The sequence below is a fragment of the Pinus tabuliformis genome, chromosome 7 (genome assembly GCF_031772625.1).
Source record: "Pinus tabuliformis cultivar Carrire ecotype Pingquan chromosome 7, CPIR1, whole genome shotgun sequence".
NCBI lineage: Eukaryota > Viridiplantae > Streptophyta > Pinopsida > Pinales > Pinaceae > Pinus > Pinus tabuliformis.
The window spans coordinates 1,908,702,098-1,908,774,186 of record NC_142293.1 but is presented as its reverse complement, the minus strand read 5'-3'; the positions used below and the strand labels follow the sequence as shown (position 1 = coordinate 1,908,774,186).

At 39.9% G+C, this 72,089-nt stretch overlaps 1 protein-coding gene across 1 annotated transcript; it reads right to left on the bottom strand.

Moving 5' to 3' along the window:
* Positions 1 to 32,563: 32,563 nt before the first annotated feature.
* On the bottom strand, positions 32,564 to 41,636 carry LOC149256127 (nuclear transport factor 2-like). Its single transcript, XM_089455240.1, has 2 exons — positions 40,290 to 41,636; positions 32,564 to 33,019 (listed from the first exon to the last, which is right to left on the bottom strand). Exons 1-2 carry the CDS (start codon positions 41,634 to 41,636, stop codon positions 32,564 to 32,566), a joined length of 1,803 nt encoding a protein of 600 aa, XP_089311366.1.
* Positions 41,637 to 72,089: the final 30,453 nt, after the last annotated feature.

Sequence of the window (72,089 nt, the reverse complement as noted above, 5' to 3'; positions counted from 1 at the left end):
CAAAGGTCCCAAGAATACCTTTGAGGGTAGATTTTCTCCTTGATACACCATGAATTTTACCCCATAGCAGAATTGGAAACTTCACTGGGAACTATACATCTAGTTCCTGGTTTACCCAAACTCTTCTCAGTTCTTCACTTCCTTCTAAGAGCTCCCTACTTCTTCAAATCCTTTTCTGATCCACCAAGTATCTTGCTACATCCTACTAGTTTTCATTCACCACAAAATCTAATCTTGAAAGCCCTCTGTTTGAGCAATTTCCCACACTAACACAGGTTACTAGGCTACACAGAGCTTTATAAAGCATTGTGCCTATGTATAGGGAGCGTTAGTGGACCAACTAACTCTTTGTTTCCACTAAAATAGAGCGTTAGTCTTCCATTTCCATGATTTACAGTAGTTTTTGTTGACCAAAAGGGATGGAAAATCTTCTCATGGGCTGAAATAAGATCTGTAACTGTATTATGTCAGAAAATTTGGTGTCCTAGAAATTTATTTTTAGGAAAAAGTTTTGGTTTTTCTCTCTTAAATACATCTTTTTTTGAAAGAAAGACTGACAATCTGTATTCATCCTTCTGTCAAAATAGTTGTAAGCTGCTTCATTTTGGTTTTCAGTAGTTGTTAGGAAATATTGGAAAAGAATCTTTTGGTTATGCAAGTGTTGAAAGGCTATAGATGCAGAGACGAAACTATGAATAAGTGAAAAGATGAATATGTAGAATAAAGCTTGTTTGCATAAAAATTGAAAAAAATTAGAGCATTGTTTTGCATGATTTATTGAGTCAACAGTCTAACCATATTTCCTACGTCAACACCCCTACTGAAGACAAATAATCAAGTACACATAAAAGTTACATTAAAATCAATCATTTACTCTTTTGAGCAAACCAACATTAGCTAGGCTAAGATCTTGGGATAAGCATGTAAGGGAACTGCCCAAGGTTGAAAACCAAAACTAGTGTTGTTAACAAGAAAAAAATTCCTTCTGCACTCATATTACCAGGGCCGCTCCACTAAAAACGGAGTGAAATACGAGACAACATCGGACTATAATTGAAGGTAGCCCGCCTTCTCTTACAAATCCTTTGGGCATTTTATGTACTGGGGGTCCCTTTGGGGATATCGGAACTGAGTCAGGGACTCAGGTTTCCTGCCCACAGAGCATGCTATCTACAACTATGTCCCCCATGGTTAGGTCTATGATTTGAGGTATCTCTAGTGGCCAAACTTCTAGGTACTTAGACAAGGTGACTCGGACGGGCTGTCCTGGTACCTAACGTGGACGGATCTACTCTATCTTTAGTTTTTGGGAGGGTGCTCGTCTTCACGAGAGTACTTGGCCCCTCAATCTGAGGTTCGGGCGAAGCTCTAGTGTAACCGTAACTGTACATTTGGCCATACTTCACTGTTATTCATTGAGATACTGGGTTTCATCTCCAGTGATCGGTGCTTATCAGATGAGGTACTTTCCCTCTCTTTGTTGATTGATATATTTAGTGTACTTTTTATATTTTTAGGTACTTGAGTGCTATCATTTTTGAGACTTTAAAGAATATCATGATAAATTTATTTGATAAAATTAACGGTCACCGTGGCTACATCCGACCCTCATCGTCACTCCAGAAGATTGTTAGGGCTTCCTCCACTCATTGTGGAAGATCTGCCGAGTTCCATTGACTTGGATTCCTCATCTTCAAGGAATCTATCTTCTAAATCTCACACGGGATCTGTGTGGAAAACAGACAATTCAAGTTTTCCAGAGGATTTCTTCATGGAAGGATTTCTTCCTCACTTTAACACTCCGCTCACAAACCCATCGGCACCTATTGTGGTTCCCATGGTACCTGTACTTATTGCTTTAGTAGGTGCAACATTCCCATCTATCTAGTCGATGACTCACAAGTTGTGGAATTGTAGAGACACTTTTGGTCCTTTACCACTTCCCCAGTCGACAGTCATCACAACATTAGTAAGAAACCTATAGATAATGCTAGAGGTACTTCGGTGGAAGGAAAAAGAAATACGGAAGAGGAGAGAGTAGGATCCAATACTAAGGAAATCAATGACACAAAGGACAAGGAGGTAGAAGACAAAAAATAGGGAACTAAAGACAAGAAACAAAAGGGACCCTACAAACCCAAAGTTGAGATCACTCCCAGAGTTATTTTAAACGACCCTACTCTGCAGGTGCACAGGGATCACATGTAGACATATGCTATTATCTGTAAGTTCATGGGACTATGGCCCACTGAAAAAGCATTACAGACATGGATCAAATATCACTGGAAACATAAAGGGAGCATTGACCTTCATCTTGGGTCAAAGGGATTCTTCACTGTGGTGTTCACGAATATTGAAGACAAGGACAAAGTATTTGAAGGAGGACCCTACTTCTATGGACCCAGGTAAGAAAAGAGGCAGGAAAAAGCAGAATGAACTCTTTGATGGAGTGTGGCAAGCTAATGATAGATTCAAGTAAGATGAAATATCTAGCTAACTACTCCTTTACAAATCTTTCATTATGAAGTTTACATATTGAAATATCAGAGGTCTAGGGAGTAAGAGAAAGCAAAGAATTATTAGTAATAGGATGAAACAAGAAATGCCGGACATAATCTTTATCCAAGAAACGAAATATTCTATTCAAAAATTAAGACAAATCCATAGTAAATGGCTTAGTAGATTTGAGTTTCTAGAAGTTAAAGTAGAGGATACAGCAGGGGGAATTCTCACTCTTTGGAACCCTAAAAAAATTAGCATAATAGATGCTGAGGCTACCACGAACTATTTATCAATCATTATTCAACCTCTAGGAGACATGTACACCTATCTGGTCACAAATGTTTATGGCCCTCAAAGAATAGATGACAAACTCAAGTTTCTAGACTCAGTGGTGGATCTCAGGGACAGACATGCAGGAATGCCTTGGATCATGGGAGGGGATTTCAACATGATCAAATCTCTTTCGGAGAAAAAAGGAGGAATCAAAATTCTAAGTAAAGACTCTTTAGAGTTTCAAACCTTTATAGACAATATGAACCTTGTAGATACTAAAATGAATACTAGCCTCTTTACTTGGAATAATAAAAGAGGAGGAGAGTCTTAGGTAGCCTCATAGTTAGACAAATTCATGATCTCAGAGGATCTGATGCTAACAAAAAAGGAAGTAATAGCGGAAGTTCTCCCCTTTGGAGGCTTAGATCACTGGCCGATTCAACTGGAGATCAAAGGTATGGGCATTCTCAGAAATAGGCCTTTCAGATTTGAAAATATCTAGCTCTCGCACCCAGATTTCTTCAATAATATTAAAGAATGGTAGTTAGAAGATTTACAGATTCAGGGAACAAGAATGTTTCTTATTCATAAAACATAAACTCAGATTAAAGGATTGGAACAGAAATGATTTTGGAAATATTTTTGTGGAGAAAAAATTAGTTGAAAACAAAATGAAGGTTCTCAACCAAGCTCTGATCAAGGATGGATTTGATAAAGTGAAAATTAACCAAGACGATAAATATCATCAAGAATAGGATAATTTGTGTAAACAAGAGGAAATTTTTTGGAGACAAAAGTCTAGGATTCAATGGCTAAAGGAAGGGGAGCGTAACACTAAATTCTTTCATAGGTCCACCATGGCGCATAGGATGCACAATAGAATATCTTCAATTAAGAAAGAAGAAGGGAATATTCTCACCTCCCATGAGAATATTGAAGCTATGATAGTTCAGCACTTCCGAAGCATTACTCAGGAAAATAATTCAGATAGAGAATAGTCCATCAGTGAGGTAATGAGAAACATACCAAAGATGGTATCCAAAGAGGACAATTTCAATCTAAATAGGCCAGTCTCTCAAAAGGAGGTAAATGATGTCCTCATAGAAATGCAGAATGGAAGAGCACTAGGTCCGGATGGTTTTAATGTGGATTTTTTTAGAGCATGCTAGGGCCTTATGCCAACTTCTATGAGCTCCTAGAAGAAGCTTTTTAACTGATGGGTGAAAGCTAACTCAAAGGAAGCTAATCTACTTGCGGAAAGAACTGAAAGCCAAAAAGTAATGCAAACCCTAATTCTACCAGCTAGCCCTACTGCTGCAAAGGAGAGAATGCAAACTACTGGAAGGAATGCCATTAATTCTATGACGGTAAAATACATGTGCCTAGACTACCTCTACCTGAAGAAAATATCTTTTTGTATTTTTGAATAAGTTATTAGAATTATCATGCATGTGCTTTTGACTCGCTTTTTACTGTGCAAGGGTGAATCAAGGAGGAGAAATGCATGGAAGAGGTTGGGAAGGTTCAGAGAGGGTCTAAGGAGTCCCTAACACCCTTCCAGAGAGTTTCACAAAGTTTGTCTCTCAAGAAACCTCATTTGTGAGCTTCTACAGGAAGTTTGCAAGGGTTCTACACGAAGTTCAGGATTTTCTACAGGATGTTCAGAAATTTCTACAGGATGTTTAAAAATTGGATTTTGGTGGATGGGTGAGTCAGGGGAGATGCATTGATGGATATGGAGGTAGGAGAGGGGTCTGGTAGTGGCCCAGGGACTGGGGGATGGAGTGGCAAGAAGGTGTGGAGGGCTAAATTGGCTCAAAGGAGGCTGAAACAATGATTGCATAAAGAGGTAGGGTTACATGGGCAAGAGGATAGATGTGAGACGAGGAACCTAGCTAGGAGATGGAACAACTGGCTCTGATGAGGCTTAGGTGGATGAGGGAATGGTCGAGATTCCCTACACAATGTACATTTAACCGAATCAACAACGTCTTACAAATATTCAAAGTCCTAGCTAATCTACTCTAACTGTCAATAAAACGAATGAACAACAGTGTTATTGGGAAGGAAAACCATGTACATCAATCATGCAGAGAACAATTCAGAGATATAAACCCATAATTAACTTCTGCAAATGAAAACAGTACACTAAGGATTTCATGGTCAAGCAAACTAGTGTTTTTGTTGGGGCAGCACTGTTTCTTCAGTTCCAGCCCCTGATCCAATAAGGATGAGGCGAAACAGTGAGTGTGGTTGACCCGTTTTTTGGAGCTTCTTCCTGTTATTATCCTACCAATCCATTTTAAACATCTGAACCAATTCTATTCATAAACAGTGACCTATTTAACCAACACACCTAAATCTGCCCAATAGAAATATGTTTCAAATGCATAGAAGGAGAACAATGATGCATAAAGGAAAGGTAACTGTACAAAGAAGGAGGCCCTAGCCTCTCAGGTTGGGCCCGACCCTGAGAGCTATGGCTCCTATAGGAAACTCAGAGTTGATATAAAATAAGACTACTTCTCATTATCAAAAAAATAGTCATAAGTCAAGAGTTATGCCACAATGGCTACAAGAGAACAAAGTAAATATAGTAGCACTGTAGTGCAAAATATGCAATGGTTTCCAAAAAAGTCCCTCACGAAGCCTGAGGCTTTAACATTTATACACCATGAGGGCCCTAGCTGGCCTCCTAAATCTATGGCACTTGGCTGCCCAAACTATGAGTAGACAACTTCTTCCAAAATATGCTTGGCCGCCTTCTAGATCCGACTTTGGTGGCCTTTGGAGCTTGGAGTTGGGGGTGAGGATCCCGAGGAAGGCTATTTAATGCCATTGACAACCCCCCCTACGAATCCTCACCACAATCTTGGCTGTCTTCCAACCCATGATTGCTCGGTTTTGCTCCAACATGTGTCAAAAAAACCTGAAATGAGCACATGTTAGCCACCTTGGAAGAGTGACTACCCTTATTCGTATAAATGACATAAACATACTGAAAAAAAATGCATAATATATGAAAAATGAAGGATTGAACAAGGATAATTAGGCCAAATGAGCCCAACAAGTTACCAAATTTGGGGCTCATCATCACCCCCCTGCTAAAAGGGTTGCTCATCCTCTGAGCAACTAGTCCAACTCCTCGTCTTTCATTGCTTTAATCGCCACCCTCACATCCCAGGCTTCTGAAGTAGTATCCTCCTCACTGTCATGGAATCTGACCTTCCTTCCCACCTCTTCCCACTGCTTATTCTCTTCTTCTTCTGTGCTTCCTTCTAAAAATCCCAAAAGCAAAGGTGGACTTAGCTTGAGGCCGATCCAGCTGGCCTGGATGTTCTGCATAGACTTCTTGTAGGGAGGCACTCGTGCCAAGGCCTCCCTCATTTTAGTAGGAGTTTGATGTTCCCTGATTTTGAGGCTGTGGGACAATGTGTTCCACCTACGGGTGAAAGCATGAACACAATTGTCCCCTAATAATCGCTCCATATCCTCGAAGTGTGCTATGGCCTAAGCCTGCTGATCCGTGTACTCTAATAAAGCCTGAGAGTTGGTTGCTAGGTGCTGGTGGGCTGATATCAATGCTGTGGGGTCCCCTGGCTCTGCTCTAATCAACAGTGGTTCATGTAGTTCTCGGTTAATGACATTTCTGACCTCTTCTGCTCACTTTTCTTCTTGGTTTAACCATGAGGTCATTTCCATCAGCTGCATATCCCCTACTGCTATGTTGGGGTCCCATGACGTTACATTTGGAAGGACCAAATTATGCAGGTAGAACTCTGATAGCTTGGCCTTGTCTTCTAATGAACTGTTGTTACATAAATCCATGAACTGTTGGGGGTTTTGGATTTGGGATATACCCCTCTGTGCCAATGTGTTAATTTGGAATTGCAGCCACTGATCTCTTAGGTATAGGCCATAGGATTTGGCCGGCTACCTACATTGCAGAGCGTCCATTGCCCAACTGGCCATGCAGGCTAGTTGTGCCTCCTTTTCTTGCATCTATTGTTTTAGAGATTGTATCTGTATGCCTGCCTGCAATTCCCTTTCCTGTAGTTTCCGATTTAGTTCCTCAAGATCAGCTTGCACTCCTTCTTTTTCTTGGGGTTCTGCTGTGGTGTCCTTGGCTGTTGTGTCCTCTTATTTCCTCTGTCCCTGTAGCTGTAGCTGTCGTTTGAGCTGCTCATTTTCTTCCTGTAGAAATACTCGCTGGCAGTTTCCCACATGTTTTTCCATAGCCAATTCTCTTCTTGCCTCCTTGAGTTGTTCCTCCAAGGGACCTATATCTGCTACTCCTTTAGACTTGGCTATTCCCATCCATGTGTGGGTCCTCACTCTTTCTTCCTCTAGTGCAAAGAAAAGCGGCACTGTGAATTTCTGTGGAATGATATTTCCGGCCTCCAAAAAGTTATAATAAGAGCCCAAGCTGGGCTAGGGGCTAGGTTCCATAATGTGCTCTACCTCTTCCTCCTTTTGTGGTGATTTGGCTGACTCCCCTTCCATTCTTTCGGTCTCCTTGAGCCTGGCCAATGTTTCCTGTAGAACAACTTCAGCATCCTGTAGAGAGGTTTTTGAAGCCAATCTTTCCTTTCTCTCCCTCTAGGTAGATGTCTTCATGCTCGCCCGCTCATAAGTGACTGATTCTTTGGAGGGGGACTTCTCCTTTGGCGAGGTAGGGGTGTCTTCAATGGTAATTGGGTCGTTGGATGGAGGTTGGGGTCTACTGCTTTTAATTCTTACACTTCTTCTCGATTTGAAATACAGAGGAGTATCCCTCTTTCATTTTTCCTTTGGCTTGGGAGAGGTAGCTAGGGTGGCCAGCACGACTGCTGCCTCCCTAGCTAGAATTTCGGGGAATTTCTCCTTTTGGTTTTTTGTAGAAGCAGATGGCACCGTTTTAGCCTGCCTAGCGGAGGGTGCTTTTTCCTTTAGCTTGGCTGAGGCTGCCTTAGGGGTGCCCTCGCTAGCTTGGAATTTCTCAGTCCTTTCTACCCTGCTCTGTAGTCTTTTCTCTCCCTGGGTGTTGGTGTAATTTTACCACCCCCTGTTTTGGCAGCTTGGCTTTTTTCTTGTGTTCTCTTCTGTTCTTTCTTTGGTGTTTTTCCCGGGGTTTCTTGTCCTTCAACTTTCTTCTCTGCCTCAGTGCGCTCCTTCTCCTCGTTGTTGGAGGAAGTGAGGTCCTCGGCCAAAATTTGGATGTCATCACCCTTAGACAGATTCTGAAAAGTTTCCCAGGAGAGAGGGACGGTGTAAGTGTGGAGTGCATCTTCCACGAGGAGCTTGATAAGCCCATGATGGGCTAGCTGGTCTGGCGTCCCCTCTCTCAGTTTGGTGGCACACTCAATCATGTACTGCAGGAGGAAGTAAGGAATGCTAAACTTCTGCTCTGAGGGTAGGTCCATTTGGTGCCTGAGTTCTGTGAGAAACTGGAAGTGATAGCCATACACGATGCTAAATCGCCCCTCACACATAATATACTTTATAATTTGGAGGCTGACTTCACTCCAGAACGACTGTAGGCTAGTTCTTCGAACTCCGTTCTTGTCCTCTGAAAATTGTTCCTCTGGCAAGAAGAACTCTTTTTTAGCTTTCTGACCCAATTTCCTCTCTTCCTTATCCCAGGGTACCCCCATCGGTAGATCAGTTACTCTACTAATGAACTGTGGGGTGAGCCTAAGGGTCAATCCTCTGAAGTTGACAACGGCCAATGTCTTTGACTTCGGCTTCAGGGACCTTAGGAATTCTTCTGTAATTTCGTCATCGTGACCTTGAAGCTTGTCACAGAATGACATCTAGTGTGCATGGGAAAACAAGTCCACCACCTCAGGGGTTTCCCGTAATTTCTTGGAGTCCGAAGGTTCTTTTCTAATGAACCCTCCCGGCATGGTAAAAACTTGCTTTTGTTGTTCTGAACTTGCCTGCTCGTGTACAGAAGGAGAGCTTCGGGGTTTTTCTACAGAGAGCGCAGAGCTATGTCTCTGTTATGCAAAAAGTCATATAAAATTCACAATTTCCCACTAGTGAGCCTTTACAGTGGCTCAATTTTAATTCAACACCCTGGAGAAAATCTTGCATGCAGACTACGACGACAATTTCATGGAGCAATAAGAAAATGACTTTTGAATTCATAAATAGACTTGATTCACACTCTCAACACTTCGAATTCACCACCTTTTGAATTATGTGCATGGGAAAGTTATGTTCATGCCTACCTCACTAAGAATTGCCACCCTCGATGTGAACAGTCCAAGCTTCCCCACAATGCCGGGCTTCCTGTTGCGCAGCTTCCTATAGAAATCGTGCACGGCTTCTGGAGAACGTGACAATGGTTCTGGACTTTCTGAGCAGCAACGAGACATTGGAACAGGCCGAGAACTGAGGCTAACAACCTTCAGAGGATTGAGGACGCGTACTCAGCTGCCAAACGGTTGTGAGTAAATGACTACAGTGTATCATAAGTGATTTAGCCGGCCAATTTTGAATTGCTGTGGATTTCATGGCACGGGGGTGAGCTATCCCAGTCGATCCGTTGGCCGATGTCACAGCCGTCATTCCGCGGCATGTCCCTGACCGCCGAATCCTTCCCTCTGCATTCACCACTGCCATTCCCGTTATACTGCCGCTTCTCTCCAACTGGACGCTTCCCACTTGTCAATTGCCCGTCTTTTCGACATAACCATGGACATTCAGATCCGACGAGGCCGTCGAACTGGTTGTGGTGGCCAGTTGAATGGCTACCTGACTTGTTCAATCCATTCATTCTCACAGTCGTGCACATTTAGAGTACATCTTATGTAATTTGATGAAATAAGGTTAGGCACTTACCTGTGCGGTCGTGGACGTGGGTTTTTTCAGGCTTCAGGACGAGGAATGCTGGATCTACTTGCTGCTACTTCGTGTACGGGTGCTGGAGCTACTCTTCATTGGTTGTTGCTAGCTACGAGGCCTTAAGACCTGATTTCCTGGTGGTGTAGACTGCATGCACTCGTTTCATGAGCTGTTGGTGTCTCCATGGTACGTGCTCCAGTTGGATCAGCTACTACAGGATTCCTGTAGGACATCCTGTAGCCGTTTCTCCTCCTGGGGTGCATGTCAAAATAATTGAGTCACGTTCACAAGTGCAGGGTCATGAGATTGCCTTGACAGGTAAGGTGTGCGAGCCTCTGCATGCTTTATTTCCTGCTAAAAAAAATCTTTTTTTCTCTGACAAAACAAAGTTCTGGGATGACTGTGCAGGTATATTCGGCCATATAGCAGCAATGGTGGTGAAAGGAGGTGAAGGATGGAAGATAAGAGTGGTTGCATGCCTCCTCAATGGGCTTCAAGCTTCTAATTCTTCTTCATAATCGATCCTGGCCCGCCCAAAGGCTCTACAAGATGTTTCCTGTAGAAATACAGAACTTCCTGTAGAAAGTCATGTAGCTTCCTATAGAAGGCTAACCCATGACCAGATTGTGTCCAAACCTGGAAAAAAATGAGTGTTCATGGAGGGAGTGTATGTGAGGTCGCCTGGTAACTTGGTAGGGACCCTTGTCCTTGAGTTGAGAGGCCTCGTTTTTGCATTGTGTGCCTGCAACAGGCAAGAATTTCCAGAGATTAAACCTGTTTTTTCTATTTCTTCCTTCTTCTTTTTCTTTTCCTTTTTTTTTGTTTCTTCCCTTTTATTTTTTTTTAAAGAGACAGCAGGGGCGCCTCAATGAGGTTTTCGCCCCTACTATCTGCCTTGGGCGCCTCAGAGAGGTTTTCACCCACGCATCTTTTTATTCCAATTCCTTTTCAGAGAGACAGCAGGGGCGCCTCAATGAGGTTTTCACCCCTAACATCTGCCTTGGGCGCCTCACAAAGGTTTTCACCCAAGGATCTTTTTTATTTGCATTTTTTTTTATATATATATAATGATGCTCAGGGTATGCCCAAAACAGAGGCAGAACCCTTCTCTATGACCAACACTGATTTTTCCGAAGTTTTGACGAACTCTTGCCTCAAAAGAGGTTTCCTGTAGATATTTAGTTGATGCCCATTGACGAGCATGGGGATGGCTTCTTCATGAATGGTCTGGATAAGGACAGAACCATTGTCATTACACTTCTCCACTGCATATGGTCCTAGCCATCTTGTCCTCAGCTTCCCCTTAAAATCCTTATGTCTGGAATCATATAGCAGCGCCCAATCTCCCGGCTGGAATTGTTTGTCATTGAGGTGTCGGTCGTGCCATATCTTCCTCTGAAGTTGAACCACTTCTAAGTGAAGGAGGGCCTGCATTCAGTGTTCATATAACCCATTCAGCTGCAATAACCTTTCTTGTTGAGCATGGCTGAGGTCTAGGTCCAGCTGAGCTGCCATCCTCAATGTGTTGTACTCGAAATCGATTGACAGCAAAGCTTTCTTCCCATAGACCAGCTCATAAGGTGTGAAGCAAGTTGTGGTCTTCCAGGTGGTGTTGTAAGCCCAACTGGCCTCAACCAGGTGATCTGCCCAATCCTTTCTACTGATGCTCACCACCTTAGTCAAAATCCCTTCTAATGCTCTATTGGTGACTTCCACTTGCCCATTTGCTTGAGGATGATATGGGGTGGAAGTCCTATGCTTGATCTTGTGATGAGCGAGCAAGTCTTCAATTAATTTGGAGGTGAACTGGCTTCCTTGATCGGTGACTACCTCTCTTGGGTAGCCAAATTTGTAGAAGATGTTTTCTCTCAAAAACTCAGCCACCTTCTCTTCTGTCACTGCCTTGATGGCATTGGTTTCTGTCCACTTTGTTAGATAGTCTGTGCACACAATGATGTAAGACCTTTGCCTTGAAGGAGGGTTGATAGGACCCACAAAATCCATACTCCACTTCTCAAATGGCTCAAGAGTCACTTGAGGTTGGCGAGGCATTTTGTCCCTTGGAGCCGGTTTCCCCATCCTTTGGCATCGGTCACATTGGCTGATATATCTTCTGACATCTTGATGAAGCGTGGGCCAATAGTAGCCTGCCTGCAGAATTTTGAAGGGAGTCCTCTCGGCTGCAAAATGTCCTCCACAAGGCCCATTGTGACAGGTTAGGAGGATGTCAAAGACTTCGTCCTCCCTTACACAACGCCTTAAGATCTGATCGGGGCCAGTTTGAACAGGTTGCCCCCGATCCAAGTGAATGAGGCACTTTTCCTCATGATTCTACTCTTCTCCTTTGAGGATAGATGCGGAGGGAACTGTACTGAGACCAGGTAGTTTGCTATGTCAGCAAACCAGGGAGAGAGTACTGAGATAGCGAACAGATGTTCATCTGGCATCTGGTCATCCACTGTCCCCTCTTCACCTGCAAGTAAATCCAATCTAGACAAGAAGTCAGCAACAACATTTTCTTTACCTGGTTTGTCAACGATAGTCAAATCAAACTGCTGCAACAAAAGTAACCATCTAATAATACGAGCATTCACATTGGGTTTATTCATTAAATATCTAATTGCAACATGATCAGTATGTACAAATGTTTGATAGCCAGTGATGTAATGTTGGAACTTGTTAATGGAATGGGCTACGGCCAAGAAGTCTTTCTCAGTTATAGTATAATTCATTTCTGCCTTGGATAAGTTTTTGCTGACAAAGTATATGTCATATGGAAGCTTTTGTTCAACTTGTCCTAAGGCTGCCCCTATGGCTCTGTTCGAGGCATCAGTGTGGATGTGGAAAGGTAGGGCCTAGTTTGGACCTCTCAAGATCGGGGCGAACACCAACTTATCCATTAATTCATTCAGAGCTCTCTGACAGTCATCAGTCCATTTAAACTCAGCATCTTTTGCTAAGAGGCCAAACAATGGCGAGGCTAGCTTACTGAAGTCTTTAATGAATCTTCTATAATATCCCGCTAAGCCTAAGAAACTCCGAACATCTCTTACCTTCTGAGGAGGTGGAACCTTTTTGATGAGAGCAATTTTGTTAGGATCCACCTGTAATCCTTGGCGAGAAATGGTATGTCCTAGCACGGTCCCTTCAGTCATCAGGAATTCACATTTTTCACGACTGAGGGACAAGTTCATCTCAATGCACTTGGTTAGAACTTTTCCGAGATTGGACAATGCTTCCTGGAAGTTGGACCCATAAGGAGTGAAGTCATCCATATAGATTTCCACCGAATCATGGACCAGCTCAGAAAAGATGCTCAATACTGCTCTCTGGAAAGTGGCAGGAGCATTGCATAGCCGAAAGGGAAGGACTCGGTAGGCAAAGGTACCCCAAGGACAAGTGAAGGTGGTCTTATCTTGGTCCTCTGGGCTGATTTGGATCTGATTATACCCACTGAACCCATCTAGGAAAGAGAAAAACTTCTTTCTTGCCAGTCCATCCAACACTTGATCTATGAAAGGCAAAGGGAAGTGGTCTTTCTTGGTGGCTTTGTTCAGTTCTCTCTAGTCCACACAGATCTTCCACTTCCCATTTTTCTTAGGTACCAACACCAGAGGGGAAACCCATTCGTTGTCCGAGATGGGGTAGATGAATCCTGCATCCAACAATTTTTGCAATTCTTCTTTGACAATGTCCTTAAGGGCTGGATTCATTCTCCTCTGAGGTTGCCTGACCAATCTACAATCTTCTTTAATGTAGATGTGATGGGTATAGACCGAAGGATGGACTCCTTTCATCTCCTTATAGCTCCAAGCAAAAGCATCTAGATGACTGGCGAGCAAGCTACACAGCTCCTTTTCCTGCGAAGGGGATAGGGAGGAGCTGATCTTTAAAGTTCTCTCGGGACCAAACTCCACATTCTTAACTCTAGGAGAGGTTGGATCAGTCACACAGAGGTCCACTAAGGTACTGGCTTGAGTATCCTCCACTAATTCCTCTAAGGACAATGCACTGGGAGGTGGATTCTGAATCAAGGTCTCAATCAAATCATCCTTGGTTTGAGGACCTCCCCTGCTGGTTTCTAAGGTGCACAAGGGTGCAGAGTATACCTCATCCTCTTCTCCTTCTTCCAACCAAAGTGGTAAGTCATGCTCTAACAGAGGTTGGGCACGAGGGTATAGGACTAGCTACTTGGACATAGGACCATTTTTGATGATCATGTTTCCCGCTCGGCAGCTTATGTAAGCATCCGCAGTGGCTAACCAAGGCCTTCCCAAAATAAGGGGGTATCCAATAAGCTTTGCCTTTGGTTTAAGGACCAAGAAGTCCGTAGGATACTCCCAAGAGTCAACAGAGACCAAGACATCCTCCACAATCCCTTCGGGAGTCACGGTGGAGCGATTTGCCAGCTACAGGACTCTCGAGGTCTTCCTTAAGGAACCCTGAAGGTTGAGTTTGAGCATGGTGTCCCTGGTCATCACATTAATGGCAGCCTCTAGATCAATCAAGGTGTGGGGTATGATGGTGCCATTGATGTGGACATCAACTATAGGACTCCCAAGATCCAAATACTTTGGACAGATTACTTGCCCCAACATAAGATCAGACAGTTGCCCTATGACATTGATAGTTGAGGCATCTCTTTTTCGCTTGCCTGGGTGCCTGAAACACTTTTCCTTAACCAGTTTGTTGTATATCGGTACATCTTTAATGGCCTGGAGAAGTGGTATTCTCACACACAACTGTTTGAGTTCTCCCAGAAGCTCATTCTCTTCTGGGTTGGGTTGTGTGGTTACTGTGAGTCTCTCAGGAAAGGGTGGAATGGCTTTGGGTTCACTTTCTTGTTTGTCTTCCTCGTCGTCTGGGGGAGGAGGTTGGCCATCTGGAAGAGTCTTCCCGGATCGCAGGTTGATCTCTTGGATCTCCACAGCATAGGTAGGGCATGTTGTTTCCTAAGTATATACCTGCTGGGCTTGTCGGTTTTTGGGCTTTGGGTTCGGTTGAGCAGGCATTTGGGGTTGTCTTGGAGGAGAAGGAGGTAATGGTTGTGGTTGAGCTGGTGGTGGAGGCAAAATGGCGGGAGGAGTGTTGTACTGGGGCCTCCACCACGGTTGAGGTGCATTCCACTGAGGCTGTGGCTGGACATGTGAGTGAAATGAATGAGTAGTGGGTTGAGGATGGTATTGAGGTGGGTAAGACCACGGAGGGGGTGCAGACCAGGAAGGATGAGCAGGGGACCCAAAGAAGGCATAGGAGCAGATTGGTTGGGGCTATAATAAGCTTGGGATGCCCCTTGCATCCCCTGCTGGTAAGGTCTAGGTCCATGCGGCCTCCTTTGGTTGAGGAAGTAGAGAGGTTCAGTGGGTGCCTCAGTCCCTTGGTATATGTCTTTAAATCCTGGTAAGGTTGGGCATTGGTTTGTGGGGTGGTCCTCCTCACAAACGAAACATACCTCTACTGAGTGCAATGCACACTCGTCCTTAGGGTGCTTCCTTGTTATGGTCAGCTTCCTCTTTCTTTTGCTAGATTCGGAATGTATCAAGTTGCATGGAAATGGTCTGTCTCACCTCGCTTTTGAGGTCCTCTAGCTGATTAGCAAACTCATGCTTGGAGAAAGTAGTACTAGCTGAAAGTGGGTTTCCCCTACCTCTTTTCTAGGCTGCCTTAGAGTGGTTTCTAAACACAGTCTTTATATCCTCATAAGGTAGTTGGCAAATATTTCCTCCAGCTAGCATGTGAAGGGTATCTAGAAGTTCTTGAGGGACTCCTCGAAGCAGGACCATCTTTAGAGATTCAGGGTTAAGTGTGCACCTGGCTCGTTTATAGCTAAGTTGGAACCTTTCCTCGTAGTCTTCTAAAGACTCATCATTTCCCATGGTCATCTGAAAGATTTCTCCCCTGGCTTCCTTGGACCTACAGTAGTCCCGGTATTTGGTATTGAAAGCTTGCTGGATTTGAGCCCAAGTGGTGATACTGTTTCCAGGTAACCCCATGAACCAATGTAGTGCTGCATCCTTGAGGGTAGAGGGAAAGAGTTTCAATTTTTGCTCATCTTCTGTGTAATCATAGGTTTGACAAAGGACAACAAACTCAAACAGGAAGGTATCAAGGTCTTCAGTAGTCCACCCATGGAAGTGAGGTAAAGCGGAGGGGCTTATGTTTTTCATTTTCATGTCTCCATTGGTCTCTCGGATGGGAAAGACACCTTCTATTCTCTCATCTTCTCTTCTACCGTTTCGGTTTTCAGCCATGGCTTCATATGGAGTGTTCTCTAACTCTTCTTCTATTATAGGATCTTCGTATATCTCAGGAGGTTCACCTATATGTTCTTCTGGATCACTGCCACGAAAGAAGAGAGAAGGTTGAATCAGTGATGTGGTGGGGGTATTGGGTAAGAATTTGCCGGTTTTATCTCTGTTCCTACGAGGCGTGAAATGGAAAGACTTTTGATTTCTTTTGTTTTTTCTCTTCTTGTACCTACAAAACTGAAACAGATGGAATCGCAACTAACTAGAATCTATTTTGCGGGAATGAAAATGCGGAATTGAAATGAAAGTAGGAAAGGTCTAAACTATTCTGCTGAAATTAGATTGCGGGAAAGAGATACTAGACTACGCTTGCAAAATTGAAATTCTATTTTACGCTTGCAAAATTGAAATTCTATTTTACACTTGCAAAATTGAAATTCTATGTCACGCTTGCAGAATTGAAAGTCTAATCTATGAAAGCAGGAAGTGTCTAGTTTACTTTTGCAGAAATGAAATTGCAGAATGGAAATGAAATAAACTATTTAGCAGAAGGCAAGAGTAGAAAAATAGAATAAAAGCAGCAATCACAAATACTCTGACGCTTCCCCGGCAATGGCGCCAAAAAGATGGTGGGCTCCAGTATTGCAGCAATAATGCTGCAACTCCTGGGACTCCCATCTTTACTTATATCAACCCGGTAGTTCGTAACAAACTTAGAAGCAACGGTGGTGTATGCACAAGTACTAGCTCTTGCCACAGCTATCACTTGGTCAGCTGGCACAAGTCCTGCTAGGGCCTTAACCCAACATCTATGAGCTCTTAGAAGAAGCTTTTTAACTGATGGATGAAAGCTAACTCAAAGGAAGCTAATCTACTTGCGGAAAGAACTGAAAGCCAAAAAGTAACGCAAACCCTAGCAAACCCTAATTCTACCAGCTAGTCCTACTACTGCAAATGAGAGAATGCAAACTACTCGAAGGAATGCCATTACTTCTATGAAGGTAAAATACATGTGTCTAGACTACCTCTACCTGAAGAAAACATCTTTTTGTATTTTTGAATAAGTATTAGAATTATCATTCATGTGCCTTTGACTCGCTTTTTACTGTGCAGGGGTGGATCAAGGAGGAGAAATTCTTGGAAGAGATTGGGAAGGTTCAGAGAGGGTCTAAGGAGTCCCTAACACCCTTCCAGAGAGTTTCACAAAGTTTGGCTCTCAAGGAACCTCATTTGTGAGCTTCTACAGGAAGTCTGCAGGGGTTCTACAGGAAGTTCAAGATTTTCTACAGGATGTTCAGAAATTTCTACAGGATGTTTAAAAATTGGATTTTGGTGGATGGGTGAGTGAGGGGAGAAGCATTAATGGATATGGAGGTAGGAGAGGGGTCTGGTAGTGGCCCAGGGATTGGTGGGTGGAGTGGCGAGAAGGTGTGGAGGGCTAAATTCGCTCAAAGGAGACTGAAACAATGATTCCATAAAGAGGTAGGGTTACGTGGGAAAGAGGACAGATGTGAGACGAGGAGCCTTGCTAGGAGATGGAACAACTGGCTCTAATGAGGCTTAGGTGGATGAGAGAGTGGTCGAGATGCCCTGCACAATGTACATTTAACCGAATCAACAACGTCTTACAAATAATCAAAGTCTTAGCTAATCTACTCTAACTTTCAATAAAACGAATGAAAGACAGTGTTATTGGGAAAGAAAACCATGTACATCAATCATGCAGAGAACAATTCAGAGATCTAAACCCATAATTAACTTCTGCAAATGAAAATAGTACACTAAGGATTGCATGGTTAAGCAAACTAGTGTTTTTGTTGGGGCAACACTGTTTCTTCAGTTCCAGCCCCTGATCCAATAAGGATGAGGCGAAACAGAGAGTGTTGTTGACCCCTTTTTTGGAGCTTCTTCCTGTTATTTTCCTACCAATCCATTTTAAACATCTGAATTAATTCTATTCATAAACAGTGACCTATTTAACCAACACACCTAAATCTGCCCAACAGAAATATGTTTCAAATGCATAAAAGGAGAACAACGATGCATAAAGGAAAGGTAACAGTACAAAGGAGGAGGCCCTAGCCTCTCAGGGTGGGCCCAACCCCGAGAGCTATGGCTCCTATAGGAAACTCAGAGTTGATATAAAATCGGACTGCTTCTCATTATCAAAAAAATAGTCATAAGTCAAGAGTTATGCCACAATGGCTATAAGTGAACAAAGTAAAGCTAGCAGCACTGTAGCACAAAATATGCAATGGTTTCCAAAAAATTCCCTCACGAAGGCTGAGGCCTTAACATTTATACACCATGAGGGCCCTAGCTGGCCTCCTAAATCTATGGGACTTGGCTGCCCAAACTGTGAGTAGACAGCTTCTTCCAAAATCTACTTGGCTGCCTTCTAGATCTGGTTTTGGTGGCCTTTGGAGCTCGGAGTTGGGGGTGAAGATCCTGAGGAAGGCTATTTAATGCCATAGACAACCCCCCTAGGAATCCTCACCCCAAGCTTGGCTGTCTTCCAACCCATGATTTCTTGGTTTTGCTCCAACATGTGTCAAAAAAACCTGAAATGAGCACGTGTTAGCCACCTAGGAAGAGTGACTACCCTTATTCGTACAAATGACATGAACATATTGAAAAATAATGCATAAGCTATGAAAAATGAAGGATTGAACAAGGATAATTAGGCCAAATGAGCCCAACAAGTTACCAAATTTGGGGCTCATCAGGAATCTAGCTCTTTTTTGGGAAGATAAGTGGAAACAAGAACCAATACTGTTAAAAGAAAACTTCCTCAACCTTAAACATGAGACGGATTCACAAGGATTAATTAAAGTAAAGGACTTCTAGGATAACACTCAGCAGATGGAGAAATGGAGAATCTAGAGAAACATTGATTACAGAAATAACAACCACTTGAAAACAGAAGCAAAGGAGCTTAGGAAAATGCTCGAACAAAGGATGATCTTAGTTTCATGGGGACAAGACCAAATAATATGGGGCAATAATAAAGAGGGCACCTTTAATCTCAAAGAAGCAAAACGCATTCTCCTTGAGCTAGATCCCCAGGTTTCAGACAAAATCTGGAAGAAACTTTGGAGGCATCAAGGGTGAATGAAAATTAAACTCTTCATGTGGTTGGTATACCACAGGAAAATCCTGACTTGGGACAATATCAAGAAGAGGGGTGTTCTGGGGCCTTCTAGATGCCTACTCTATGGGGAGCAAGAAGAAACAATGGAGCATCTACTCAACAATTGCATTTTCACTTCCTAGTTATGGGACATATTTTCCAAAATCTTTCAAAAATCCGATAGTGACAGAGGGAGCATCATCAATACCCTCAATAGTTGGATGGGAAATTTTTCGGACTATGAAATTCCCAACTCAGCCTGGGCCCTTACACCAAGCTTCATCATATGTAATGTTTGGAAGGGGATTAACAAAAGAACTTTCAAGGAGGAAAAAAATCCCCCATATAGCTTGTTTGAGACAATCCTGAAACAACTTAAGGAGACAGTGGGTACCACTGTTTCCAACCACCCTAATAATCCTCCATCAGATTTGGATGGGAAAATTGTCAGACAGCTGGGGTTGCAAGGACTAACCCCTCAAGGTCTTAATAGGAAGGTTATAGCAAGGGACATGGAGAAGGATTTCTAACATCCTTCCCAAGAAGGTTATCTAAAATAAAACATTGATGGAGCATCGAAAGGAAACACAGGATATTCTAGGTATGGAGGAGTCCTTAGGGATGCCAAGGGAAGTATTATCTTCATCTTCCATTGTCACCTAGGAACAACTACCAATAACATGGCTGAACTAATGTCTTTGGAGCAATGCCTGGATTTTCGAAGTCAGGATAATTGCTGCAATGTGATAGTTGAAGCATATTCTGAACTAGTAATTAACTCAGTGAAAAGAATAAATAGTGGAACAGCGTCGGAGAAAGTCTCCAAACACTAGAAATTAATCAGGGTTTTCTAGAGAATTTAGGATCACCTTCAAAACCTGCGCACTATCAGCTTTCATCATGTTAGTAGAAAGGCCAACAAGCTGGTTGATCTTCTTAACAATCAGGGGGTCAGTACTATAGAGGTCAAGGTTTCGATGGAGTGGCAGGATTTGCGTCAAAGCAGAATGAGAACTCTTTGCTGTGAGCAAGAGGAAGAATATAGGATAGTGTTCAGACACAAAGCCATGGAGGCAAGCCCTTAACCTTTTTGGCCTTCGTATGTGTCATTAGTTTCTAGCAAACGGGTCTTTGGTGGGGGATCGAACATGGATGGTCGCTAAATTCCCCGGAGTCAGCGGGATGGTCATTATTGTTCTTCGGGGGGAACGGAGTGGACATGATAGTTCCTTAATTAATGGTGAGCCTCTCTTCTTCTCTGGGATGTAGGTTTAGGCAAGAAAGTCGGGCAGACGTGGAAGGAATCATTCTTTTACCAGCAGCTGGAATCTTCACATTTTTGGGTCTCAGAGAGGAAAACCGCTTCCTTGGAGGTATTTGGATTATCACACAACTCTAAAGTGGGAAATGGTTTTAGTGATTTCTCAACGATCCCATCCATCTTCCTACACGTGGCAGAGTGAGGGTTCGGAAAACCGCCCTCCATCGCACACTAACGTCTGGTTAACTTGTGTGGTGTGATACGGTTCTCTACCATTGGATCTCTCTGTGTGGATCAATGGTCATGATGGTTCATGCAACTTAGAGGGGCGGCCTGTTAAACTTCGATCGTCTTTGATGTGCTACATCTTGACCGTTGGTTTAGGCGACAGAATGAATGGCTCAAATCAAAGGGACTCTTCCGGGGTATGATAGGTGGTAGATCTCGCGGGCTTCTGGGGGCAGGTTGCAATTTTGGGTTATCTGAATTTTGGGTCAAGATTCACTGTTATCTTCCGGGCATGTTGATCCAAGAGGTCGGAATCAGTGGATTGCGGGCGGATCACATGCGCGATGTTTTTTCCACCATTCGGACCCGAAATCTGTTTAGTATGGTTTCTATTTTTTCATCGGGTCCATTTTTGGAATCATAGAATATGCCTTTTTTGTCCCGATATGCATCTCATTAGATAGATCTTTATAATTAGATCGGGTGGTTTAGCCATTGCTTTGATTTTTGGAGGTTTTGCAGTTAAGTTTGTGGGCCCTTGTCCTATTTGTCGTGCTTTAGGCTTGGTACCCAAGCTGTGAGAGGATAGTGGATTTTATGTCCCTCAAGTCTCTTTGGGTAGTTGTATCATATGAATAGAAGGTACGAATCTTGCTTTAGCAAAAAAAAGAAAGTACTTTTAGGAATGAAAAGCAGTAATATCTACATGCAATTCTCAATAGAGCACTTTTAGGGATATTTTATTGCTCTTTAAAATATATAAACATCTCCAAGTTTTCATCGTTGCACTCATTAAATCTATACAACAATGGTTAGATCACTTTTGTGATACTTTATTGCTCTTTAAAAAATATAAACATCTCTGAGTTTTCATCGTTACGCTCGTTAAATCCATACAACGATGCTCTGAGAAACTCTTTTTTGATCTTCTTCCAGCTCATTAACAGAAAAAGACCAAAGGAGCATTCTTTTTAGGCACTTTTTTCTCACTCTTTAAACTAAAAAAATCCCAAGCTATGTCTCTCGTCTAGTTAAACTCAATAAAGATGACATGAGCATTCTTTTAGGTACCTTTTATTGCTTGTTAAAACTGAAAAATCCCAAGTTTTTGTTACCGGGCTCATTAAAATAGACGGAAGCAGCAAGAGCACTTTCCTTTTTGGGACAATGTCTCGCTCTTAAATAAAAAAATCCCCGAGTTTTTCCCCTCCTTTGAGCTCGTAAAACTATGAAGAAGGGATGAGCCGTTCTTTTCCCTCTTTTTCTTGCTCATTAAACTAAAAAAGATACGTTGAGTTTTCTTCATCTAACTCATTAAAAATTTTGATGAAGGTATTGGGTTTGTCATCGCGTGACTCATTAAAAATTCACGACGCAACACGTGTTTAGTCCATCACCTCGTACTCGTAAAAAAATGAGGTTGACATCTATTGGAAAAAGGTTTCTCTTTATCTGGGTTCAATAGATTAAAAGACGGAAAAGTAACTGATCCGGGTATACTATTAACCTTTGGTCACACCCGGTTAACAACTATGACAAAGGGACCACCATGGAGTCTCGCTTTACGATCTTTTCAGACTCTCTAAACATGAAAAGACCACCGAGTTGTCTAGTCTAGACTCTTTAAATTACACATACAAGATATAGAGTCGTTCTTTTGATGATACTTTTCAGACTCTTAAAACATGAAAAAATCGATGAGTTTGCCTATCTGGACTCATTAAACTAATCAGATAGGGAAAACAATCATTCTTTTTGTGATTCTTTTCAGACTCGTTAAACATGAGAAGATCGATGATTTTACTCGTCTGGACTCTTTAAATAATCAGACGGGGAAAGTGGAAAATACAGCTATATTCCATATTTGAAAGCGTGGTTTGGCGGTAGTCGTTCCCTTGAACATGGCACTCCCTCAGATAAACCTTCATTTTGATGGCCTCTCAATATGAACCCTACACACCTATGAGTTTTAGCCTATATACCCTGATGTAATTGCATCTCCGTATCCTAACACTCTGTAGTGTTCATGAGTCTAGTGCTATGTGGTTAAAACCGTTGTTGTGCCTTCTATTATTCAAGGGTTCCCATTTGTTTCCTCCATCAACCGATCATACATATCCTTTCATCATGCCCTCCGTTGTTTAGACCGAAATGCTCAAAAGATTCCTCAAAAAACAAAATCATTCTTGTCCAGTTTCGTGTCGATTGATGTAGGATACGTGATTTCCTACCCTTTGACAGGTTTCTTCCTATCGACTTCAACACTCTATCTAGGAAGATAACCTAGAAACACATTCAGCGGCTTGGTACTTGTAGACATTAGTGGTAGGTTACCTTGTGTTTGATCAGGGGTTTTCATTATGGGCTCCTAGTTAAGCGATTCTACGGTGTTCGATGACAAAGAAATCCTTCACACTCACTAGTTTGCACTGTGCATCTTGGCGACCATCACCATTATCAGTGGCCTTCCTCGCATCTATTAACGGTCTTCATTATTGACTAGTAATTAGATGATTTCATGCATGTTTAATGTCAACACATCTTATCACATGTACTGATCTATGTTGTTCAGTGAAGCGGAAATCATGACCTTGGGTAGAGGCTTGCATCATTTTGCCTTGTTTCCTCTCCCAAGCTATGGATATATTTTTTTGGAGACAACTATTTCAGGATGATCTATGATGACACTGGATCCACTCTGTGCTTATCGGCGGCCATCATTGTTATATCTCTGTAGAGAAAATTACTCTAACATAGCTACTGAGCATGGGAATTCTTGACTCAGGACATGATTTTAGCAGTTTTGTATATATGTGTTTTTGTATCAGGTTTCCCTTACTGCCCGAATGTTCTCTCTCTAAAAATTTTGACAGAAAAGTACAGTTTTAGTAAATTATTTCAGCCATCATCTCTGCCTCTGATCTCACATTTTAGGGGGCATCTATTATACAACAAAATGACCTCCTCATCAACTCAGAGGCGAAAGATAGCATGATTGAAGGAAAGACCACAATTGGAGGCCTTGAATCCAAACTAACGTGGTTTTGCACTGCTAACCTGCTTCATAAAGCTTGTTACTAAGCATAAGGGAGAATTAGTCACCCTGCTAACTCAAGTTGTTAGACCAGGGGCAGCGTTAGTGAAACTAAGAGATGTTTAAGTGGTCAATCCAACGAATCGGCTCACAAACATCTAGATATTTATCCCTAAATTTCCTCAAGAAAAGCAGGGAAAGTCCCAAAAATCAAACTATTTGGGGAAATTCCAATCTGAAAAAAAGGAAAAAGGGAAAGAACTAGAATAAAAGGTAGGTTCATTGCTTTTGCCCTAATGAAATCTAGGAGGAGCTTGGCAGCACTAACTCGATTGCTAAATAAGCAGTGAGAGGGCCATTGTGAAAGGGGTCAAAGCATTTGAAAGGATAGCGTACTAAGCTGTTGAGCATCGACTCAAATCTGAAGAAGTGAGCTAGAAGAGAGAGAGAGAGAGAAGAAGAAGGGGAAAGGGAAGACTGATACAATGGATGGTTGTAATCACTCTTCTGTTATCTAATATAGAACTCCAGTTGTGTTCCTACTCCATAGTGTCGGTATTATTGTCCATTGAATTGTTCATTTAGACACTTGTTTAGATGAGTAGTTAAGCTATAAACTAATATATGTTTATTGTGAATTCTTACATTAGTTTTCAAGAGCATATGCTGTGATTGGTTTGCCTTGTCCTTTGTGAAGGAATTGTCTTGGAGAAGACTTTGAAGGAGTTCTTCTTGCCGCATAGAGATCTCCAAATGAATCTAGAAGGAACTAAGCTGATGTTCATTCCATACCTTGTCAATTTATGTTTGATAGATAAACATGTGTATAACTTGATATCTGTTGCAGGTAATCTTACAGTCTGTCAAAGCTCCCGGGAAGACCTTTGAGGGTAGATTTCCTCTTTGATACACCGTGCATTTTACCCCATAACAGTCGCTTGCTGAGAACTAGCTGAAAGAGTCCCCAATCTCATGGATGCCTTGGAGTCCGAAGGCTCTTTTCTAATTTTTAAAGTTCTATAGCATGTGTGAAAGGTCAGTTTCATTTTATTTGTTGGTTCAACTTCCTTAATTGTACTTGGGGATTTGAATCACACCATAGTAGAATCTCGTCACATATTTATCCTAGTGGACTGGTTAGATTAGAGGAATGTGGGAGGAGGGTGTTACAAAGTGGTATCAGATCATGCTTCACCCCTTATACTAGATGGGCGGTGCGTTGGTCATGTATTTATGTTGGTTGCATATATTGTTTCTCTATGCTTGTGGTCTATGTCAATGTTGTGTATGCATGGCGTTGGTCATGGTTACAATTGTGTCACCATGTGAAAGTTGATGGTGTTGATGTTGGATGTGTTTATCATGAGTATATGTCATTTATGAATTGGTTATGTGTGTCAGTGTTTCTATGTAATGGGCATGAATGTGTGTCGTACATATGTTGAATATGCACACATTGACATGGTGATAGTTGTCATGCATGAGGTCATGGTATGTGGTCGGTATGGTCATGCATTGGTAATTGTGGAAATGATGTTTATGTATTTTTATGATTATGTTTATACGTGTATGATGCTAATATGTTTTCTCTTGTAGACAATTTATCCTCAACAGAACTATAATGAGGTATCTTGATTATATTATGTTCTAGTTTAGCTAATATGGTGTAATTAGAGGAAGAATATAAAAGATTACTAGGAAGATCATATACTACAGTTCATGAGAATTTCCCTATGGATAAGATGAGCAACGTGGTGTTGGGAACTCATTTTACATAGTAGACACATTGAGGAGATTGAAGGCATAAATAAGAAATTGCAAAGCAAATAATGCTAGAATCAAGCATTCATAGAATAAACAAGCATAACTCAATACATTAATCCTTCATATATTGTCAGAATTTCAAAGATAGGGGCCACTTCAAATCAAACATGAGTAGGAGGATAGGAATAATGGGGCATATGGAATTATTTCTCATAGTCATCACAGGTTAGATAAAGATGACAGGATCAGAGGTGGAATGTCCTTATATACTCTGGATAGAAGAGGTGACGGAGTGATAGGGGATATTTCCTTGAGGAGTGATAGGGGATATTTCCTTGATGAGTTTAAGAAAGATAAGCCACCTACCTTTGATGCAGATTTGAGGAATATAGAAGATGCAAAACCATGGTTACTCGGGATGAATAAGTTCTTTGAGCTGCATGACTACATAGAGAACATGAAGGCTAGAATAGATATCTTTAGCCTCAAAGGGAAAGCATATATCTTGCGGGAAGATGTGAATGAGGTTAGAGATATCAGGACAAAGGAGTTGAGTTGGCATTATTTCAAGAGACTTTTCAGGTAGAAGTAATTGTTAGAGAGTTACTACGATAACAACTAAGGATTCTATGAGATAAATATGGGATTGATGATATATGAGGAGTACATGACTAAGTTCTTGGAGTTATTGAGGTATTTAATGTATCTTAAGGATGAGAAGGAAAAAGTTTAGATATTTTTTAGTGGATTTCCTTTAGCGTTTAGAGATTGGATTATCCATGATGAGCCTCGGTGACTTTAGTAAGTCATTTTAAGTTCAAGCATTGTTATGAACAATAAGAGCGTAAGACATAATCTCAACAAGGATGGAAAGGAAAAGGCAAATGTAAAGGTAAATGGAAGCTGAAGAGAAGAAGGCCTCAAGATGCATATGAGAAAGAAAATGTTGCACGTGATAAGAAGTTCAACGTGTTTAGACAGAGACATGGATCAGAGATTGGAGGCCAACAAAATAAGGGTGATGGTACAAGATGGTTAGAGTGTTGGACATGCGGTAAGGAGAATGTCGAGAGATATTTTTTGCAGAATGAGGGTGGTTGGCATTATATTTACAGTGCACAGAAAGCATCGATAGTTGGGCATGTTGGACAGAGAATTCCATGGATTTATGCAGCGTTGGATAATAAGTAGGGAGATCACCAATTAAATGTTATCGACATGGAACGTAAGATTTTGTGATCAAGTTGCTTCCATTTTGATTGAACCTAGATCTGATTATAGTTATGTTAGTCATGCCTTGGTGGATAAGTGTGGTTTGAATAAATAAGTGCATGTAGAATCATAGTTAGTGAAGTTGGCTACAGGTATAGATAAGACAGTGTATCATTGGGTAAGAGCTTGTTCATTCTAGTTGAATGTTATGCCTAGCTCAGAACATTTGAATGTATTGTCATTGGGATCATATAGTATGATTTTGGATATGAACTAGTACTATTCTCCTAGGAGGAAAGTGGATTGTTACGACAAGACCATTGAATCTTTGGATGACAATGGAGAATAAATAATATTGCAGAGTAAGAAGATAGAAACATCAATTAGAATGTTGACAGTGATGCAGGTAAAGCGTAGTCATAGAAAAGTGTGTGTGTTATTTGCAGTGCATATTTCTAGCGATAAAGGTAAGGATGTTGAGGAAGTAGAGGTATTGAACAAGTACTCGATGTTGCAACAATTTCAGGATGTATTTCCCGCAAAGATTTCATAGTTTCCTCCACAAAAAGAAGTGGAATTTTCCATTGAGTTTGTACCTGGGGCAGCATCGGCATTGAAGGCACCATACAGGATGACCACTCTAAGAATGAGGAAGAACATGTCGAGAACTTAGTAGAAATGTTGAGATTACTCAGAGAGTATTAGTTTTATGCCAAGTTAAGAAAATGCAGTTTCTTTTAAACAAACGTATATTACATCGAACATGTTGTCTCCAAGGGAGCCATAACAGTGGATCCTCAGAAAATAAGAGCTATCGTGGAGTTGGAAGATCCTAGAAATGTTTATGAGGTAAGGTCGTTCATGGGGTTAGCGAGTTATTATAGGAGGTTCATAAGGAACTTATATTGCATTGCATATCCTATTATATCACTATAGAGGCAAGGTAAGAAATTTGAATGGACAGAGGAATGTGCAGACAATTTCAAATAGTGAAGAAGTTGTTGATGAAGGCTCGAGTGTTAAATATTGCAGATCTAGACAAAAGTTTTGTGGTATCTACAAATTCTTACAAGAGAGGACATGGTGGATCTCTTATGCAAAATGGATAGGTAGTAGGATATGAGTCATGGAAACCTAATGAGCATGAATAGAATTATTCGACACATGATCTTGAGTTAGCAGCAATCATCCATGCATTGGACATGTGGAGGCATTATCTTCTTCGCATGATGTTCATATTGATGAGCGATCACACTGGATTGAGGTATCTATTTGACCAATCGAATCTGAATGCCAAATAAGCTAGATGTTTGGCCACGAGTAGTGAGTTGAATACGGTTGCAGATGCTCTTAGGAGGAGAGTACAGGTGAATCACATAGTGACTATGAGCTCTTGTTCGATAGATCTACATGATTGGATCTTATAAGTAAGAGAAGAGGATGATAGGTACATGGAGTGGGGTGCTAGGTATGGATATGTTGTCTCATAAATAGAGGAGAACCAAACCGAGATTGATCAAGCCCCCATCTCATGTGACTTCCATTTACACTCGATTGAGTCATAGGTAGGGAACTAATTAAATGAACAATTGATAATCAATTATTTCAAGATCATTTATTATCTATAAATAATGTTATAATTAATTTGAATTTGAATGTCTTATATTGCAGTACTAGATTATGGACATTCACTTTGTGCAGTAGAATAGACATAAGAGTTCTAGAAGTGATACATTCGAGAGTGGATCATAGATATTTTGTATGTTTTCAAACCCATTTCATAGGGCATATTCACATGTGATACAAACTTTGTATATTTTCATACATGGATACTTTATGGATGCATGAACGTTATTTCAGTTTATGGAGGCTTACTATTTTAGTTTATGGATGTTCATGTACAATGTAATTTGTAAATATTTTCATATGAGCAATTTATTATCATCCATTCATTATTTAGTCTATGGATGTTTATTAATCTTATTGATGTATTTTCATTAAATTTTTGTCTAAGGATAAATGATAAGTACTTAGCTAGTTTTTTTTTTCTATATTATAACTTTTATTAAAAAAGATAATAATTTTGACTTCTCGCTTCATAAACTAAGAAAATAAGTACAATCTTAGACCATGATGGAAGTCACTTTGATACTTAAAATAAACTAAAATATATCATGGTGACTAAAAAACCAAATTTAATTGAAATAAGTCTTAAATTTAATTTTAAAATATGTTATGGATTGGATTGGAAACTCTTCCCACTTCGTGCTATAGAGTGGAGCGGTACTCCTACCAGTGAAAATGAGGCAATGAATTTCCTCAGGTACTATGCTACCCAAATAAAACTCCTCACCTAAGAGACATTAGTAGGCATCGAACATTTCATGATGGTGTCCATATTGGAAGGGTCTATCTTTAGTTCTCCTCCACCTATCACATACCCTAGATACACGAAAAACTATTCAAACTAGCACTTCTTGAGATTTTCTAGCAGTTGGTTCTTCTTCAATATTTCCATCACATTAGCCAAATGTGAAATATGCTCCTCCTAGGTAGAACTATATACCATAATATCATCAAAATAGACAATAAAAAATGAATATATAAAATGGCACAGTATATGATTCATTAATTTCATAAATGTAGCAAGTGCCTTGCATAGGCCAAATGGGGTGACTAACCACACATGCAAATCTTACCTAGTTTTGAGGGGGCTCTTCCATATATTTTCTTATTTGAATGGAACTTGAGGATATCTAGACTTCAAGTCGAGCTTGGTGAATTATTTTCTTGTTGTAGATCATTCATTTATCCTCGGGAGACGTTATCTATTCTTGAGTGCGATTTTTAATCTATACACATCTCACAAGTCCCATTTGTCTTTGGCACAATGTTGATGGGTGACCCACATGGTGATGTACTTGGTCAAATGACACCCTATTCTACGAAGTGTTGCAACTATTTATTCACTTCGTATGCTTCTATAACGAACTGGCTAAACAACATAATATTTGGTAATGGGGGGTCTAAAAATAGTTGGATATCATGCTCCACTTCTCTCTTAGGTGGTAACACTTTATCCTCTCAAAAAACATCCTTGTTTCCTACAACAACTCCTCCAATTGTTGTTTTTGTTTCTTAGTACACCCCTCAATGCATAACTTACCTCTTGTTAACACCTCTACAGACTTTCTCTTAAAAACAATAAGACATACTTCCTCATTGAACTGATCAATTTCTTGGCTTGGTTGGCACTTACTAGTGAAAATTTCTACTTTTCTTTGTGGGCATTGATGATGAACAATTTTCCATCCTTGACAACCATGTATTGGTTATATCTCCTCATGAATATTTCATCATGCATGTAAATGTATGGACTCCCAAACACGACTTTGTATGCATCATGGGGAACCACATCTAAATATACTTCGTCAATATAATCTACATTGATAGAAAATCTAATTTTGCACTATTTTGTTACCTTCAAATCCTAATAATTATTTATCCATCCCAATGTATATGGATTTAGATGATAATGAACTTCCATCCCGAACTTCTTGACCAACTTAGTTGCAATGATATTTCCTGTGATCCTAAGTCAAACAGAGCATCAATATTTGTCTTCTTAACCTGTATCTTTATATGAGAGAGTTTGGTCATTTCCCTAGGCTAGTTCACCTCCTTCTGCACCCATATACAAATGATATTGGTCTGAGCTACTTTCAACTTGGTTGCTAGAATTTGTGGCCATAAGACTCTTCTTCTTATTATCTTTATTCTTGTTCTTCGTGATTAGCTCTAGATGCAACTTCCAACACTTCTCCTATGTATGACCATCAATATTGCAGTGGTTGCTAGGATCTTTGTGGTTTGTTGTGGCTCTTATAATTTTATCCTTTACGGTCTTCTCTTTCTTCTTTCCCTCCTTAGAAACATCATTCTTCTCTTTCTTCTTTGATCCACTTGATTGTGCTCTATTGAGGCTTATGTTCTCTAGGTACTGTCCATATAAACAAGCCTAGTCCAATGATTTGGGCTTGAATAACATCACATTCTCACACATATGGCTGTGAAAACCTGGGAGATACTTTAAATGAATTTCTACAAATTAGTCCACTCAAATAAACAAAGAATACTTTGAAAAAAACACACAAAGGAAAAGGTATCTAGGGTTCTAAGAGGAAGCATGTGAAGGACCAAACCTTATATCTAGAAATAAGTTGGATTATCTAACTTCCCAAGAGGATACCTCAACACAAGATAATGATTATGAATCCTCTAGAGTGGGGAAGGAGGTAACCCCAAGACAAAATCTATTTCAACAACGGACAAGTTGAAGAAGATAGGACAATGATACTATAGGGAACATCAATATCTATGAATAAATCCTATTAGCACTTCTAAAATATTGGAAATGAAAATATTCAGAAACTATTCTAGATCATCATGTTTAGATGTTTGAAAAAGATTGCCTCAATGGAAAGTAGTGGAAACGTAATACTCAACATAAACCTATCTCTTTGGATACTTATCTGAATTTACAATCACTCATTTAAAGAGATTTGTAAGCTAGTAAAGGTGAAAAAAAGGCAAGCATAACTGCAATAAGGACTTATCAAAGAATAAATGTTTCCTAATTCAAGAAAGGCCATGCTTATGACAAAGGCATTTCCCTCCAAACCAAAAATCAATGAAGATAGTATATTGAAACCTTAGAGACCCCAACTATACAAGGAAACAAATGCTTCATTATGAACATATATATCGAGAAATCCTATGATAATACTACTCCAAGATACTAGATGTTATAATGAAATAATAAGTGAAATTGCATGTGAGTGTTGGAAAGGTTGTCAATCAATTGAAATTAATGCCAGTAGTGCCATAAGGGGATGACTGTGATTTGGAAGCCCCCAAAAGTAATAATTACAAACCTATTATCTACTCTGCATACTCTTGGCCTAGTTCTATTTAATTGGAATAGCTGAGATTGGATTTATAAAAAATAATTATGGTTGTCACTTGATTGGAAAAAAGGACAAGCATAACTACAATAAAGACTTGATCAAACAAGTAGAGTAAATGGTGACTAATTCAGAAATGGCATTCTAATGTTGTAAAGGTTGTGAATCAACAACAATGGATGTCAATAGTCTCTCACAAGGGGATTGGCTATGATTTCGATGCTCCCAAAAGTAATCATTACAAGCTTATAACCTAATCATCATACTCCCTGCCTACTTCTATTTAATTTTCTTCCTCACTAGACCAATCAATTAATCTACTACTTCATCAACACTGTCTAGAATAACCCATGCTCTTGTGGCTTTATTCCGAAGGGTTCACAACCAAGGATCGATTGAAACACTAACTATTAACTTAAGTGATTTTGATTACAAAACACAATTAATTTTATAGAAAATAATGGCAACAAAACCACTATAAAATCGTCATAGAATGAGGTGAAGAAACTGTTGTATGACCTACTTATTGCAATGAGAATATGAGAAGAAAATTGTGTAGCAGTAAAAAAATATTGAGATGAATTTTGGTGATGATGTGCTAACAAACTAGGGAATTTGTTCATAGGTTGAACATCAGTGTCACAATTATAGATTTCGAGTCTATTGTGCTAAATATATAGTAAATGAGAAGGTCAAATTGGTTTCAGTAATTCAAATTCAAACTAATGAATGTAGGATAATGGATGCTCAATCTCACATGAGTATGAATATCATGTATAATTAGGGGGTCACACATATGAGGTATGCTACATTGCATACTTAAGTTATTCAATTAGAGTCACAAATCTATAATGTATTACTACCATGTAAATTTTATTTATTTCAAATTCATCCATCGATTGGATTTAAAAATGATATCAAAATAATTTTAATACTTCATGTGTTCCACTTTAGAAATATATAAGATATTTGAAGTCAAACTTGAAATGATTGAAATGACATTTCTATCAAACTAGCAATTTTAAGGTGGTGAATTCTATAGAAACATTGCAAGAACACTTCAGATACAGGTTGAAGTCATCATCAAGAGTTTGGGGATGGACACTGTTCGGTAACCTATCAAATTCTGGGATTGCTCACATTGTTGTCCATGGTAGAACCTCGCTGACTGCCTCTTCCACCATTTCTGATTTGAATTTTATCTCTTTGGTATCTATCTTGGTTTGCATGAGAAAAGAAACCATTACCACGTCCAGGAAAGGAACCTCCCCCGGCTCTGTTGTTTACTAAATTATTTCGTCCATTTCCTTGAACGTCATAGGAATAGCCACCACGTCCTCTTTCTCCATCATTTGTTAAACCCTCCGGAGGAGGGTGTTTCTCCCTCATAAAGACTTGATGGCCACCAATTAGAATAGGGGATGCATCAATTTCACGTTGGACTGAAGCTATGTCTTCAAAATCAACAAAACCAAAACAGTATCGAATCCCTTTGCTACTGTTAATGTTAATCCCAGAAGGTTTAATTGCCCCAAACTTCTTTAACTCCTCCCCAAGTTGGGATGTTGGGAATTTCTGATAATTCCAGAACAAAAATAACTGAACAGAGAATAATGCTCTGTTTCTTAACACAGGAAAAAAAAAGAAATGTTTCGAGAGGACAGAGTTTCATCAACACACATAAAAAGAAACTTTTTTTCATTAATAAGATAGCTATTACAAAATTCTTCCTCTGAGAGAGGGATTTCACCAAGAACTCTTCAGATGCAGTCCCAAAAAAAACTTCAGTGTCTCTCATGCAAATTTAACACACCCTATCTTTGCACTGCTGCGCAAAAAAAAAGCTCTGTCTTTGCTGGAAAATACACTGTCTTTGCTTGAAAATTTCTTTTACACTACTGTGTGTAAAAAAAAATTCCTTACTTTCGCATTGCTGTGTGTAAAAAATTCTTACTTCTTTTCATATGCGCGTTGCTGCTGCGTATTGCCCTCTTTTCATATTCAACAACAAAAAAAAACATGACATAAATTTTTTGTTCGACTTGTGCCGTGTAAAAAAATAATTACACCCGTGAATTAAAAAAAATGCTACACCTCCTATTTACCAACCACAATACATTTATATTAATTACATTTAACATGGCGATTTTTTTTGTTTTAACCGTAGATTACGGTTCTATGCAATATCGCACGGAAGATCTAGGGACAAGAAGCAATGAAGTACCCTCATGCTCATGAGCTATCATAATGTTGATCTTGCCCTCAATAATCGGATGGCTAACGGTCAATCTCGCACAACCCTTTCTTCTGAAATTTACGTGTCGGGGAAGGTAGTTTTGGCAAAAACTGCTCAGACACGTGTCCAGCATTGAATATGCTCGCTACCGTGTCCAGCATTGAAATGACATTTCTATCAAACTAGCAATTTTAAGGTGGTGAATTCTATAGAAACATTGCAAGAACACTTCAGATACAGGTTGAAGTCATCATCAAGAGTTTGGGGATGGACACTGTTCGGTAACCTATCAAATTCTGGGATTGCTGACATTGTTGTCCATGGTAGAACCTCGCTGACTGCCTCTTCCACCATTTCTGATTTGAATTTTATCTCTTTGGTATCCATCTTGGTTTGCACCAGAAAAGAAACCATTACCACGTCCAGGAAAGGAACCTCCCCCGGCTCTGTTGTTTACTAAATTATTTCATCCATTTCCTTGAATGTCATAGGAATAGCCACCATGTCCTCTTTCTCCATCATTTGTTAAACCCTCCCGAGGAGGGTGTTTCTCCCTCATAAAGACTTGATGGCCACCATTAGAATAGGGGATGCATCAATTGCACGTTGGACTGAAGCTATGTCTTCAAAATCAACAAAACCAAAACAGTATTGAATCCCTTTGCTACTCTTAACGTTAATCCGAGAAGGTTTAATTGCCCCAAACTTCTTTAACTCCTCCCCAAGTTGGGATGTTGGGAATTTCTGATAATTCGAGAACAAAAATAACTGAACAGAGAATAATTCTCTGTTTCTTAACACGGGAAAACAAAATAAATGTTTCGAGAGGACAGATTTTCATCAACACACAGAAAAAGAAACTTGTTTTCATTAATAAGATAGCTATTACAAAATTCTTCCTCTCAGAGAGGGATTTCACCAAGAACTCTTCAGATGCAGTCCCAAAAAAAAACTTCACTATCTCTCATGCAAATTTAACACACCCTATCTTTGCACTGCTGTGCAAAAAAAAAGCTCTGTCTTTGCTGGAAAATACACTGTCTTTGCTTGAAAACTTCTTTTACACTACTGTGTGTAAAAAAAAATTCCTTACATTCGCATTGTTGTGTGTAAAAATTTCTTACTTCTTTTCATATGCGCGTTGCTGCTGCGTATTGCCCTCTTTTCATATTCAACAACAAAAAAAAACATGACATAAATTTTTTGTTTGACTTGTGCCGTGTAAAAAAATAATTACACCCGTGAATTAAAAAAAATGCTACACCTCCTATTTACCAACCACAATACATTTATATTAATTACATTTAACATGGCGATTTTTTTTGTTTTAACCGTAGATTACGGTTCTCTGCAATATCGCACGGAAGATCTAGGGACAAGAAGCAGTGAAGTACCCTCATGCTCATGAGCTATCATAATGTTGATCTTGCCCTCAATAATCGGATGGCTAACGGTCAATCTCGCACAACCCTTTCTTCTGAACTTTACGCGTCGGGGAAGGTAGTTTTGGTAAAAACTGCTCAGACAGGTGTCCAACATTGAATATGCTCGCTACCGTGAGAGGAAAGCCATCAATCGGTGAAAAGTGGTGCGGGGAAGGAACTGGCAATTTTCCAAAAGTAAACACTGCAGTTGAAATTAGTATTTCAACACTCCCCTTCAATTTCAACTACTGGGTTATGAGTCATACCCAGAAATTTACTCAAAAACTCAAAACTTTTCTACCCCAATGGTTTGGTCAGAATATCAACAACCTGCTCCTGAGTCTTGCAGTGTTCTAAAGCAATTTCTTCATTGTTTACCAATTCCCTGATGTAATGAAACATTGTGTCAATGTGTTTTGTTCTCTTATGAAACACATTATTCTTGGATAATGCAATAGCTGAGCTATTGTCACAAAAAATCACAGTTCCTTTTGCTTGTTCTTGGCATAAGCTCCTTAACATCCTTCTCATCCAAATTGCTTGACACGTTGCTACTGTAGCTACCACATATTCTGCCTCTGCTGTAGACAATGCTACAATAGGCTGTTTTTTAGAAGCCCATGAAATGGCTCATGAACCCATGTGAAAAACATAACCGGATGTGCTTTTTCGATCATCTACACTTCGAGCCCAATCACTATGAGTGTATCGAGTTAAATCTAAACATTCTAAAATAGTATATAAAATGCCAAACCTTTTAGTACCTTTAACATACCTCAGAATCCTTTTTGCTGCGTGCCAATGTGCTTCTTTTGGCCTCTCCATGAATCTAGAAATTAAACTAACAGCATGCATTATATCTAGCCTAGTTGCAGTCAAATACATGAGGCTACTAACTATGCTCTTGTACAAACTAGGATCAAAATCCTTGTTGTTGTCCTCTTTGCTGAGTTTTAATCCCATCACTGTGGGAGTGATTGTTGCTTTGCTCTCGTGCGTATTAAATCTTTCCAACACTTCATTAACATATTTTTCTTGTGAGATAAAAATATCGTTTTCATTTTGTTCTACTTATATTCCTAAGAAGTATCTCAACAAACCCATGTCAATCATTTCAAATTCTTCTTTCGTGACTGTTTTGAAATTATCAATAAGGTAATCATCATTACTTGTGAAATAACATCATCAACATATAACACAACAATTAGTATTTTACCATCCTTTTCTTTGATGTACAGAGTGGGTTCTCCCTCACATTTTTCAAATCTATTTTCCAGTAGATAGGAATCTATCATAGTGTACCACACTCTTGGTGCTTGCTTCAACCCATAAAGAGCTTTATTCAATCTACACACTTTGTGCTCTTGGCCTTTCTTTTCATATCCTAGAGGTTGTTCAATGTAAACTCTTCCATTAACACTCCATTTAGGAATTCTCACTTCACGTCCATTTGGTTAACTTTCCACATGTTTTGTGCTGCTATGGAGAGCACTGCTCTCACGGTTTCCATTCTAGCAACTGGTGCAAAAGTTTCCTCATAGTCTCTTCCATACTACTGCTTATATCCTTTCACAACCAATCTTGCCTTGTGTCTTTCTATCTTTCCTTGTGTCTTTCTATTGTCATCGGGATCATATAGTATGATTTTGGATATGAACAGGTTCTATTTTCATGGGAGGAAAGTGGATTGTTACGACAAGTCCATTTTGTGTTTGGATGACAATGGAGAATAAATAATATTGCAGGGTAAGAAGATGGAAACATTAGTTAGAATGGTGAGAGTGATGTAAGTAAAGCGTAGTCGCAGAAAAGTGTGTGTGTTATTTGTAGTGCATATTTCTAGCGATAAAGGTAAGAATGTTGAGGAAGTAGAGGTATTGAATGCAAGTTAAGAGAATGTAGTTTCTTTCAAACAAACGTACATTACATCGAACATGTTGTTTCCAAGGGAGCCATAGGAGTGGATCCTTAGAAAATAAGAGCTATCATGGAGTGGGAAGATCCTAGAAATGTTTATGAGGTAAGGTCGTTCATGGGGTTAGCGGGTTATTATAGGAGGTTCATAAGGAACTTATATTGCATTGCATATCCTATTACGTCAATATAGAGGCAAGGTAAGAAATTTGAATGCACAGAGGAATGTGAAGACAATTTCAAATAGTGAAGAAGTTGTTGAGAAAGGCTCGAGTGTTAAGTATTGCAGATCAAGACAAAAATTTTCTGGTATCTACAAATTCTTACAAGAGAGGACATGGTGGAGCTCTTATTTAAAAAGGATAGGTAGTAGGATATGAGTCATGGAAACCTAATGAACATGAATAGAATTATTCTACACATGATCTTGAGTTAGCAGCAATCATCCATGCATTGGACATGTGGAGGCATTATCTTCTTCGCATGATGTTCATATTGATGAGCGATCACAATGGATTGAGGTATCTATTTGGCCAATCAAATCTAAATGCCAAATAAGCTAGATAGTTGGCCACGACTAGTGAGTTGAATAGGGTTGCACATGCTTAAGGAGGAGAGTAGAGGTGAATCACATAGTGACTATGAGCTCTTGTGCGATAGATCTACATGATTGGATCTTATAGGTAAGACAAGAGGATGATAGGTACATGGAGCTTACGCACAAGTTATATGAGGGTACAAGTGATCGAGATGAGGACTATTGTCTTACAACATATGGTTTGGTGAGATTTAGGGACAGGATCTATGTGTTGAATGGGAGTGAGATCCAGAAGACTATATTTTGAGATTTTCATGTGATGCCGTCTTTAGATAACCCAACGTACTATAAGACATTGACAGTAGTGAAGAAGTTTTATCATTTCTCGAATATGAAGAAGGAAGTGGTAGAGCTTGTGGCTAGATGCTTAGACTTTCAATAGGTCAAAGCATAATGCAAGCATATAGGTCAACTACTAAAACCAATTCTGATTCTAGAGTAGAAAAGGGAGGTCATTTTCGTGGATTTCATCATAGGTTTACTTAGGACATCTAGAAAACATGATTCCATCATGTATGTGGTGGATGGATTGACTAAGTTATAGCACTTCATTCTAGTTAAGTCTACTTATTGAGCTAGTGATTTTGGCATAGGTATTCATCAAAGATGTAGTGAGGTTGCATTCTTTTCCAAGGAAGATTGCGTTAGACATGGATTCTTAGTTCACTTCCATGTTTTGGAAGGAGTTTTTTGTTGGTTTGGTTATAGAGTTGGCCTTCAACATAGCCTATCATCTGCAAATAGATGGATAGAGAGAGAGGTTCAATATGATATTCGAGGACATAGAGAGAGAGGTTCAATATGATATTCGAGGACATGTTGAGGATGAATTTCATGTATTAGTAGAGGAGATAGGAGTAACTTCCACTGCTTGAGTTTATTTACAACAATGGGTATCAATAGTCACTCAAGATGAGTCTATTTGAGGCACTATATGGGAGGAGTTGTAACACTCCCATTAGTTGCAGTGATCCAATGAAAATGTTGTTGATAGGATGAGATATGTTGGCAGAGATAGAATAGGATATGCAGGTAATAAAAAAGAATCTAAAAAGAATCTAAAGGCAGCACAGGACAGACATAAATGCTATCCAGATTAGAACAAGTTGTTTAAGGATTTATAGGTTGGGGCACAAGTGTACTTACACATCACGACCAAGAATACATCCTTGAGGATTAGATCATGTGACAAGTTGGCACCTCAACTTTTTGGATGGGGAAGGAGGTAACCCCAACTCAAAATCTATTTCAACAAAGGACAAGTTGAAGAAGATAGGACATTGATACTATAGGGAACATAATTGTAATAAGGACTTGATCAGAGAAGAAATGTTGCCTAATTCAAGAAAGGCCATGCTTATGACAAAGGCATTTCCCTCCAAACCAAAAATCAATGAAGATAGTATATTGAAACCTTAGAGACCCCAAGGTACCAGATGTTATAGTGAAATAATAAGTGAAATTGCATCTGAGTGTTGGAAAGGTTGTCAATCAATTGAAATTAATGCAAATAGTCACATAAGGGGATTGACTATGATTTGGAAGCACCCAAAAGTAATAATTACAAACCTATTATCTACTCCTCATACTCTTGGCCTAGTTCTATTTAATTGGCATAGTTGAAATTTGATTTATAACAAATAATTATGGTTGTCACTTGATTGGAAAGAAGGACAAGCATAACTACAATAAGGACTTGATCAAATAAGTAGGAGAAATGGTGACTAATTAAGAAATGGCATCGTAATGTTGTAAAGGTTGACTCAACAACAATGGATGTCAATAGTCTCTCACAACTAGATTGGCTATGATTTGGATGCGCCCAAAAGTAATCATTACAAGCTTATAACCTAATCCTCATACTCCAGGCCTACTTCTATTTAATTTTCTTAGCTGAAATGAGATTTATAATGAATGCCTATTGTCCTCACTAAACCAATTAATTAATCTACTACTTCATCATCACTCTCCACAATAACCCATGTTCTTGTGGCTTTATTCCCAAGGGTTCACAACCAAGGATCTATTGAAACACTAACTATTAACTTAAGTGATTTTGATTACAAAATTCCACTCTATTGTGCTAAATATATAGTAAATGCTAAGGTCAAATTGGTTTCAGTAATTCAAACTAACTAGATGAATTTTGGCGATGATGTGCTAACAAACAAGGGAATTAGTTCATAGGTTGAATATCATTGTCTGGATTATAGATTTCAAGTCTATTGTGCTAAATCTATAGTAAATGCAAGGTCAAATTGGTTTTAGTAATTCAAATTCAAGCTAATGACAGGATAACCTATGCTGAGTGTCACATGAGCATGAATATCATGTATAATTGGGATCACACACATATAAGGTATGCTACATCCAGTTATTAAATTAGAGTCACAAATCTATAATGTATTACTACCATGTATACTTTATTTATTTCAAATTGATCCATCGATTGGAATTAAAAATGATATCAAAATAATTTTAATACTTCATGTGTTCCACTTTAGAAATATATAAGATATTTGAAGAAACTTGAAATGATTGAAATGTCATTTCTATCAAACTAGCAATTTTAAGGTGGTGAATTCTATAGAAACATTGCAAGAACACTTCAAGTCATCATCAAGTGTTTGGGGGACACCCTACGGTAACCTATCAAATTCTAGGATTGCTGACGTTGTTGTTCATCGTAGAACCTCGCTGACTGCCTCTTCCACCATTTCTGATTTGAATGTTATCTCTTTGGTATCCATCTTGGTTTGCACCAGAAAAGCCACCATTACCACGTCCAGGAAAGGAACCTCGTCCAGCTCTGTTGTTTACGAAATAATTTGGTCCATTTCCTTGAACGCGATAGGAATAGCCACCACGTCCTCTTTCTCCATCATTTGTTAAACCCTCCCCAGGAGGGCGTTTCTCCCTGATAAAGACTTGACGGCCACCAATTAGAATAGGGGATGCATCAATTGCACGTTGGACTGAAGCTGTTTCTTCAAAATCAACAAAACCAAAACAGTATTGACTCCCTTTGCTACTCTTAACGCTAATCCCAGAAGGCTTAATTGCCCCAAACTTCTTAAACTCCTCCCCAAGTTGGGAAGCTGTAACATTCACAGGCAACTTGTTGATAAAAATAGAGAACCCACTTTCTTCTGCAGTGCTTTTAACAGTCCTAATGACATGATTGGAACTTGGTGCAGTGGAAATGGAAGTAGTTGCTGGACGTTGAGCTGAATTTCGTACATCCCTTCCCGTCACGAGAGACGATTTCTTAACTGCAACAACGGGTGGTGCTGCATTTTGTTTAAGAATTGAAGCATAGGTCTTTTGACTTGCTTGGACCTCTGCTGGAGTTTCTTGAGAAGGAGGCAGTTCTCCATTTTGAGCTTGTTCAATTTCTGATCCCTTTTGGCCACCTGAGTCTTCTGTGACTTCCTTCTGCTGCACGTCATTTTTATGTACCTCCTCAGCAACATTAGCAGGTTCCTCCAGCGCTGTTGTGGATGGCTCACTCACATCGCTTTGACCTACTTCTTCAGGTTTGACAACTGGGCCTGAGACATCATATGCTTTGGCAGCATCTTCCGAAACATTTTGCTCTTGTCGTTGTGGTGCTTCACCTAAATACCTTACAACGTCATTCAATACAAAGTACCCCCTTTCCTGAGGAGCGAGGGAAAAGGATTGAGTGAATGTTCGCGTTCCACTGTTTTTAAAGGTAATTGATCCAGTAACCAAAACATGTAATCCTTTGTTATAAGACAACTGTGAATCGGTTGTCTTGATCTCGACCTCTAACGCACTGTAGTCTGGGGAGGTTACCAGCTGATTGATACCCCCCACAGTAGTCACCGATATCATTTGTCCACTGGGGTCCGGGCGACCAACTATGCTGCAATTCTGATAAAATTTGTACAGCGATTCAGGTGACCGAACAAGAACATTGTAATAGTGGTTCACAAAGGCAGTCCCAATCTGCTGTACATCAGGAACCTTAGGTATGGCAGCTTGTTGGATGGCCATTTCCCTGACAAGAAACTGTTTGGAGTTCACCGAAGAAGATTGAATTCGCTCCGAGTTCGCTTCGAGTAACAGAAACTGTGGCCAATCAAACCCACCTCTTTGTCAAAGCTTCCTTGCGCTAATTTGTCTTTGCTACTTCTTGCCATCAACGTCAGGTTGGTGTTGATATATATTAATATTTGAAATAGGTATGGCCGACAAAAAATTTCAAACTCGTTAATCGTCACGTTCGACATCAATTGGATTTGGAGGGTTTCATAATAAATGTTCTTTAAAGAATATTTATGTTTTAAATAAAGTACAAAAATATGTATACGTGTAAGAGTTTTGTAGCTAAAAAATTTACGTGCAAGAGTGTTGGTTGTAAAAAGTTTTTAAAAGGTTTACCATGATGATGATAGTGGTGTAAAAAGTTTTTAAAAGGTTTACCATGATGATGATAGTGGTTAACTTCCACTTAGACTAAACTCTTGTATTGTTTCTTAGTTTTTAATTGATGGGTAATTTTTTTCAGCATTAGACAATACCTCTCTTTCATATTGTGCACATTTAGAACCTTTGAATGGAGTAGTCATTGCCTCAATCATAGTTTGAAAATGTTATGCCACTTGAAAGTTGACCTTAGTGTTTTCACCACCATAATTCGAGAGGATGCCACATCATTCTAAATTATTCATGGAAAAGGGGTTACCCACATGATCATCACAACAAGGGCTCCAGAATATTGTGTATTTTAACCTCAGTTGAAGAGTTGAGGTAGTCTCACCTAACCACTGGTAAATTATCATGTTGTGTTGTAACTTGCCACTAGGAGGAAAAGGTGTTCCATTTTTTTTATGCATTTTGTTTCACAAACAAACTAAGGAGCTATGAGGGATACAAAGAGACACTGGCACATAGAGAGGATTTTTTCAATATAGCAGCCCATGAGACACATGTCTTACTTCATTATGCTTGCAAACATTCTTTATTCAAATAAAGAGAGGAGAGAAACCTCACCTTCTAGTTGGGTTTTCTCTCTAAAGGGTTACCAGGTTATATCTTTTCTCAAATAATGTACTCTGATTTCTTATTTAATTGTTGTCTATTTTCTACATAATTATAATGTGCATGCGTAGATAACTAAATAGTAATTTACAAATCCATAAATGGAAAGAGAAATAAACCTTCATAGTGTAGATTTGGGATTTTGGGATTTTAAGTATATCCAGGACAATTTATGGATAAGAAAAGAGAGAGGCCACTTAAAGAAGCTATTGTTGGGTGCATATTGGCAGAATCAAAATCTAGTGAAATGCAAGATTCAGAATATGAACTTCAATATAGCAAGATAGTAGAATACATTTAATATATGCAAGATCATGCTTTGATCTACAAGTTTATAGGGATGTGGATTTTTGGAAAAGAATTGATCTAGTGGATCCAAAATAAATGGAAGCCTAAAGGAAAAAGTAAACTTGGAGTTAGGAGACAAAGGCTTATGTACAAAAAAAATTGCTAGTATGGAGAGTAGAACATAAATTTTATAGCAAGATCCTTACTTCTTCAATAATGCGAGGATTTTCATGAGATTATAGAAGGAGAAATACAACCCAAAGAAGGAACCTTTTTTTTAGTTATTTTGGTTCATCTCTAAATTATTTCTCTCCTAAAGGAATACTACGAATAAGAAACTCTCCATGGAATCAGTAATTCCTTTGCCAACTTAGTTAATTTTTTTAAGTCTACAAAAAGAGGATGATAACACATCCTATTTCGCTATATGTATCTATATGATTATATCATAGCATATATTAGCTTTAATATACATTTATTATCAAGAAAATATCTAGAGTCATCATTAAACTGTGGGCATGTCCTATTTTGATGTCAATGGTGCCATGCAATTGGACACATGTTCAAGGATTTCCCTCTTATCTCAAAGGAATTCATGTGGATTACTCCACTAATATAAACCAAGAACCCTTTGAAAAAGCCACATAAAGGAAAGTGTATATGTGGTCCTAAGGGGAAGTGAGTTCATGACAAAAACCTGTATATAAAAATAAGTTTGAGTTTCTAACCTCCCAAGAGACTATCTCAACAAAACATGATGATCATGAATCCTCCAAAATGGAGAAGTAACCCAAATGCATTATTAATTTTAGAAAAGTACAAGTTGAAGACTCAACTAGAATATTAGTAGAATCCTTTCCAAAATATATGGCAAAAATAATAATTGAAGAAGATAAGACACATGTCACTTCAAAGGACATGGATCTATGTGAATAAATCCTATTAGAACTAGCAGAGTATTGGAATTGGGAAGTATCCGTAAACTATTCTATATCATCATATTCATATCCTTCACAAAGATTATCTCAAGGAAAACAAACGAAAAGTTAATACTCAACATGAATCCAAGTATTTGAATCCTTATCTAAGCATTTAACATCACACATTTAAAGATCCTTGTAAGCTAGTAAAGATGGTAAAAAAAGTATAGCATTACTACAACAAGGACTTGATCAGACAAGTTGGAGAAATGTTGGCTAATTAAGGATGGTCCATGTTGATGAGAAAGGAATTTCCTTATACCCAAACCAAAATTCCATGAATATAATATATTTGAACATTAGAGGCCCCAAAATATATCATAGAATAAATTCTTCTTAAGGAACATATCTATTTATATATTCGTGTGATGATACTTCGCCCGTGATACTAAATGTTTTAGTGAAAAGGTAAGTGAAATTGCATTCTAGAGTTGGAAAGGTGTTCAAACACTAGCAATGGATGCTAGTAGTCACACATGGGGACTTGTTATGATTTGGAAACCTTAGAAACTAATAATTATACACCTACTCCTCATATTATCTTGGCCTCTTTCTATTTAATTGGCTTAGATGAAATTGGATATATAACCAATGTCTATGGTCCTCACTTGACTCTGAAAAAAAATAACTTTCTTCAAAATTTAAAAAATCTTGGACCCATTCTAGTACGATCTATGGTTAATATGTGGTGATTTCATTCTAATAAAATCAATGGAGAAAAAATGAGAATGGATATTGTTATATGAAACCTATGGCTGCAGACAAAAGTATCCTCCCTACAACTAGTGGCCTACTCTAGAACAACAGAAAGAAAATAATATAATGTCACCATTAGAGAAATTGGAGAATGGAAATATGCTTAATGGGATCCCCAACAAGCTTCATTCTCCTCTCAGTCTATAAGCTCGAGTCATAGCTCTCATCCCTATAATTTGATCTTGCACAAACACTCAACACAAACCAAATATCTATGACATCTATGTACCATTATCCAATAACTCTATTCAATGGATCAACATAGCATTGAAATATATGAATGTAAACATAACATAACACATATGGGAAAACAATATACTCTTTGTATTAATATGAAAGGGAGAGAGTTTACAACCAAAAGTGGAAACTGATCTTGTAGAGATCTCCCCAAGTTGACTTATCCTTCCTTGTCACAATGCACACCTCAAGGTCATCCTTATGCATGGAAATGATAAATCTCTTATCATCAAAGAAACAATATGAGGGTATGATTAGTCTCTAAATTCCAACCCTCATGTTGCACATGGCTATATATTTATAGGAGACTGTGGTAGTTTAGAAATTATTATCCATTTACCAATCGATGCTTCAGATCCACTTAGAAGGGGACGATGAGCTCAAGAGGTAAGAGGTTAAATATTCATATCAGATAGGATTTAAATTTCATATCCAAGGTAAATGGTTGTAACAAATCCTAGAAGCTTCTAGAAGAGGAAGCTTCAGGATTCTTTTTATTTTTCTTGAATTTCTAGAATCAACACACCCCAAATAAGGAACAACCTATTGTTGATGAGAGAAGGCGAAGAAGGGAGAAACGTGCTACTCAACATAGTTCCCTAAAGGGCCAGGGTCCGTTGGGACTTAAAAGCACTAAAATAAGGTAGTCAAACTCAGAAACATAGGGATTTTGGAGAGTCATGCATACAACTTTGTGTAGGTATGATGACAAGGTGTTCATGGATGTTGATTGATCTAGTTGGTAGGCCTATTTAGATGTGACAAAATGGCCTATAAAAGATTGACCCTGAAGTGCAAAGTTAGAAATGACAAGTGATGACTAAAGTGCTTTACCTTGTGAAAAGTTTGAATTAAGAACATCTCCTTGAATCATCATTTGTTACAATATATTTTCATCATGATATAGTTGTTGAGGGAAGCATACCCATATTCAACACATAAGCTAACATTACATGTATAATGATCAAGAAGTCATGTCCGATGATGACAAAGGGTGGATCAATGATTGGAGGACTATTCGTATGATCATCGCCAACATACATTATGATCTTATATTAATCCTGAAATCACATCCTAGATGGATGGACCTAGATCTTGGGTCTTCTATCTCATTCACTAGATCATATAATGTGTGAGTCTAACCATGTGAATAAAGGAGTTGGAGTCAAACATGGTAGACACCATATGATTACTCTCCAATGATGTCAGTTGTTAACAAATGCGATAGAAACCATTGTTGGTGTCAATGGCTGTCAACGTACAATAGTACAATCTGCATGGCGTGAATGAATGACTTGAAGTTGAGCACCACACAAAAAATTTCGATTGAAGGCCATTGACGAAAACCTTTCATCGGGAGTGAGGAAAATTTCCATTGATGGCTTTGATGCATGATGGCCTTGATGCATCCCCCATAAATGACATGAAACTGGTATCATGATTTGAGACAGAACGATTTTAATATGAAATTGGTTTAGGAACGACAAACATGAAGGTAGGCTTAAACGTATCGTAGTAGATATCAATTGAATGACTTCTCTTGAACACATTAGTGACACTGAATTAAGTTGGAATCATTGACCCAAAACCGAAAAAATAGGCTTTGAAAAGGTATGATGCACCAAAAGACAAGCATATTTCCCAACTCAACGGCGACGAAGATGAAGTGGAAGAGTTTCATGTTCAAGATCAGCTCGCTATCATTAACACATTTATTAATATGTTTTCCAATTTCCCCGCCATTTTTTGTCGGTACCTCTTTATTTTTAATAAGCTTGAGGAGGATAACATATGCTTCATGTGTAAGTTCATCATTTGGATGAATCCTTGTAAGTATGCATAATGAACTGTGAGAAGGAGTGGTTAGGCCTCATCATGTTTGACACTTACATCGATGTTTAAGTTTTTTATGAGTCCAACAAAGTTCTAACTCGAGTCCTTTTCATGTTTAGAGAGTTTAAAAAGGAAAACTCCAAAGGCTCCTTTTCCTAAATAGTCTCTTCAGTCCGAAAAGGTAGCAAACAATAATCAGGAGGACCTATTAGCCATGTTCGACTAAGGTATTCGTTTTTGGTAAATAGTTTATGTCAATCTAGAAAAGTGTTTAAAATTATAATGAGTAGATGTATTTTCATTTACTTTAATGATTTTGAAAATACAAGTGCTCAACAATATTTTCACATTTAGGATTCTGAAAAGAGGTGAAAGAGAAATCCATTTCTAGTAGTGAGTGGTATAAAAGGGTAAATATTGGTTCTCGTCATGATGGAACTTCTTAAAACATGTAGAGGTCAAGTGGTTGGCTCATAAGACCACTCATCATAGCGGTTCCTTAGGAAAGGGTAAGAAAAACAAGTGAAGTTATATGATTCGCCAAGGAGATTGTGACAATGGAAAGAGAAAACCAAGGTTCGTATGGTAGAAACAGGCTGATAAAAATGGAAATCACAAGAATAGGATGAGAATGGTTTCATTTTTTACACACGCTTGAAACATGGGGAACTATGGTTGAAATTGGTTTCATTTTTTGACAAGCTTGAAACATGAGAAAAATTATGTTTGAGAGTGGTTTCATTTTTTACACAAGTTTGAAAGAGAGAAAAACTATTCTTGAAATAGGTTTGCATGCCCCCAATATAATGACTAAATTCTAGGCATATTCCCTTGAAGCTTCATTTAATTCGCCTAAGTAGACTATCGTTTACTAATAGGTGGATGGAAATAAGGTTCATTTACGAGATCAAGTGAGAGACTCAACTCATAATTCACAATATCTAATCAAAGGTTTAGATTAGAAGGGGATTTGTTTCATTTTTTAGCGATCTTGAAATCAGAAAAAAACTATGCTCATGAAACATTGTCTGAGCTTTCAAAAAGCTTGACATAAGAAAAGAACTTTGTCGCAAGAGGTTGTTTCATTTTTTAACGAGCTTGACACAAGAAAAAAAACTTTGTTCCAGGGACCTAATCATGACCATCAAAAGCTCAAAGTTTCCAAGAGGTTCTAATCATATGAGAGAATAATGTTCTGGAAGCTATCAAAGGATCCAATGGAAAGATGAGGCTCCAATTCTCCCAATACATGATGCACTACATCACTTACTAGATTATCAGTAGATGCCGCCATGGAACAGGTTGCCACAAAATTAATCTGTGGTGGGGAAGATACCACTTGCATATAAGGAACATTTAGTGATGCTATTTTATTAGGAGTCAAATTAGGACTAACAAACAAAAGTTAGTCAATGATCACGATCCTTCCTTCATGTGGGAAATTCTTCACATGAAAGAGTGAAGAGAGAAGAGCTCCCACGCCATAAAAATAGTCATGCCCAAGGAGTAAAATAAAATCCAAAGAGACTTGGACTACCTTCCCATTAATATAGACAATATTTCCTCCCAAGGTAATAGGAAAATGAAGAAGGATCCCAAACATTTGACTCGTTCCTCTATTAAAATTCAAAAGATTATGGGCAACAGGCACAAGATGTGAGAACTGGAAGCTTGCCAAGTAGTTGAGGACAAAATATTAAAAGACACCCATTCATCTATGACTCTCCGAGGTACAGACATATTATAATTCTATACTATAATCTAGAAGATCACATAAGGAGGAAGATGATATCTTTCCAATCGACTCCAATCACAGGAATGGACAATACTACTAGGAGGGGGTGTGAGGGGAATTGGAGAACTGCTCCCTTGTGTTATGGGACTAGGATAATTTTTCCGGTATGTTGTGGTAATGGGAGAATTTCCCTCCTGTACTGTGGGAACAGAAGGATTGTCTCCCTCTTCCATTGAAACGGGAGGCTTTCCCCCCCATCTCATTAGAATACGAAGAAATGAAAGAACCTAAGAGATATGCACTTCACTCCCTACAGGAAAGGTACGATCAACTAATGTTGGAATTGAGTCAACCATTACCTCAACCAATGGTTGGTAGATAACGGACTCATGTAATTCATGTTTAGAGAGAGTGGAATTTATTGGATTTGAATTGTGATCAATCATTTCATCATCTAGTGGAGGATTAGGGGAAAATTAGGATATAGTAAGGTTTTCCGAAACTTTTGAGGATTCATTCATATAAGGAAAAAGGTGAATAGGATGATTGGCTTCACATAACCTATAGGGAAACTTGACTTTACCCTTTTTCCCATGGGCCTTGCTATTAGTAGTTGAATTTTTATCACCAACATGATCTCGAGAGGTTGATGGCAAACATTGATGTGAGTGAGTTGCAACAAACATAGTAAAAAATTCCATGTAATAAAGTTAATAAAGGAAAAAATAATACCCAAGGTCATGGTGTCGTGGCGGAAAAAGTCGTTTGTGTGGACACAGCTGACCTCCCTAGGAGTCTAAACTCTCTAGCGACAAACAAGACAAAATGGAGCTATCTTTCTCTAAATACACCTTTTAAAACATGAAAACTACAAGTGTTTAGGCTTACCTTATTCCAAAACGCTGTTGTTGTAGCCCGTCCTTGCCGATCCGGATGAGCTCCTCCTTCACATCAATTCCTGCAACCACAAACAATCAAACAATTACCAAGCACTTGCATCTCATATAATAAAACATATATTCAACATGCAGACCAAGGAACACATGAAATAACTCATTAACACAAGCTATTGAGAAAAATGACCCAGTTTGTATTAATAACGAAACAAAGAAACTCTTACAACCTGGCCTTGGTGTTGTGCAAGTTCCTCCCAGGGTCCATCAAGGGTTTTCCTCTACTTTGACAAAGCTCACCCACTTCCAAGTAGAATCAAGCAAAGACAATCTCTCTTCACAAGGCTCTAAATGGGAGTCCTAATTCCTGCAGCATTTACCCAAAGAAAATGTATAGCTTCAACCTCCCCTCCCTCTGGCTCAATGCCTTTATTTATAGTGCTGTAAAGAGGTTATTCAGGTCCACCATCAATGGGATAATCCCCCTCTTTGGGTGGGATAGCTCCCTTATTGATGGGATAAGATCCTCCTTAATAGAGATACATGAACCAACTGGAGGCGCATCCATTTCATCAAACCGACCTCTAGAAAGTTCTAGAAGTAACCACAAGTAACTTTTTTAAGATGAAACTTGCGCATTTTGCCTTTTACAGAAGGACGCACCTGTCCTTTGACATACGGAGCGTCCAAAGACGCAGACTTTGTGAACATTGTGAGCGTCCCCGCAGGTAAGGCTTGAGAGAACCTGCGACCCCAGAGATAAACACATTTTTTACAAGACTTTCTCTCTTCTTTGAGTTTGAGATGGATAACAGAGGCATAAGACTTGCCTAAGAGGGTAGCATGACTGTTGATTTGAGCCATACTAACTGTAAGTAGTCATGGTGACATTTTTTAGTGTAACAGATTGCCCCCTAAAGTGCGAAGCCTGGAATAGATTAGGGTTTTGTAATTCTAGGAAGGGTGAAGCGCTTTATCATTTCAAGGATTGTCTTGTGGATGACCTGGTTGGAACCTGCAATTTTCAACACAAAATACATGTATAAGATTATATCATCGCTGAGGTAGGCATTCCCATACTCAGATTCAAAACTTTAACTAATGGACTAACTACTCTGATACAGGAATGATCTTGCAGTACATCATTTTTATAGACTTTTGTAGACACAGTATGGACGCAACCATCTGTTTATGATTAGTCTACATAGATAATGAATACAAAACTCCTTGCAGCCTGGATGGTAGAAACTAGATCCGGGGTCTTCACTTCTACTTCCCGAATTGGTACGATTCTAGCCATGTGATTAAATGATTTGATGTCGAACATGTTAGAAACCACTTGATTACCAGTCGATGATGTAAACTGTTAACAAGCGTGGGAGAGACCACCAGTAATGTCAATGGTTCTCAAAGTACCAAGCACAACCCGTGAAATGTGAATAGATGTTTTGATGTCGAACACTTCACGGAATCCTTTGATCGAAAGTCAATGATGTAAACTGACGTCAAAGGCGAGAAACCTGCCATTGATGCATGCAGACTTCAAGGTACTGTCGATTCCTAAGTCATCTTTCTAGATAATGTGTCGATGTCGATAGAAAGCGACCCGTTGCAGGCAAGCCCGCAACACGAAATCATTGTTCAAGTTGAAGAAATGTTGCTGTAGGGACTGACTCAGGGATGGTCAAATGGACGACAAGTATTTTGCAGATGAAAGTTTTGCTTGCAGACCTCTTGAACACATAACGACACGACAGATGGCTTGGTGACGAATAACTCAAAGTTAATCCCCGGAACCCGGTTAAAGACTTTCAAAGTGGTTTGATCAACTGTGAGGTAAAAGATTTCCCAACCCAGGTGAATGAGACAGTGTCGTGTTCAAGAGCGGTGGTAAAGTTTCTTTCGAGACAAAAGGTAACAAACAGGTTCATTCTTCTCTCTTTTCCCCCACCATTTCTGGCAAGTACCTCTTTATTTTTAACAAGCTTGAGGAGGATAACATATGCTTGATTATAAGCTCATCCTTCGGACGAGTCCAACCTAGTTTAAATTCGAACCCTAGGAAGGAGTGGTTCGTTCCTGTTTGTAATTGAACAGGTCCTCTACTGTAAAAATTTAACGAGCCCAGTATAGGAGAAACTCGGCGTTTTTCAATTTTAGAGAGTCTGAAAAAACTAAAGGAGACTCCACGTTGAACTTTTTCGTACAGTTGTGTCCCTCAAGCCCGAAAAAGTATAAAATAATACCTGGGGGAACCGCTTGATCTTGCGACCAAGGAGTACTTTCATAATAGTGTCGTTGACCTGAAAAGTAAAAAGCGATCAAGGACACGTCGTTTTATTTCCTTATCGAGTTTGAAACGACAAAAACCCGGCAATCTTTTCCTGATTTTGCGGTTAGAAAAGAGCTAAAAGGGGACCGTCTTTTAATTCCGTTTTAACGAGTGTAAAAGAAACGCTCGGCGATCTTTTCATGTTTTAGGAGTCAGAAAAGGGCTTAAAAGATGACTCTGATATTTTTGTTTGTGAAAAATTACAATTTCCCTCGAAATCCCTTTGTCCTGCACAAAAGCAACACATTACTCATACCTGTTTAAAATAGGCAAAAATACATCGAGAAATACCTTTTCATGGTAAAAAATGAACTAATTCATCCAAAAAACCTATAAAAAGACCTTTTACCATGTCATTTTTACCGTTTCACTGTTGAGGTTGAAAAAGGAGCTTTTGACAAGAAAATTTCCCGTGGTCGCTGCGGAAAATCCGACCGTCGGAATCGAACGCCGTCTTATCCAGGTATTTTACACATCCTACTCTGCATTTCTATCCATTTAGAATTAATTTTTAGGTCTTAGTTTTATTTTTTGGGGGGGTTTTGGTTTTGGAATGCGCCTCTCGGCGGACGCGGGTGCCCTTCGGGTGGCCCGCGTCCCCCGACTTTTTCTCACACGGGAGAATAGTCGGAAGACGCGGCCCACCTTCAGGCCAGCCGCGTCTGGGCGCCCTGTGCTACAAAGCCGGGGTGCGTCTTCCGAGAAGTGCGCATTTCAAAACCCCAACTCCCTCAAAAAACTACCAAAAATTCCCAAATCAACTTCTAATTGCTATTTCTGATGTGCAGGGTATTAACCATGTTAGATTGGAGAGAAAGAGAGCATGTAGAGGATGATGAAGTTGCAATAAATCATCAACCTTCTCTGGATGCCCTAAGAGCATGCGGATTATACAAATACTGGACCATACCGGGCATGAGGGGCCAGGTAAGATTCTTGGAGTGGCTGGTTGAGCGATGGAACGTTCAAGAACAATGCTTTTACATAGGAGGGCACCAGCTCGAGATAGAGCCCTCGGATGTATACTTTCTCACTGGCTTGCCGAACAGAGGCGAGCAACTCAGTCTTGCGGGGACTAGGCCGGGTGGCCAATCCCTTGATAGTCTCCGCGACGAGTGGTGCACACCTGGGGCTCACCATGCGAAAGGCATAGGGATAAAACACATCACTCTGTGTGAACTCAAAGTCATAGCGTTCACGGTTACCAGAATTTGCGGCGCGGCCGCTTTACACATTGCTTCCGGATCCCAAATGCAGATGGCAATTGACTGTTACCAAGGCACCATTTTCAACTGGTGTGAAGCTGTGTCGGCTCATATGAAGAGCCAACTGACCAAGGCAAAGAACGGACGACTAAAGACTTTTGGATATGGGCCTGTAGTCGTGAGCTTTGCCTTGGAGAGAGTTCCAATGCTGATCCCTCAGCAACTCGCCGTTGATATCTTGGGTCCTCGAGAGCCAAAGTTGATACGATGGGTTGCGGTGATGGCCCGGCATCCTGACGAGGGCACGGCGGTGGTTCGATTCTCAGATAGTTACTTTCACTGGTTAAAGGACCAGGTTTTTTCGATACAGGACTTTCCGTATGCCGGAGTGGATTTTAGAGGTGATCCGGACATGGTTCTTCCACCGGGAGAACAATGGGATGACAGAGGTACTTTATTTTTCACAAGTTTTCTAGTTATGTATTTTTTATTTTTCATATATATCGTCTCAAAACTAACAGTAAAATTTTCAAAATGCAGATGTTGGTCCACAGCGTCTAGCCAACCTCCGGCCTTTTGATAGACTACATCCAGCTGCACCGGTACCGGCCCCACAGGATGCAGCTGCAGAAGTACTAGCTGAGTTGGAGCATGATCTAGAGCGTCTCACGGCAGATATACCTGAGACTACTATGGATGACATTCCTACCAGGCTTCAGCGCTTCGTAGTCGCGGTCCCTGGACCGTTTAGGAGATTTTTGCGTAAGGTAGCCCGTGCAGTGGTGTCATACAGAGAGCACCACCAGTGATTGACTAGTCACTTTTGTAGTCACATGTGACATTTTGACTTTTTGTACTTATCATTTTTGCCGATCATAAGGTGTTTTTCAACCATGATCGAAGACGATGTATATTTTTTGACACACTCCTATCTATATATATCACTATTACCGGCTTATCTTGTTTAACATATGTGATGAAATGTTTTTAAATTTACTTGCATGATTATCGTAAATGTCTGTCCAACATTCGAGAAGCAATTGCATCTGCTAATGTATTTAAAGACCTTGGAATATGTTGATATTCAATGTAATCAAATTCACGTTCCAAGAGACGCACTCTCAAAAACAACCTTCATAACACAGGATTTCTAATGGCATAAACTCTATTAAGCTGTAATACAACAAGTTCAGAATCTAACCTCACTATCAAACGTCGAATTCCAAATGAAATATATTCGGATAATAATTCAACCACTGCACTGTATTCTGCAATGTTATTCGTTGTTTGACCGAGGCTTACCCCATGCATAGAAACTAACTCGTCAGAGGGCGAATAGATAACCCAAGCTGCGGAAGAGATATTTCGTGTACTATGACAAGCACCATCAGCAAATCCAATGTATGTTTGGAGAGGCGTCGACATCTGCAATATCAAGAGTAAAACCAAGATAAGCCAGAATAACGACGAAAAAACACACTCTCTAAGCTAAGCACACTGACTAAACTAACAAACACGCTAGCTAGAAAGAAAATCTAACCTATCTAAAAGATTTCTCCATCCACCATTTAAGCATAATACCTCTTTAGGTAAAGTCCATTTCTGGGTTTACCCAAAGAGTCCCCATCAAAATCAACCAGCTCATAAGCCCCTTTTGCTAGCTTTCGCTTTACAATGTAGGGTCCATGCCACATAGGAACGAATTTTCCAGCACCTAGCTTATCGTTAGCTTGATCATATAATAGCACTAGGTCTCCTTCCGAAAAACTTCGAGGTGTTACATTTCTATCATACTGAGCTTTCATTCGTTTCGCGTGAGTCTCGATTGCCAATGTAGCGTCACGTCGAGTCTCATCTAATTTAGCCAAGTACAATAAACGTTTCTCCTCTTCGGAAGTAGCTGGAAGTAATTCGACAGCCATTTGAAGTGATGGGATTTCGCATTCAATGGGTAACACAGCTTCCAAGCCATAAACTAGCTGGAAAGGAGTGAACCCTGTTGAATTTTTCACTGAGGTTCGGTATGCCCATAGCGCTGAAAATAACATGTTGTGCCAATTCGACCGATGAACACCAATGGTTCGTCGGATCATGATAACCAAAACTTTGTTGATAGACTCAACCAAACCGTTGGCTTGCGGATAATAAGGAGTAGAGCTATCGTGGCGCAAACCAAGCTGGCTTGTAAGCTCAGTCATCATGATGTTTCGAAAATGGCTCCCATGGTCAGTAATGATTGCTTGTGGGACACCAAACCTAGTTATGATATGATTGAATACGAAAATTGCAGCTGTTTTGCCGCTTGCGTCGAATGTAGGCATCGCCTCGGCCCACTTAGTAAAATAATCAACCGCAAGGATGATATACGCATGCCCCCCGGCCGAGTGAGGGTTACAAGTAATAAAGTCGATACCCCATTTGGCGAATGGACCAGCGGCAATTATAGGGTGGAGAGGAGCAGGTGGAGCGCGCATCTTGCGATCAAACACTTGACAGTTGTGGCATTTCCTGACGGCAATGATACAATCCTTAAACATAGACGGCCAGAAATAGCCAGCGCGCAACACCTTCTGAGCTGTGGCATACCCAGACATATGACCGCCACATGCTCCAGAGTGACAATCATTCAAAACTCTCTCAGCCTCTTCGTGAGTTAAACAACGTCGAAAAACTAAGTCTGCCCCCCAGCGATAAAGTGTATCTCCAATAATTCTGTATGGCTGGGATTGAAACCGAATTTTTCGACGTTCTGCTTTGGAAGCTTCAGGCCGAAAGGTTTGGGTTTGGAGATAGATGATTATATCCCCGTACCACGGATCTACAGTATTGATAAGAAACAAAGATTCGTCCGCAATGGACTCTTCTGCCACAGTCTCTGTGTCAGCACTAGGGAAATCACACATCAATTCCGCGAAAACTAACGATTTCTTAGACTTGGACTTCTCGAACTCCAAGTCGAACTCTTGCAGGATAACGATCCATTTAGAGTACTTGCCCCCTAGCAATTGTTTTGTCAAGATATAAATCATAGGGTTGCAATCCGAAATAACTGTAGTTTTGCGGAGAAGAATGTAGTGACAGAAACGCTGGACAGCTTGAACGGCTGCCAGGGCCAATTTCTCCACATGCGAATATTTTAGCTCAGTGGGATTCAAGGTCCTACTAAGATAATATATCACATGCTCCGCTCCGAATTCATCTTCTTGAACTAACACCATTCCAATGGTGGAATGCGAAGCTGCGAGGTATAAGAAGTAGTCCTGGTTGTAGTTGGGAGGATGCAACAACGGTGCATGGGTCAACGCGTGTTTAAGTGCATCAAAAGATTGTTGGGCAATCTCGTCCCAAAAGAATTGTGCGTTCTGTTTCAACAACCGTGTAAAACCTTTAGTGACCTCGGCGTAGTTTGGGATGAATCGGCGTAAAAAGTTTGCTTTCCCTTGCAAACTTTGGAGTTGGCGCAAACTCGAAGGAGGAGGCAATTTGATGATAGCCTCGACTTTCGAGGGATCGACGCGAATGCCGGCTTTTGAAACAACAAATCCCAGCAATCGACCTGTTTCTATACAGAAAACACACTTGTGGGGATTCAACCGAATTCGATAATGCCTACACCTCATAAAGATTGCTCGTAGATGGACAAGGTGATCAGCTCGATGTAAAGAATGAGCAGGCAAATCATCGAGATAGGGTTGCACAATGTGCTTGATGTCATGAAATGCATAAGACATCGCCCGTTGAAAAGTAGCCCCAGCATTCTTAAGCCCAAAAGGTAATTTGCAATAAGCAAATGTCCCCCATGGACAAATGAATGCCGTTTTTGGTTGGTCGGCAGGTAGAATATTGATTTGATTATAGCCCGAAAAACCATCCATAAAGGAAAACATTTCACTTCCGGCACAATCATCAATAATTTGATCGATATAAGGCGTAGGATAGTTGTCTTTTGGACAAGCTCGATTTATATCCCTATAGTCGATACAGATTCTTATTGTTCCTTGTTTCTTGTTAACCGGAACAATATTCGATACCCAATCCGTTAACGGGATCGGATAAATGAAACCTGCTTTCAACAGCTTTTCGACTTCTGCTTTAATCGCAGCCGCTTTTCGAGGGTGAATCTGACGCAACCGTTGCCGGACGGGTTTAGCATCCGGGTAGGTCTTTATTTCATGAACAACAATGGCAGGATCGATTCCCGGCATTTCCTCGTAAGACCAGGCAAACACATCGCGGAATTCTTGGAATAGGGCCTTGTAAATTTGGATTTCTTCTTCAGTACATGCGGCACCTATATGAATGTTCTCCTCAATTCCGGGCTTCACTGAAATATCAATGGGAATAGTACGAGAAATATTCCCTAAATTCAGCTCTGAATCAGAATGTTTCGTTGGATTCTGAGCGTCTTTGACATATTCAGCGGTAAAGATAGATGAAAAATCATTTTCAAATGCATCATCCTTAGGTAAAAACGAAGATCTGTGATGGAGATCCTCCCATGGTAGATCATCTACACTTAGGATTTCGCGAAGTTGTTCGTCAGATGACACGACTTCGGGAAACGCTATCCGTTCTAAGGTTGAGGTGAAAAGTGATTCTTCACTGACCACATTCATTTGGTCGATTGCGGTTGAATGCGAGTCGGTAAAAGACATGACAGCTTCATAAGCAATTTCATATGGACTCAAAGGCATAGCATCACCGAATGAGTCTATCTCAGAGTCAGATGGGACAATCCAAGGATCGTCATAAATAATGTTTTCTGATGTAATCATATGAATTGTCGCAAATGAAGGGTCTACGTTGAGTGGAGGGAGGGGAAAAGTTCCCAGTAAACCGGAATCCTTAACTAAACCTACACCAACGTCCCTATAAGGGATTGTCGTCTTACCGACATGCTGGATACTCTCTGAAGAGGCTGGGTCGGATGAAAAGTATGTCAGCTGATCAATAGTCACGATCTTACCGTTATGTGGAAACTTAATTATTCTGAAGACCGATGAAACAACCGCTGTCATAGCATATGACCAACTTCGACCCAAAAGAAGGTTGTAGTCTAGAGGGGCATCAACCACTTCCACATCCAGACTAACGGTTTTACCTTCTACCCCTATAGGCAATTCTTGTAGAATACCAAACGGACGGAACCCACGGCCATCAAAGGCCTTAAGGATGGTGGGGGATTGGTTCAACGAAGGAGAACCAAGGGATCTCCAACATTGAATCGACATAATACACGTAGAAGCTCCCTCATCAATCACAGTCCGATGAATAGGTCTGTTTTTGACTATCACTGGAATTTGGAAAGCCATTTGATGGGGGAGACGCGGTGTACTATTTTCTAGATCGAAGATCATTAGATTTGGATCCTGAACATCAACAGCTCCGATAGCCGACAAAAGCAATTTTCGTTGTGCTGGGCATGATTGCAGCACTTCTAACGCCGACATTGCTGAGGGTGAAACAGCTAAGTCCTCAACAATGTTGTAATTCTGGGCTGCTCTCGCATGTGGATTGAAAGCAGACCTTCGAAGTACACCCTTGGCGGGCGGCTTAATCACTAAGTCTGGGTTAGGTTTTTCGATCTGTAGTGGATCGGAACCAGGAGCTGAGGTTGATGGGTTAGAGTGAGAAGATTCTGCTTCCTTACCATCAACAGGATTCTTACTACCATAATCTTGCGATCGAGTCGCAATCCTCACATGAGACATCATCAAAATGGGTTCTTCACTGGCATTCGAAGAAGAACCTATCATCTTATTCTCCTGCTCTGGAAATGGATTTTTTAACACAGCAGGAGTGGGAGCACCTTTGACTATTTTCACAACCTCGGCCCGATGAGGGCAATCTCTCGTAAAATGATCCTCTTCACAAATAAGACAAGGATATCGAGGTTTGCGCTTTTCGTCATTGGTTTCCGACTTTTCTGTTTTCTCCTTCGGAGCCTTGTCTGCTTTAGCCTTCTTCTTTCCTTTCTTCTTTCCACCGTTTTTTGATTTGGCCGTAGATGACTCTACAGCGTGAATATCGGCGGTAAGTTCAGGAGGAGAAGACTCTCCTGTCGGAGAATCAGGCAAAGTGATAATTGGAGTATTTGAAGCCTTGGAAGACTTCTTCTTACTCTTCGTAGTCACGATACCAATCATACCATCAGCGGCATGAGATCCCGAAGGAGCAGCAGCGATTTGATTCGACTTTGGAAGATCCGGAATCTTCTCGTGTAATGTACCCGACTGAGTGTAAACTAAGTCAAGGTATTGTGCCTGAGCAATGACTTGCTCCTCAGTAACTACTCCGGCCTTAGCTACATCTTCAGTAATCTTCGGTAATAATGATTTGACAAACCATTCAGCTAAGATTTGGTCCGGGATAAAAACTTTCACTAACCTCCTACGACGTCTCCACTCATGGATGTGATCAGAAATGTACGTGGACGTCGATTGTTTTAGTGAAGTTAATAACTCCGTGCCATTATCGTATCTGACCGGCAACTGAAAGTGAGTTAAGAACGAGGTAGCTAACTGACTAAAGTTGTAAAAAGAGGCCCGTGGTAACTCAATGTACCACTTGGCCGCGAGACCAATGAGTGTACGTTGAAAAAGACGTAAGCGGATGGAATCATCTGAGATAGAATTCGAAGCACACCAGAGGTGGTAAGTCATCACGTGATTGGACGGATCCTCTCCAGACTTACCTTCGAACTTGGGTATATCACTGGGCAACTTATTTGGCATTGGCGGCCAGAACTGAAGATATTGAATTGGATCATTCGTTAGGCGCGTCAAGTCTGGTAAATCCAAAGTTGCGATAAACTGTAACTGCCGGTTAGGATCTCTAAAACTCTGGGTCACAATACCAGCCCCAGGAGGAGGATATCCAGGATAACTAGGAACAGGAGTCGCATTTGGGATATTATATCCTCCTGGAAAACCAGGATTAACCGGACCGTACTGGGGTTGTTGAGGTTGTTGATAAGTGTACCCAGGATACGGTTGATACTGGTAAACCGGTTGTTGGACAGCTTGCCCATGTTGGTACTGTCCCTGGTACGGAGGTTGAACAAATTGAGGTTGAGTAGTAACAACCGTACTTATACCAGGCTGACCTATAGGCATCTGGACCGTGGTTTGAATCGTAGATCCAGACAACGGTAAAGATGTCTGAGGTGTGGTAACAGGGACAGTAGAAACTGGAGCCGTCGATACTCCAGAAGTAAGTATGGTAGATGTAGCGGTAGTTGCAGCAGCCGTTTGAGATGGAGTGCTAGGTGCAATTGGCGGCTGAGTAACTACCGAAGTTACAGAAGTTTGAACATTTGGCTGGACAGGTTGCGGTTGCTGGGTTGGACCAGAAACTACGGGTTGTCCAGCTTGAGGAACCATCTGTACACTTGGCTGCAACACCTGTTGACCCTGTGATGGATCCCATACTAACATTCCAGGGTATTGACCCGTAACAGGTTGAGGATACTGAGATCCATAACCGGATTGAGGGTAGGATTGATAATTGTAAGGTGCAGTTCCCAAACTTGGAACATATGACTGACCTTGAGGCGGTTGATAACCTTGACTCGAGTATTGACCTTGAGGTTGATAACCTTGAGGTAAGTACTGATACTGGGGTTGACCTTGACCTTGAGGTTGGTACCCTTGAGGTTGATAACTTTGGGGTTGATACCCTTGAGGTTGCCATCCTTGAGGTTGCCATCCTTGAGGTTGATATTGATACTGGGTTGACCCTGGGGTACATATTGAGGCTGGGGTTGACCTTGAGGCGCGTATTGCACCATAGGTGCATACTGACTTTGAGGTTGCCCCCCAGACACGATTTGTGTACCTTGAGGTTGCCCCCCAGGCGTGAACTGCGGTTGCCCCCCAGGCGGTAATTGGCCACCTTGAGGTTGAGAAACGGGAACTGAACCTGACATCATGTAAATGTCTCCTACACCCAATGGTACATTACCACTATTTCCAGTTAATAACCCACGATCAATGGGTTGAGGAGATGCCCCCGCAAAGGTACCAGAAAGAGACTGATACCCAGTGGGAACAGAAGGACCGCCGTGTAAAAAAGATTCAGGACTTTGAGTAAACACGGACGACTGACCAGTCATATTTACAGGAGTATAAATACCTCTAGGTGGAAAAGCAGTACGAAGTGGAGAAAAACCTACCCCTGAGTTGTCCAAATAATTGGTTAACGAAAGGTACCAAGTAGTACTTCTAGGAGGACTGTAAAAGATGGATTCACGCTCCCTTAGATCAATAGTAAGTTGACCTTCAAGGTTAGAGACACCTATATCCTCCTCTGGAGCAAGTTCTTCTATAGCAATCAAACCAGTAGGAAGATTTTCGGTGATAATTCTTTCTATTCTTGGTGAATCTGGAACACTAGAAGTTGGAGTAACAGGCTCAGATATTTCAGGTTCTTCGCCTGTATCACTAGCAGACGAAAAATTACCGACAAGCTCAGAAACTGAAACAGCTTCGGGATTATAACCTGTCTCTAAACTTTGGTAATCCGGATGGACTACCAAGGAAGATTCTCCTTCTTCAGGTGAACCTACTCTACTGTCACTAGGAGGAGTTACAAGGACCTTTAAACCTTCTAGATTACCCGGGTCGTCTCGAGGAGGTGATCCCCTAAGTCTACGGGATCTTCTCAACAATTCGGCCACAGAAACAACTTCAGGAGACTGGCCCCGAAGTCTACGGGACTGTCTCGGTAATTCCGCCACAATTAAAGATTTTTAACTACAACACACGAAAACAAAGTAAAAAATTTCAAATCAAACCACCTAAAGTCTTCTAAAGAAGCAAACAAATTTGAAGCACACGCCTAAAGAATCTAGAGCGTCAAACCAAACACAAACAGTAGTCTTCTGGACCAAAAGCGCTAGTTGGTGATGAAATCCAACCTCGCTGGATTCAGTACAGAAATGGCGGGTGGAACAGTTACCCCGGCAACCTGCTTAATGAATAGACCGGCACAAGTTCCTCCACTTTAACCGTCTCGAAGTGAAGTGAACCCCCCGGAAAATCCAAGTGAGTATAACCGACGTCTGTTCCAGGTACAGTGGGACCTTCCCTCCACCGTCACCTCGGTAGAACCCTAAAGATTATGGTCACTAAAGTTACCAATCACAACAATTACACTTGGGGGAACAGTCTAAACTCCGACAGCACGCAAGGGCAGAGTAACAAGGTCAATCCCCTTACCGGCTCCTTGACAGTAATCCAAGGTTTATCGATAAGTGACCCCTGGCTCCTCGACAATGGTTAATCCGAGGTTTACCGTTTGTAATACGTACTGTCTGGCGTCGTTCCCAACGAGGGGGGAATGATCCCCTCACTGGTTCGGACACGAGCTCATGCTTCTCCTTTAAGAGGAGCTTTCCCAGAATGCAATTGAAACAATTGGATTTATTCTACTCAAGATAAACTATCTGTTTGGTTTTGTAGTCTTGGAGAGTTAAGTACTCACCTACTCCAAGACCCTAGCCTAAGCTATGTTGGTGTTTCAGAGCCCTAGAAAAATAAAAATTACTAGATTGATTTTAATTTAAGCGTTACTTTTAACGTTGTTTCTTAAGTCAAAAGGTGATGGAAGTGAAACCACTGGTGTGTTGACTCGACTCGAAACCACTACAAAATGCACCTAGGATGATTTACCCACTACTTTACTTTTTCAATGAATTGCTTAACTAAAAAGTTGAGAGAATGCACTTTTTATAAAAGCAACTTCTTAATTAAAGACAATCAAAGAAACAATTCGTTTGTCTTTTCCAAGCATAAAAACATGACCACTCTTTACTTGCACGAAAAAACTCTTTTTCTCTTTCAAAAACAAAAAGCTACTTGAAACAAGACTTTTAAAGAAGATGTTTTTGTATTTTTCCTTATTTAACGAAAAACATAAATCTATTTTAATAAAAAGCAATTGCAAACTATGAAATCTATGAAAATTCACTCAAAAACAAAACAAATCAAAAGGAAATTACCCTAATTAATCCTAATGAGGCAAAGCCAACAATGATTATTCTAAGGTGTTTTACTTGATCACAATCAAATCAAGGACTAGCTTATTGCAGAACCAAAAACTAGTCAAAACAAAACTCTAATCTTTTTGTTCTTTTGTAAAATGGAAATCAACACTTTATAAACAAGTAATTCGAAATTTGACCCAAAAGACAACTTAAATGGCAAGCTGCTCACACAAGGAGACTTTACGACAGGCCCGACTTCCAAGAAGGCTGACAAACCAGAGAGATCTAAGGCTGGACAACTTTCTACCGTCAAAGTCACTACAGGACCTATTCAAAAATCAAACCCTAGGCCTAAACTTCGTTGAAATCCACTAAAACACTCAAAGCTCACAAAACAAGTTCAGGTGAAAATTTTTGACAGAGTACTAAAGGATCTGGGCAGAAAACACTAAGAAAAATCAAAATCTAAAAGCAATTAAAGCAAAAATGGAGTTTTCCTAAATTCTACAGGAAGACGCAGGCAACCCGTTAGAACATGCGCGGGCCCGCTCTGTGCAAATGGCAACAGCGCGTCCAAAGACGCACTGTGCAGCACTCAGAGGGTGCGTCTTTCTGGAAAAGTTAAGAAAAACCAAATCTAACTAATTCTAAAGCTAAGCCACCCAAATACTAATTCTCACAGTCAAAAATCAGAAAATAAAAATGATTTTCTCAGAGCAAAGTTCACACAAAGGAAAAGACTTTCACATTAATGGATTCCCCAGCGGAGTCGCCAATTTGTCGTGGCAGAAAAAGTCGTTTGTGCGGACACAGCTGACCTCCCTAGGAGTCTAAACTCTCTAGCGACAAACAAGACAAAATGGAGCTATCTTTCTCTAAATACACCTTTTAGGCTTACCTTATTCCAAAACGCTGTTGTTGTAGCCCGTCCTTGCCGATCCGGATGAGCTCCTCCTTCACATCAATTCCTGCAACCACAAACAATCAAACAATTACCAAGCACTTGCATCTCATATAATAAAACATATATTCAACATGCAGACCAAGGAACACATGAAATAACTCATTAACACAAGCTATTGAGAAAAATGAACCAGTTTGTATTAATAACGAAACAAAGAAACTCTTACAACCTGGCCTTGGTGTTGTGCAAGTTCCTCCCAGGGTCCATCAAGGGTTTTCCTCTACTTTGACAAAGCTCACCCACTTCCAAGTAGAATCAAGCAAAGACAATCTCTCTTCACAAGGCTCTAAATGGGAGTCCTAATTCCTGCAGCATTTACCCAAAGAAAATGTATAGCTTCAACCTCCCCTCCCTCTGGCTCAATGCCTTTATTTATAGTGCTGTAAAGAGGTTATTCAGGTCCACCATCAATGGGATAATCCCCCTCTTTGGGTGGGATAGCTCCCTTATTGATGGGATAAGATCCTCCTTAATAGAGATACATGAACCAACTGGAGGCGCATCCATTTCATCAAACCGACCTCTAGAAAGTTCTAGAAGTAACCACAAGTAACTTTTTTAAGATGAAACTTGCGCATTTTGCCTTTTACAGAAGGACGCACCTGTCCTTTGACATACAGAGCGTCCAAAGACGCAGACTTTGTGAACATTGTGAGCGTCCCCATAGATAAGGCTTGAGAGAACCTGCGACCCCAGAGATAAACACATTTTTTACAAGACTTTCTCTCTTCTTTGAGTTTGAGATGGATAACAGAGGCATAAGACTTGCCTAAGAGGGTAGCATGACTGTTGATTTGAGCCATACTAACTGTAAGTAGTCATGGTGACATTTTTTAGTGTAACACATGGGACACATATTCGAAGCTGAATGTTGGGAAAAACATCCAAGTGCGGGTATTCATTTGGTTTATTATGGCTAAGAAAATTGGAAAAGGAAATGACAAAGGCTAGAATGGCATGAGGCATTAATTTGCATTTTATTTATGAAAACAATGGAATTTATGAGAAAATGAAGGTGAAATGTCACAAGTTTCATGTGAGGAGGAAAATGAAGGAAAATAATGGAAAATTAAAAAAAATAGAGGCCTCATTAATAAAAAATCTTCTAAGGACGACTTGGTACCTTTTGTTAGCTTAGTTTTGGAGATCTCTCTCTCTTCTCTCTCTCGCACTCTTGGAAACTTAAAACATTCTTGTAGCACTCTAGCATTGGATGGAGAAAGCAAAGGAAGGTCCAAGAAGTAAAAGATCAAGCAAGGAAGAGCAACATCTCGTAGCTACATCAAGATTATTTGTGGGTATCGATTTTCATGTGTGATTTCCTTGCTATTTTTGGGTATGCATTTTTTATTTTGTTCTCTTTCTGTCATTGGCATGGGTCTTTCCAGGTGTGAGAGTATTCATCAACCCTACCTTTCCATTTCCGGATAACCATGATGTGATGGGTTGTCTTCTATTTTGTTGATCTAGATTACCATCAGGTCTCAAAACTGAGTGAGGTGGTCTCTGAAAGAAAGAACACAATGCATATGAATCCCTCAACCAAACTGTGATTGTGGAAGCCAAATTTTTGTGTGCCTTGGAGGGCCGAGGAATCATCGAGTGTTGTATGATGGGATATACAATAAAGCATATATGTTTATTCTCTTGATGAGGCCTATAAATCCTTGACTCGTGAATGACGGGATATAAGGTAAATCCTAGAGGATGGAGTCATGATTAGGCCTAGGAATCCTCGACTATTGTATGGTGGGATATAGAGTAAAGCCTAAATACTAGTGGATAGGAAGAATTCCTCATGGTGTAGGTGGAAAAATCAGGTGGCATCCATGCTTGTCTAGGGCCTAGTGGTCTGATGGGGATTGCGACAAAGCCTCAGCAAACCTGGCTTGGTTTGGTTTTGATTCCCACATTCCTACTTGGAATATGGCATGGAGATGATTGGCTAAAAGAAAGATTTGTTTCAACCATTATATGCTTAGGTGGTTCATGGAAGTCCCATACCTGGCTATCTCTTCCTTTCATTAATAATAGCTTCTTGTCTTTGATATTTCACATGTAAATGTACTAGCTTATATGTGGCTTGTATGGTTGTTATATGCATTTTATTTATATTGGTTATATGATGGTTATGACTATATTTTGTGACAGATTTGATGTATGGCTCTCATCGTGTTTTGATTTTCAAATGAATGTATAATGAATATATGACCTAATAGATGATAATGCAACTATTTTGATAAGGAAAAAAGTCTTCTTTAAGAATCATGGATAAGTATGTGATCCCTATGCTTAGATATGTTTTTATGACCTGTAGAATGTATTTTTGTCACATGTTTGATGAAATGTCTGTCATCGGTAGTAGGGATCCAGTCAAGTCATTGATTAAATATTTGCATTAGTAATATTGTCTTAATGTTATTTATAATTTCTGAAGTTTTCATGAAGTCATGGCAAGTGTCGTCAGCCTTGGCCTTGAAAAAGTGGTAGAGGATAAGGGGTCATTGTTATACAACAAAATGAACTCCTCATAAACTCAGAGGTGAAAGACAGCATGACTAAAGAAAAGACCACAATTGTAGGCCTTGAATCCACACTAACGCTGGGTTTGCATTGCTAACCTCCTTTATAATGCTTGTTACCAAGCATAAGGGAGCGTTAGTCACCCTGCTAACTAAAGTTGTTAGACCAGGGGCAGCATTAGTAAAACTAAGAGATGTTTAGTGGGTCAAGCCAATGAATCTGCTGAAAAATATCTAGATATTTATCCCTAAATTTTCTCAAGAAAAGTAGGGAAAGTCCCAAAAATCAAACTATTTGGGGAAATTCCAATCTGAAAAGGAAGGCAAAAGGGAAAGAGCTAGAATAAGAGGAAGGTTCATTGCTTTTTCCCTAATGAACTGTAGGATGAGCTTGGCAGCCCTAACGCAATTGCTACATAACCAGTGAGAGCGCCATTGTGAAAGGGGTCAGGGCATTTGAAAGGATAGCCTAATAAGCTATTGAGCATCGACTCAAATCTGAAGAAGTGAGCTAGAAGAGAGAGAGAGAGAAGAAGAAGGGTCAAGGGAAGACTGATACAACGGATGGTTGTAATCACTCTTCCATTATTTAATATAGAACTGCAGTTGTGTTCCTACTCCATAGTGTCAGTATTATTGTCCGTTGAATTGTTCATTTCAACACTTGTTTAGATGAGTAGTTAAGTTATACACTAATATATGTTTATTGTACATTCTTACATTACTTTTCAAGAGCGTATGTTGTGATTGGTTTGCCTTGTCCTTTGTGCAGGAATTGTCTTGGAGCCGACTTTGAAGGAGTTCTTTTTGCCGCATAGAGATCTCCAAACGGATCTAGAAGGAACTAAAGGTGATCTTCTTTCCATACCTTGACAATTTATGTTTCATAGAGAAACATGTGTATAACTTGATAGCTGTTGCAGGTAATCTTACAGTCTGTCAAAGGTCCCAAGAATACCTTTGAGGGTAGATTTTCTCCTTGATACACCATGCATTTTACCCCATAGCAGAATTGGAAACTTCACTGGGAACTATACATCTAGTTCCTGGTTTACCCAAACTCTTCTCGGTTCTTCACTTCCTTCTAAGAGCTCCCTACTTCTTCAAATCCTTTTCTGATCCACCAAGTATCTTGCTACATCCTACTAGTTTTCATTCACCACAAAATCTAATCTTGAAAGCCCTCTGTTTGAGCAATTTCCCACACTAACACAGGTTACTAGGCTACACAGAGCTTTATAAAGCACTGTGCCTATGTATAGGGAGCGTTAGTGGACCAACTAACTCTTTGTTTCCACTAAAATAGAGCGTTAGTCTTCCATTTCCATGATTTCCAGTAGTTTCTGTTGACCAAAAGGGATGGAAAATCTTCTCATGGGCTGAAATAAGATCTGTAACTGTATTATGTCAGAAAATTTGGTGTCCTAGAAATTTATTTTTAGGAAAAAGTTTTGGTTTTTCTCTCTTAAATACATCTTTTTTTGAAAGAAAGACTGACAATCTGTATTCATCCTTCTGTCAAAATAGTTGTAAGCTGCTTCATTTTGGTTTTCAGTAGTTGTTAGGAAATATTGGAAAAGAATCTTTTGGTTATGCAAGTGTTGAAAGGCTATAGATGCAGAGACGAAACTATGAATAAGTGAAAAGATGAATATGTAGAATAAAGCTTGTTTGCATAAAAATTGAAAAAAATTAGAGCATTGTTTTGCATGATTTATTGAGTCAACAGTCTAACCATATTTCCTACGTCAACACCCCTACTGAAGACAAATAATCAATTACACATAAAAGTTACATTAAAATCAATCATTTACTCTTTTGAGCAAACCAACATTAGCTAGGCTAAGATCTTGGGATAAGCATGTAAGGGAACTGCCCAAGGTTGAAAACCAAAACTAGTGTTGTTAACAACAAAAAAATTCCTTCTGCACTCATATTACCAGGGCGGCTCCACTAAAAACGGAGTGAAATACGAGACAACATCGGACTATAATTGAAGGTAGCCCGCCTTCTCTTACAAATCCTTTGGGCATTTTATGTACTGGGGGTCCCTTTGGGGATATCGGAACTGAGTCAGGAACTCAGGTTTCCTGCCCACAGAGCATGCTATCTACAACTATGTCCCCCATGGTTAGGTCTATGATTTGAGGTATCTCTAGTGGCCAAAATTCTAGGTGCTTAGACAAGGTGACTCGAACGGGCTATCCTGGTACCTAACGTGGACGGATCTACTCTATCTTTAGTTTTTGGGAGGGTGCTCGTCTTCACGAGAGTACTTGGCCCCTCAATCTGAGGTTCGGGCGAAGCTCTAGTGTAACCGTAACTGTACATTTGGCCATACTTCACTGTTATTCATTGAGATACTGGGTTTCATCTCCAGTGATCAGTGCTTATCAGATGAGGTACTTTCCCTCTCTTTGTTGATTGATATATTTAGTGTACTTTTTATATTTTTAGGTACTTGAGTGCTATCATTTTTGAGACTTTAAAGAATATCATGATAAATTTATTTGATAAAATTAACGGTCACCGTGGCTACATCCGACCCTCATCGTCACTCCAGAAGATTGTTAGGGCTTCCTCCACTCATTGTGGAAGATCTGCCGAGTTCCATTGACTTGGATTCCTCATCTTCAAGGAATCTATCTTCTAAATCTCACACGGGATCTGTGTGGAAAACAGACAATTCAAGTTTTCCAGAGGATTTCTTCATGGAAGGATTTCTTCCTCACTTTAACACTCCGCTCACAAATCCATCGGCACCTATTGCGGTTCCCATGGTACCTGTACTTCTTGCTTTAGTAGGTGCAACATTCCCATCTATCCAGTCGATGACTCACAAGTTGTGGAATTGTAGAGACACTTTTGGTCCTTTACCACTTCCCCAGTCGACAGTCATCACAACATTAGTAAGAAACCTATAGATAATGCTAGAGGTACTTCGGTGGAAGGAAAAAGAAATACGGAAGAGGAGAGAGTAGGATCCAATACTAAGGAAATCAATGACACAAAGGACAAGGAGGTAGAAGACAAAAAATAGGGAACTAAAGACAAGAAACAAAAGGGACCCTACAAACCCAAAGTTGAGATCACTCCGAGAGTTATTTTAAACGACCCTACTCTGCAGGTGCACAGGGATCACATGCAGACATATGCTATTATCTGTAAGTTCATGGGACTATGGCCCACTGAAAAAGCATTACAGACATGGATCAAATATCACTGGAAACATAAAGGGAGCATTGACCTTCATCTTGGGTCAAAGGGATTCTTCACTGTGGTGTTCACGAATATTGAAGACAAGGACAAAGTATTTGAAGGAGGACCCTACTTCTATGGACCCAGGTAAGAAAAGAGGCAGGAAAAAGCAGAATGAACTCTTTGATGGAGTGTGGCAAGCTAATGATAGATTCAAGTAAGATGAAATATCTAGCTAACTACTCCTTTACAAATCTTTCATTATGAAGTTTACATATTGAAATATCAGAGGTCTAGGGAGTAAGAGAAAGCAAAGAATTATTAGTAATAGGATGAAACAAGAAATGCCGGACATAATCTTTATCCAAGAAACGAAATATTCTATTCAAAAATTAAGACAAATCCATAGTAAATGGCTTAGTAGATTTGAGTTTCTAGAAGTTAAAGTAGAGGATACAGCAGGGGGAATTCTCACTCTTTGGAACCCTAAAAAAATTAGCATAATAGATGCTGAGGCTACCACGAACTATTTATCAATCATTATTCAACCTGTAGGAGACATGTACACCTATCTGGTCACAAATGTTTATGGCCCTCAAAGAATAGATGACAAACTCAAGTTTCTAGACTTAGTGGTGGATCTCAGGGACAGACATGCAGGAATGCCTTGGATCATGGGAGGGGATTTCAACATGATCAAATCTCTTTCGGAGAAAAAAGGAGGAATCAAAATTCTAAGTAAAGACTCTTTAGAGTTTCAAACCTTTATAGACAATATGAACCTTGTAGATACTAAAATGAATACTAGCCTCTTTACTTGGAATAATAAAAGAGGAGGAGAGTCTTAGGTAGCCTCATAGTTAGACAAATTCATGATCTCAGAGGATCTGATGCTAACAAAAAAGGAAGTAATAGCGGAAGTTCTCCCCTTTGGAGGCTTAGATCACTGGCCGATTCAACTGGAGATCAAAGGTATGGGCATTCTCAGAAATAGGCCTTTCAGATTTGAAAATATCTAGCTCTCGCACCCAGATTTCTTCAATAATATTAAAGAATGGTAGTTAGAAGATTTACAGATTCAGGGAACAAGAATGTTTCTTATTCATAAAACATAAAAGCATATCAAACTCAGATTAAAGGATTGGAACAGAAATGATTTTGGAAATATTTTTGTGGAGAAAAAATTAGTTGAAAACAAAATGAAGGTTCTCAACCAAGCTCTGATCAAGGATGGATTTGATAAAGTGAAAATTAACCAAGACGATAAATATCATCAAGAATAGGATAATTTGTGTAAACAAGAGGAAATTTTTTGGAGACAAAAGTCTAGGATTCAATGGCTAAAGGAAGGGGAGCGTAACACTAAATTCTTTCATAGGTCCACCATGGCGCATAGGATGCACAATAGAATATCTTCAATTAAGAAAGAAGAAGGGAATATTCTCACCTCCCATGAGAATATTGAAGCTATGATAGTTCAGCACTTCCGAAGCATTACTCAGGAAAATAATTCAGATAGAGAATAGTCCATCAGTGAGGTAATGAGAAACATACCAAAGATGGTATCCAAAGAGGACAATTTCAATCTAAATAGGCCAGTCTCTCAAAAGGAGGTAAATGATGTCCTCAAAGAAATGCAGAATGGAAGAGCACTAGGTCCGGATGGTTTTAATGTGGATTTTTTTAGAGCATGCTAGGGCCTTAAGCCAACTTCTATGAGCTCCTAGAAGAAGCTTTTTAACTGATGGGTGAAAGCTAACTCAAAGGAAGCTAATCTACTTGCGGAAAGAACTGAAAGCCAAAAAGTAATGCAAACCCTAGCAAACCCTAATTCTACCAGCTAGCCCTACTGCTGCAAAGGAGAGAATGCAAACTACTGGAAGGAATGCCATTAATTCTATGACGGTAAAATACATGTGCCTAGACTACCTCTACCTGAAGAAAATATCTTTTTGTATTTTTGAATAAGTTATTAGAATTATCATGCATGTGCTTTTGACTCGCTTTTTACTGTGCAGGGGTGAATCAAGGAGGAGAAATGCTTGGAAGAGGTTGGGAAGGTTCAGAGAGGGTCTAAGGAGTCCCTAACACCCTTCCAGAGAGTTTCACAAAGTTTGTCTCTCAAGAAACCTCATTTGTGAGCTTCTACAGGAAGTTTGCAAGGGTTCTACAGGAAGTTCAGGATTTTCTACAGGATGTTCAGAAATTTCTACAGGATGTTTAAAAATTGGATTTTGGTGGATGGGTGAGTCAGGGGAGATGCATTGATGGATATGGAGGTAGGAGAGGGGTCTGGTAGTGGCCCAGGGACTGGGGGATGGAGTGGAAAGAAGGTGTGGAGGGCTAAATTGGCTCAAAGGAGGCTGAAACAATGATTGCATAAAGAGGTAGGGTTACATGGGCAAGAGGATAGATGTGAGACGAGGAACCTAGCTAGGAGATGGAACAACTGGCTCTGATGAGGCTTAGGTGGATGAG

Coding starts and splice junctions, on each gene's coding strand:
- LOC149256127 (XM_089455240.1), bottom strand. CDS start 41,636: ATGGCCATCCAACAAGCTGCCATACCTAAGGTTCCTGATGTACAGCAG. Junction 33,020..40,289: donor GTTCTACGATGAACAACAAC/GTCAGCAATCCT, acceptor TGGAATTATCAG/AAATTCCCAACATCCCAACT.